Source organism: Solanum stenotomum, unplaced genomic scaffold, assembly GCF_019186545.1.
Source record: "Solanum stenotomum isolate F172 unplaced genomic scaffold, ASM1918654v1 scaffold30406, whole genome shotgun sequence".
Taxonomy (NCBI): Eukaryota; Viridiplantae; Streptophyta; class Magnoliopsida; order Solanales; family Solanaceae; genus Solanum; species Solanum stenotomum.
Window position 1 is genome coordinate 513,934 of NW_026030956.1, and position 69,907 is coordinate 583,840.

Genomic DNA, 69,907 nt, shown 5'->3' on the forward strand with positions numbered 1-69,907 from the left:
ACCTAATTGAGACTTTATAAGTATCCGGCTATAAATGCTACGTGTATAAAAACAAACTACCTGATACAAACATATATATTTTATTTTTGTCCTCACCTATATGGAAATTCTTTTACTAATATCTGTTACAATTATCCATGTTTACGTCCAGATCATATTAATTAAAATAAACTTTATGCCACAAAAACATAAAACACACATAGACACACTTTATTCTCAATCACATATNACAAACTACCTAATATAAATTATATATATATATATATTTTATTTTTGTCTTCACCTATATGGAAATTCTTTTACTAATATATGTTATAATTATCCATGTTTACGTCCAGATCAAATTAATTAAAATAAACTTTATGCCACAAAAACATAAAACACACATAGACACACTTTATTCTCAATCACATATCCGAATCATAATTTTATTTTATTTTTCAAAATATTAAACTTAAAAATTTACTGCGCCACGGAATCAAGAGCTCCAAGTGGGCCATTTTTGGTAAGCAGAACTGGCGATGCGGGATAAACCGGGAATCGGGTTAAAATTCCTGAACCGGGACGTGGCGATTGACGGCAACGTTAGGAAGTCCGGAGACGTCGGCGGGAGCCTCGGGAAGAGTTAAAATTGAAATTTAAATCAAAATTATTAAGTTTGATCGAATTCGTAATCAAAGTCTTAGCTCCGTCCATGCTCCCACATAGAGCTACAATGATTTTCTCCTCCCCTTTATAAAACTTTTCCTTTTAATTTTCAATGATATATATATATATATTATTTATTTTTTTTTATTATTTTTTTTTTCTCTTTTAATTTTGATAAAGAAATTTAAATCTCGAAAGTCAGATGAATTATTTTTTAATTGAAGTTTTTATATATGTCTATTGAAAATTCTAAATTATTAATTCACGACACTAATAGACAATTATTCATATTTGGATTTGCCTCCGAATCCCCCAGAACTAGGGTAGAAATTTTTGGCGCTATGTAATTTTTTTTTTACTGAGTATCATATATGGTATATGGGTTGTCTAAATAAATTTTAAAAAATTATTACTAATAAAAAAAGAATAATGTGACATGGCATCCCATTAGGAGAGATGATGTTTTTTTTGTGTCAAGTATATTTTGAGGAAAATATGTAAAGTTGGGTGATATTGTAGTCCTAAAACAAACATAAGTGATATTACTAGGTAATTTCCCAAACATGGGTGACTATCTAGAAAATATCTCCAATAACATCCACAATGTAGTCGTTTAAGAGTCTTGTTTATGAGGAGATTTATTTTCAATGTTTTTCTTTATATTAGTTTTGATATAATAATATTTTGATTTTTAGTATAAGTTTTTTGTTATCTGATTTATCAACTATATAATTTACAAATTGTAAGCTTCCGCATGACGCCCTAATCACCTTTCATAACCAAACAACAATTATGTTTAGATTATATCCAAGTTCCAACTCAGTGAATAAATTAATGCATTTGAACAATATTCCTTTCTATGTGTTCCACATTCGTATAATATTTCTATATAATCATGTTTGGTACGTGGAATATATGTATTGTTGTCAGACTAGCACCAATATTTTTATATTAACCATCTCACTATTCCTAACCCATGGCCCATGTTCAAAGATGATAGTGAATTCCTTGTCCCAGAGTTCTAAATCTCGAGGTAATAGTATAGGCATATTGCATGTATATGTCTTTGTTTTTTATGGGGTTTGTGTTTTTGGAGGTGCATACTTACATATATAAACATTCATATGGGACATTAATTAAATTGTTATAAAGAAAATTGGGGAACGTTAATTAGTTATATATAGGTTTCACACACATATAATTGGATAATTGAGGTATTATATATGAATTGTTAGGTGAGGACTAATAACGTATCGAGTGTATAAGGTAACATAAGATTATTGTTATAAAAAAAAGGTTACTCTTATTAGTCTGGTATAAGATAATTGTAAGTTGTGTGGTGTTTGGGGTGATCTCGATGGCCCTTGAAAATCTAGAAGATCGATTGTCGACTACGCTTCATGCAATTTGTTTTTTATCTAGTGTTTTAATATCGTATCACAGAAGTTTTTTGATAATATAATCACACGTTTTCGATGAATAGACCTTAACACCTTTCACTAAACCCTAGGTCACATGTCCCTACACACCCATTGGTTCCTGGTGGTCCAAGTGGGGAAGACCCTTTGCTTCCTTACGCAGATGTTGGACTCGTACAAAACAGGCACCCCATTTCACACACTACTTATCTTTAGCTACCACACGAGTGGGGTCCTTTCCTTTCCTATTTTTACTTTTCTTGGTATTTTTTTCATATCGAAATTCTTGACTAAATTTAGATCGCACATTATAGAGCTCTTTTAGGATTGGCGCTTCCAACACATTTTTCTTCATATTCAGATCTCGAATTTGAAATTCCTGATTAAAGGTAATGCAGTCTCATCACTACACCACAACTCATGTTGGTGGTTTCTCTATTTTACTTTCTTACTTTGTCATCCCTACACTTTCTTATATATGACACTTATGGTCCATTAATTTTACTCTATCCATCATTCCTCGTATCATTTTTTCCTTTTTTTTGGTCTAAGAAAGGGAAACAAAGGTCTAAATTTACGGTTGCATGAACAAAATAAGGACAGTCCCTTCATGACCCCCCCACCCCACAATACAATCAATCAATCTGAGTTTTGGTCCCATTAAAACAGGTTTTTGTTCACAGAAAAATGGATCCAAACAAACTAGTCCTTGTCATCTTATTTTCCTTGTACATCAAAAGACCACCTATATATATACATATTTAATAAATACTTTCTACGTTCTCATTAATGTGGAATCGTTCACCCAATTAATACAAAATTAAAAAAAGAAATCATAGAGATTTTTAAACATTTTGTCTAAAATATTTCTTGACTACAAATTATGTGTTTTTTTTTCAAATTATATGTTTGATATTTTAAAAAGATTAGTTTAAGAAAAGAAATAATAACTTTTCATAAGAATTGTGTCAAATCAACAGAATCAAATAATACAAAATAGAGGGAGTATATGTTGAATTCTTCATATGTTTATTTCTATAGATATATTGATTTTCTTCAATGAAAATTCTCGTTACATTTTTGAGGTGTTAGAAATCTGATTTTTTCTTTAAGTGCGGTGTCAAATTGGATATTAAGACAAAGAATTTTAAAATTAAAAAGAAAAGTTCAATATATTTTATTCTTCTTTTTTTTAGCTAAATGAAGAAAAATGAATTGGCTTTACTTTTTTTCTTTACTAAAAAGCTGATCATTGGTAGCCTAAAGCAAACGTACCTAGGCATTCTAGTAGATCAACATGGCCTATGAATAAATATGTCGTACATTATTGAATTTTGTAACCTCTGGTGACATCATTGAAACTTTGAGTAACTTTTCTATTTGTAGTTATTGTGTTTTTTGAAAATATAAAATGAAACAAAATATATACTCCACAATAACTCCACTAAATATTTGCTACCATTGAAATTTATTTATTCTAAGTAAAAAAGTCTGAAAAATACTTTAATTTTAGCTGAAATTGTTGTTACGATATCAAACTTTATGGAGTACCTTTTACCCCTGCACTATTTAATAGTGAATTTTAAAAGTATATATGTGCCCACGTGGACACATTACTATTTATAATGATGCAATATTTATGATGTCCACGTGGGCACATATATACCTTTAAAATACACTATTAAATAAGTGCAGGGGGTAAAAAGTCTTTTCCAAAATTCGATATTGTTACAGCAACACTTCGATCAAAGTTCGAATATATTTCAAACATTTTTCCATTTATTCTACTTATAGCATCGATCATGTTTGTATATGATGTTTTTTTTACTTCCTATGCCATTTTTAACTCCACGAACTTGTTTCAAAATAATTGTTAATTTAGAAATTTAAGATTAAAGTTAAAAAGAAGTACTCACTCCGTTCCAGTTTCTCTAACTTTGTGTGGCCTTTTAAATGAATAATAAATATAACTTATTTCGATATTAACTTTTTTTAAAGGTAAAATTTCGTTATACAAGTCATAAAAAATGAAACAAGGAGTAAAAAGAAAGGTAAAAAAATAAATTTTATTTTTTTATTTTTCATCCGATATTCAGTATTTGCATTAGAGTTAAGTATTCTGAATTCGCACCATGTAGAGCTTTTTTCGAAAGAAAGCGGCTATCTAGAATTTGAATGTGAAATCTCTGATTAAGAGAGGAACAACCTCATTTACCGCATCAGATAACAGTAATAAAGGTAAAAAAAGTTGAGAAAGAAACATGAGTGAAGTTGTCTCCCTATCATGATATTTTTCTCATTTTAATAAATGGAAATAGTCTTATTAGGGTGTTGTGTCTTTGACTTGGACTGACACCTTCACCCCCCTTTCATTGAATATCAATAGCAATAATAGAATCCATCCCCACACCCAACCTTCAACAACCCATAGAGCCATTCTCTTCAATTCAATTCTTCTTCTTCAATTCTTGTTTCTCTCTTTAATTGCACATTAATTACCCAACACACACGCTATATACCTTCATTTTGGGCGTGCGATGGGTGGCGTATTACACCATAATTTCTCTTTTGCAAAAATAGCCACTTTAACTTTCCTTTTGCTTACTCCACTTGTTTCTGCTTTTCGGATAAATCCCACTACAACACTCCGTAAGTTATTCGGCTAGCGTTTGACTATAGATTTTGGATTAAAGTCTTTAGATATTTGTTTAGTTATGAAATTTTATCTCCGAATATTTCAAAAATAAAAAAGTTTATGGAGAAACTTCACTTTAATTCACGATACTTCAAATCTTTTTCAAATAAGATGCATGTTCACAATTTTTTTGTTTTTGTATTTTAGCTTCAAAATTTATGGATAAACGGAGCTTAATACCGTGTGAAGAAATTTTTGTTGATGAATGCACGATTATGTATAATGTTTATGTTTAATCATTCTGGATAATGCTTACGTCCTCTGTATTAATTGACTAGTTATAAATTGTGCATTTTTTCTTATTTAAAAACTTCTTCATAGAGTAGTACGGCACTTGGTTAATTTGTACCTTATTTAAAACTTTTCTTTTCGAATTAATTTAGATTTGCGTCTCCTTAATTATGTGTGTTTTTGTGAAACACCTTAATGTTTATGTTGAATTGTGTAATTTTCCTTAGAGGAGTACGCATGTGCTATTGTGTAGCGTTCGAAATTTGTTAGTTCGATTAATTTGGATTTACGCGAAGATAATTATGCGTGTGTTTTTTTGTGAAATATAGGTGGTAGTGAGTCAGATGTAATTGAACGAGTTGTGACTCAAAGAAAACTGAGTGGACCGGGTTCATCACCACCCACCTGCAGATCCAAATGTGGATGGTGTTCGCCGTGTAAACCGGTTCGGGTTTCGGTTCAACCCGGTTTTAGTTTCACTTTAGAGTACTACCCCGAAGCGTGGAGGTGCAAGTGTGGAAATAATCTATTCATGCCTTAAAAAAATCACTTAAATAGTTAGTACATTACTTTTTTTTTTACTTTTGTATTTAATTGTTTAACTATGTACTAGTTAATTAATTATTCTATAATTGTCTGAATTAGACTCTTTTTTTTTTAGTTATAATTTGTAAAGTTAATTTTTGCTCTGTGAAAAGATAAAAAGGAAAAGTGGAAAGAAGTATTTTGTTGTGTAGTTGTACCACTGATTCTTCTCTTTTTCATGCGAAACACAGAACATTGGAAACATAATTTTATTTTTTGAGATTGGAGAGGAGTGAGGGTTCGTCTGATCGAGAAATAAATTATTTTAAAATTAATTATTTTGTGATTAGTTATTTATATATTATTATTTAAATTTTATGGTTGGATATTGCTATTTCAGAATAACTAATTTCAAAATAAGTTATTTCATAATTTAATCTCAATAAAAATTGGAATAATTTTTTTTCTAAAATTAGTTTAAAGTTGAATTTGTGAATACGCATAATACATAAATGTGTATATCGTGTAGCTTGAGTTTAACTGATATTTACATTCTTCAATTTTGAATATATACAATAAATATTTAAATTTTTATAAAGGTGTTTCTTTCCTTTGTTTCATAATAATCGTATGTTTTGGTTTTCAAATGTCAAACTATATGAATTTTGATCAATTGATCATATATTTTTTTCACTGTATCGATATGAAAATTTTTGCAACTTGTAGTATTTTTTTGTATGATTTTTTAATAATTAAGTTTAATTTTTAAAATGTTACATGAACATAATTTATTTTATTTTTAAAGATTAGTCAAATAAACACTAAAAAAATGAAATGTGACAACTATATTTGATACAAACAAATGTAGTGTGTATTTGATATAAGTGTTGGAGTGATAATAAATAATTGATATGTGTAATAAGAAGGTAAACTAAACACTAATTTTCCTTGTTAAAAATGATTAAAGTATGCTTAAAGTTATTTATAAAAAGATGTAAGTTCAAAACTATTTTTACGTGACAAGGAAAACTATTTATACATTTAAAAAAGGACGAGAATAAACCTTCTGTTTTTTAGTAAATCACAGAAAATGATATATTTTTGAATTTATAAACAATTAACTTTACATTTAGTGCTCCCTCTTTTTTTTTTTTTTAATCTAGGAGCACTTGATGCTTTTGGACTTTTGGTGAACCCATACATCTAAGTTTTCTTATACTTCTAAGTCTTCATTTCTAGTAAAAACAACATCAAATCAATTGAGACGAAGGGAGTACTATTTCGTGATATATGAATTCTAGTGAATATTGGTTAGAAATGGTATTTCTAATACATGCCTAAATATTTAAAATTTTGTCAAATAAAATAGATATTTAACTACAAGTATCCTTTTTTTTCCAACTCAATAAAAAATGCTTACCAAATTTCAAAATGATGCATGGAGTAAAACTAGTGAGTTGAAATCAATCAATGAGGGAGTATGGGCCTACTGGTGTCATTTGTGGGCCATTGGACTGGGCTCAGTCAGATAGGCCTCATTTAATGCGGAGTCAGAGTTACAGATGGGCCGTGTGTCTCTGCTGGAAAAAGCCTGCTGCAATACACTGTAAATGGAAAAAAAAAGTAATGCTGTCAAATTTTATTTACCCACCTAAATACTGAAACCTCACACGTGCAACTTTTTTTTTCATTCGATGTTCGGTATTGGTGTTTTGATTACATTCGAATCGCGTAGGATTCAATTGAGGGTAGCACCCTCAACATGATATTTTTCATAATCAGGACTCAAATTCGAAATCTCAAGTTAAGAGTGAAACAGTCTAATCACTGCATCACATCTTATGTTGGTGAGCTTATATTCTATTTTGTAAGTTTATGCCAAGTTCATTTCTAGAGAATTCAGCAGCATCATTCAATTTTTTGTTTTCCTATCAGGTGTTCGGTATTCATATTGTAGCTTGATTAAATTCAAATTCGCACAAAAAAAATCAATATTGGAGGGTTAAGCGCTCCTAACAAAGGTAAATCATTTGGTGAAATATTCAGATTCACAAAATGAATGTATGGTGTAAAATGTAAATCTCCATCCAATTGTAGATATTTGATTAAACCACGAGAAACAGACAAACAAACTTTCGCCACATAAATTTAAATGAAATTCTCTGTGTACACGTGGCAATCCGTCAAAATTAGTTTTACTTTATAATATAAAGTTTATTAAGGTCCATGTAACCAAATAATTAACATTATCAGCAGAAATGGCAATCGAGGTGAGTTTCCAATAATTACTTTCTCTAATTTTCTATATTATAGTTTCTGAATATGTGTTTAGTTAAACTAAAACACTTAATTTGTTCGATAAATTATTGATTAATTGATTTGTTTTATAAGTTTAGGCATGGTTTATGGATGAAAATTCAGAAGATCAGCGGCTACCGCACCAGAAGAACCCACCGGAGTTTGTTTCAGTGGAGAAATTAGCAGAACTCGGAGTTTTATACTGGAAATTGAACCCTAATGATTACGAGAACGATGAAGAATTGAAAAAAATTCGTGAAAGTAGAGGCTACAGCTACATGGTAATTCTGTTATACTGTTCATTTTCTTTCAATTTATTGATGTTGCTTTAATTTGCTTAATAAATGTTTGGGCTTGGGACTTTCATGTTGGATGTCTCAAAGTTCGAAACCCCGTGCCAGCGAAAGCAAGGGGTGTGCCTTCTGGGTTGAGCTCGTCACACCGGGCTCGTGTGGGTTACCTCTCTTATGTGGTCTGCGAGTTATTGCATAGAAGCGGGGTTTTACCATGTGCGCAGCCTAAGGGAGCGGCTGCGGTTTCCCTTGTCATAAAAAAAATAAAAATAAAACAGAAAATTTGCATATTTTAGTGTTTTTTCTGGTTTTTCTGTTGTATAATAAGGGGCTAATCTGAATATTAGGGTTTACCTATTCGGATTAGCCCCCTTTAAAGATGTATGGGTTCCGTAGAACTCAAAAACTTCCGTTGAAGTTCTGTATATATTTGTTGAGAATTAACTTGAATATGCTAATACAATAAGATTCAGAATTCATAAATTTCAAAAATTTGAATTTGCTCGAGACATCTGGTTAAAGATGAAGCGATGTCATTTATGATACCACTTTTAACTTTACTTGGAGGTAGATTATTTGATATGAAGGTTGCTTTTAATTTACTTAATAGAAGGGAAGAGCCACTTTGAGGTTCCTTTGAAATGAGGCATGTAAATGGAGCCACTACGAAGGAAGCTTCGAGCTCAAATTGGTCATGGGTTGGGAACGGGAATTGAGCTCTATGAGATTGTATGTCATGTGTACCTTTTTTGTTTATCTTGAATTGAGGGGAGCCTGTTAAATTATGATACGGAGTAGTAATTAACCTTCAGGTTTTTCCCAACTAAAGTCTGTGAATCAAATTGCTTTTGGAATTAATAATTTGATTCTTTTCAAGTTTGTGTTAACCTGTCTTCCGGATTCAAAGAAGCACAAAAATGAGTTTGTAGTTAGATTAGGCAAGATGCAAAGCTATTGTAACAGTGTTTATGACTACCTTGCAGCAATTTGTCGATTTTCTACTTTAGATTTCTTGATTGGTAAGTTTTAGACATTATTTCTGAGATAAGACTGATGGTGAATATAGAATTGCCATTATTGTACCATGTTAAACATGTGCAAACTATACATCAGCTCCTTAGAAGTGTGTGTTGTTCAGCATACATGGTCATCTCGTATTCTTCGTAGCTCACAATTAACTCCACACAACACTACACAAAATCAAAACTTGAAACTTCAGTTTCTTGGTTCTATTAGTCTAATAACTTAAAATGTAGATTGTGCACTGATCTGTGTGGTATGTTATGTTCAAAGATTTAAAAGTTGTTGGGTTTAAAAGGTGTGAATATGAAGTGAAGGGTTGTGAATCTCCTGAATAGTTGCGACTTTTACGAAGGGTTATAACCTTTACGAAATGTTGTATCTTTTCTAAAGGGTTGTGACCATTCAAAAGTTTGTGCATTTTTCAAAGGGTTGTGATCTTTCTGGAAGGTTGCCTCTTTTTCAAGGAATTGTGACCTTTTCGATAAGGCACAATTAACACATTTTCATACTACTCTTTGTTGGTTATAAATGGACAGACTTTCTCTCATTTTTCTGCATCGAATTTTTCCCTTCCTCTGCATACATTTTTTACAAACAAGATTGATCGTGTGTGTGAGAGAGATCTCGTTGTTGTCTTTTTGAGTTCGTTGAAATTGTCGAAGTTTGAGGTACCGCTACCTCTTTAATGGTTAATCCGTTTTATCTTGGGAGTAATTAATCTACAACCTCGGATACTTTAGGGGATTAAATTTCTTAAGGACACACAATGGGTTTTGTGAACTCGGATTGTTATTTTCTTTTCATCTTTATTGTTTCTGGTTTGCTAATCTGATTACAAGAGATGATAACAAAAGTCTCTTTCTTTAACCAGCTATTCATAATGAGCTGCACCATCATTTCTTAATCCTTACATGTTTTCTCTTTGAAGGACTTGCTGGATTTATGCCCTGAGAAAGTTGATAACTATGAGCAGAAGTTGAAAAATTTCTACACGGAGCACATACACGCAGATGAGGAGATACGTTACTGTCTGGAAGGGAGTGGATATTTTGATGTGAGAGACAAGGATGATCGCTGGATTCGCATCTGGATGAAGGCCGGTGATATGATCGTCCTGCCTGCTGGGATTTACCACCGGTTCACCCTAGATACTGATAACTATGTCAAGGTGTGTTGAACGAGTTCCTCTTTTATGAAGCATAGAATAAAAAAAATTCCACTTACCAGTGACTCGAACAAAGATCATAGAATAGTAGCGGAAGCTTACATCTCAAATATCTATAGTGCATCTCAAACTTAGTACATAGTAATTGATAATCTAAAATTAGTAATGCAATGACTCTGTTCGCGTAGTTGTACATATTGTCAACAACCCTTAGGGAATGGACTAATAGTTCAAGCTCTAATCCAAATCAACCAAAGAAGTGAATTTCTCCCAGTTAAACTAATTGGTAATGCAACTATATATGTAACAAGTTTAACAGTAAATATGATATGTGATCGTTGTTTACGTGATGTTAACTATGCATTATTACATTTTGATGATTTTGTTGTGCAGTTAATGAGGTTGTTTGTGGGAGAGCCGGTGTGGACGCCTTACAATCGACCACAAGAAGATCATCCAGCAAGGAAGGTGTACATCAAGAGTGTTACTGAAAGAGTAGGAGTGCCTCTTGCAGCACACTAAGACATATTTGAGCTCTGCAAACCTGAGAGTGAGGCAAATTATTAAAACTTGGGAATAAGTTTTGCTGCATATTAATTGTTGTATGTTTGTATAGAATATCTTCTATATATCTGGAGACAATGTAATAATCAATATTAATCTAATCTGATGAAGATATATCTGGACTTGGCCTATGGTCTCTAGTTAGTGAATTTATGCTGTGTTTAGATATTATGTCAATGCCCTGTGGTTTGATATTGCACTAGGACAAAAATGTATCCTTACAAAGTTGTATACAGAAAACAAATACTATGTTTTTTTTAAAAAAAATATTTGAGTTATGGCTATGAAAAATAAAGTTCCTATACTTGCAAATGAAGATTTGAATATCAAAGTCTTTTAAGATTAGTTGCAACTTTATCTTTCAACGGCCAGTCACATGCATTTCTTTTATTCTAAGCCTTGGTGGACAGAGTTACCTGATAGCTGTTGGCATGTGTCTCATGGATCTAGTCAAGTATGCAAAAGTTGATCCGGACATCACGTTCCGACATAAAAATTGAATGCAAATATTTTATAACAAGTTGATACATACTTTGCAATAATAAAGTTCAAATTGCATGTGAACAACGTACTAATTATGTCAATAATATATATGCAAAAAATAATTATTACAAAATGACTAACCTTAAAAGACCTTTGGTGAATTGTTTAAAACAGTACTTTATTCCCCACCTCCACTTAAATAGTGTTTAAATACTTAATACAAATACTTAAAGTTGCATTCCAATGGGCTATCACAACCAGGTTAGCAGTTTTGTCGACCAATAGTGATGCCTTGAATTAAAAGAAAAATCACCTATTTAAAGACTTAACTTACGATACATAGCTATAGTCTTAAAATTAAATTATTACGAAACATAGCTATATTTTGAGTTCAACTGATGATACAATATATATTGATACTCATGTCTGAATACAACTCGTTCATTAACACATGTAATGTATGTCTGATACAATAATTATAACTACGTTTTATAAATATGCACACTATAATTGTGTTTCATAATCATACTTCAAAATCATAACCATTTATAAATTTGTATGTATTATACCTTAGATTATGAAACTGAACGCGTTAGCAAATAATTTTTTTAAAAAAAAAAAGACACTAGTTGTAAAAAAAATTGAATTTCACACCCAACTAACCTCGTAAAAGGAAAAAGTCGTCTCTTGACTTAGACAAATAGTGACATTAATTTTTGTTATTTTTTAAATAATAAAGTATGTGACCGGCCTTTGGAATTAAAAAAATACACCATGGACATTCAACTTGTGTAAAAAAAAAAGACCATGGACATTGACTCAAAAATGGTTTAACTATATATATTCTTATAGTACCATCCATTATTATCAGATTTGAACATATAAGGAAATATGGTTTCCATTGCAAAGGTATGTAATTCACATATTTTTTCAAAAAAAATCCTTATGTATATTACATTGTTGTTCTAGGTAGGGATATACAATTTTTCTTGAATTATTATGGGTGTTGTATAGTTTCTTGACGCTAGATATAATGTTATTTCTCAATAATTTCTATTTTAACTATACTAGAGTGTATGTAGATAAACAAAGTCAACATCCAATGTTTCTTTCATGCAGTTGAATTTTAGTAAGATGTGATATATATTCATTTTAGTCACAATATATAGTACAATAATACGGGCCAACATAAAAAATGAGAATTTCAATGTGAAACTTCTTCGCATTCCCCTCACATCTAGGATGTGAGTAATTTTAATATGAAAGCCTAACATCAGAGATGTGAGTCTTCTTTACATCCCCTCACATTCAAGACTGAACATCTGAAGCATGAACAATTTAATATGAAGATTCAACATCTATAATGAGAATTGAGAAGATTCTTACTCTAATACCATATTATGAATACTGAATCTAACTTAATTGTTTAGGCTATATAAAGAGACAACTCATCTCATTAACTATCGATGTGAAACTACTTTACATTTTTATTTTTAAAATGAATTAGCTAATGACAATTTAATTTCTCTCTACACAGATTTTTATTTCCCTTGTCTTCTTTTTTGGAATGGGTGTAATTGGTCATGTTTATGAAGAAGAAGAATATCATACTAAGGATCCTAGAGAAGAAGTCATAGAAGCATGGTACATGGATGATAGTGATGATGATCAAAGGTTTCCTCATTATCGCGAACCAAAGAAATTTGTGTCTCTTGACAAGCTCGCTGGTAAATATACATTATTTCCCCTGTTTCAATTTATATGATATATTTTTTTTAGTCTTATAGTAAAAAACGAACGCTAGCTTTTTGAAATTTACAACGTACATGACATTTTCAGAACTTGGAGTGCTTAGCTGGAGACTTGATGCTAACAAATATGAGAATGATGAGGAATTGAATAAAATTCGAGAAACACGTAGTTATCTTTACATGGTATATTGAATTTTTTTTACATATAATATATTTATATATATGGAATAAACTTTGTCTATTCTCCAATGAGCTCTCTTTTTGTTCAATCAACTCGAATATTGTTGATTGATGAAAAAGATCACACTTTTTCTAGAGTGGAACTCTGGAAAAAGCTTTTTGTTTTCAAATTTCATAATGAAATATGATCACACGTTCACATATATTATTTTTTCAGGACAGTATTGAGGTTTGCCCCGAAAAATTATCGAATTATGAGGATATGATAAAAAAATTCTTTGAAGAACATTTGCACATTGACGAGGAAGTCCGTTACTGTCTTGAAGGAAGTGGTACTGTTAGATTTCATTGAATATTGGACATTATTTGCAAATTAATTAATGTGCCATATGTAATATAATAATACATATACTCTTGCTGAGGAAATTAAAATATATATTTTATAAGATGAATTTATACTACTAGACAAAGTGTTTTACGGTCTTTTAAATTAAAATATGTACTCTTTTGTTGTAGGTTATTTTGATGTTCGAGATTATAACGATGTTTGGATTCGTATTTGGGTGAAGAAAGGTGGATTGATTGTTGTGCCTGCTGGAATTTATCATCGCTTTACACTAGATTCAAGCAATTACATTAAGGTGGGTTCAATTAATTGTCTATGGTATATTTTCAAATTCTATAAACGTAACAATTTTAGTTAAAAAAAACATGACAGTTCAATGCATTAAGCTTTTGCTATGCGTGAGATTCAGGGATGGACCACGAGGGTTTACTTATTATACTCTAGTATTACAATTCTAGTATTTTCTTGAATGTTCTTATATGAATTTCTAATTCCGCTACTGATTAATTTTTGTAGGCAATACGGTTGTTTGCTGGTGACCCTGTTTGGACTGCGTACTATCGTCCAAATGCAGATAATCTCCCGGCAAGGTCTATTTTTAATACACACAACCCTTACACACAACCCTTTTATTTTTTATTTTGCAATAATTGAAAATGGTGTTGTGCATTAATTAACACTAAGAATTAATTTTTATTTGCAGGAAACAATATGTTGAAATTTTTGGATTAAGGGAAAACACTGCTCATCATGCAATTAATGATAATGTTATTCGTAGAGTTGACGAATTTTAAACATTCTTAGGCCGTATTTAACTTACCTCAGTTTTTGCTTAATATTTAAATTCTAACATGTGAATAATGGTAAATATTAAAGTTGTTTACCTGTTGAGTGAAATATTCAATGATATTTGCATTCATAGTAGGTTGTATGAGTATAGCATTAATACTTAGCGACGATCTTATTAAACTTTTTTTTAATTTTTCTCTACTTTAATTTGGCTGATCGAATCAAATATATATACTCTACTATTATTCATCAAAAGTATATATTTTATGTATACCCTACATCAATATATAAGAAAATATATTTTTTAATTATTATTTTAATGAACGATTATTTGTTTTTATTTCCTTTTTTAAAAAGGTACTAGAAAGAATACATCCACTTGATTTGTTTTTTTTTTCTTATATCGGCGATATAATATGATAATATAATGGGCCAATGTTAGCTAGCTCTTGGGCTTATGGCCTCTAAAAGTTCATGGATTGAAGCGTTATTTTGGAAGAAAAAAATGTGTTGGAACAAATTTTTATGCTCGCTAAACGAAATTTACAAAAAAATTGCATGTGTTGTTTGATTGATCGACATGTTCTTGCTTGTTATCGTATGCAACGTAATGAATGAGTTTATCATGTTGAATATTTAAAATCAAAAGCCAAATTGAATTAAGTTACAATCATGAAGAATTACAACTCATTGTTTTAATAAATATTATTAGAACAACATAATCTCATATGTGATAAAAATGGAGATTTTGATAAATTGCAAAGAGAAACATTCAGTTGAAATTGGATTATACAATTGCAATTCAATTTTTCAAAATCAATAAAATTTTATGGAACTTGGACCAAAAAGGAAAAAACTAATTGAATATGAAAGATTTTTCAGACTTAAATTATTCAAGATCTTGAATACATTTCATAAGTTGTTAATGACATAATAATACATCAACAACCCTCAAACCTACTACACATTTGAACTACGACTTATTTCAATTGATCATCTGAACACACATGTTCCTATTAGACACTATCAATTCAAATTTTTTATTTTTCTTTTGTGTATTCTTAAATTTTCATTACGTATAGAAGTTAATCACTTAAAAATATTAGCCTCATTAAGCTTTTTTTTATGATTTTTTTTTTATAAAAATATTCAATGAAGATCTTAGTACTAATAATATAAAAATTAGATAAAATACTTGTGAGATTTCCAGTATTCCTTTCCTACCTACCATTTCACACACCAAATGACGAAAACACCCTTACTTTCATCTAACATCAAATTGGTGAATTCATTTAATCTGGACACATCACAATATTACCTAACATTTCACACACCAAATGACGAAAACACCCCTACTTTCATCTAACCTCAAATTGGTGAATTCATTTAATCTGGACACATAACAATATTTCGATGAGTAAACAGAAAGGTTAATTTAGTCTTTTCACAAACTATACGTAAGAAAAACGTGAGACCCAGATTTAAGGAGGGTTCTATTATTTTCTCTGTCCTAAATAACTCACATTATAACCTTTTTTTTAGCTCTCTGAAATTGAGAAAAAAATAAGCAAAAACAAAAATGGGTTCCATTGCAAAGGTATGTAATTTTACTAATTTACAATCTTTATATTCTGAATTTGCGTAATTTTCATTAATTTTTTCTTTGTGGGTATTGATTTTTCTTGAATTTTATGGTATTTGTTTTTCCTGGGAAGTAGTTTGATCTGCTTTTGAATTGAATTTTCGTTTTCTATGATAGTTTTAAGTTTTTGGGTGTTGTGTAGTTTTTTATGATGTTTATTAAAGTTCCGATCTTTACTGGGAAATTAGATTTGTTATAAAAGTATATGATTGATTGGTAGCTCGATTTTTGGATTGTGTAAAGGGTTTTGATTGTGTACTGTTTGAATTTTTTGCTTATTTGATACGCATATATAAATATATTCGTTTTTTGTTTGTGCATACACATAATAAAGGTGGGATTTTGCAAGTGGAGTTGTCTTTTCTTTGCTCAATTTTGATTTTTTGGATTCTGTAAAGGGTTTGATCAGTTCTGTTTTCTATTTGGATTTTGTATCATGTTTGATATACCTAACTTACCCTTAGCTAATGATTTTTTAAGTTCCCTTTTTCTATTTTATGATAACATACCTAGTGTAGTCCGGGAGGATAGAGTGTACGCAGACGCAGACGTTACCCTTACCTTAGAGGTAGAGAGCTTGGTTCTGATAGACCCTTGGCTCAAGGAAAAGCTTTTGTTTTTCCATTTTATGAAATATTTTATGGTATTCAAGTTGTCTGACTTGCAATTGTTTATTCTGTGGACAAAAAGGTAATAGTTTGCTAGGCATATATTGTGCTTAAGGATAGACATAGACGATGTTGCTATTGGGGAAGGAGGTGTTTTCAATGGAGCAAATCTGGAGTTGACGCGACTCAAGGAGTTCAGTTTTTTTTGTAATAAATGTGAAATGACCATAGACAAACCAAACGATTACACCTAAACAGCACCTGAAAACTACACCCACTTTCTAGGAAGAGTGATATGATTAAGTAATTACACAAACGTTGAATCAAAAATCCAAACTAATTACACAAACTTTGAATCAAAAACCGACATTTAACAGCTTTCCTCGACCTCTGTAGTCATGGAGCTTTGTTTAATTGCTAAAAATAAACAGTGTGACTACAGGAAAGTTGAGAACTACTCTTATTATATATTTTATTGTAAAGATAAACAATGTTGACTATATGAAAGTTGAAAGCTATTCTATTATCTATTTTACTGTAAAAATAAACAATCTTGACTATAGGAAAGTTGAAAAGTATTCTATTTTCTATTTTATTGTACTAGATGGAAGTCATTATGGATCATCAAAGGAGTTCTGGTAAAAGGAGATAGATAAACAAAGCAAAATTAGATGTACTTCCATGAAGAAGTACATGGAAGTAGATCAATTTATGAACAAGCTGGATCTTATAATAAGATGCGGGTGATTAGAAAATTAATCCCAAACTGATTTGTTATTTTTTTTAAATATAGTGGTTTTTTGCAATATCTGTAATGTCCATGAAATCACATTAGTGCATCATGGGGATATTGACTATAAAATTTTAAAATATTATCTATTTTTTGATTGACTTCTATTGCGTTTGTTGCAAACCCCTTTACAGAATATGGACAACTTTTGCTGTGAAAACTGTCTTGCTTAAAGGTGAACCATCCAAGTAAACTGTCGCAACAGACACTAAAAAAATGATACAAGTTCTGGACAAAAGGGGTTCGGAAATTTATGGTTGTAGGAGGGTTGGCAAACTAATATTGGCTTCTCGTGGTTCTATTGATGTTTGTATTGCCCTATTACTTGATCATTTGGTTGTTGCCTTGGGTGAAGCTATGGTTTCTTAAAATGATGATCTTCCCTGTCCATACAATAGAGTAGAATGTGAATTTATTAAACTCAAACTGGGGAGGAAGTACTAAATAATCCCCCAGGGCTTAGTTCATGTGGCAAAGGTTGATGAGGGAGTTGTGGCTTATGTCACAAGTTCAAGCCTTAAGCCATGCGAACTAAGCCTGGTATTTAAGCGGAGAAGGTAGAGGGACAGGCCCATTATCCCCGAGTTTCAAGGGTTGCGGTTGGTCCTAAGGATTGGCCCCATAATGCCACTACCTTCCCCTCTCTTTGAGGCATGAATCTGAGGTCTCGTACCGACTAGAGACTCAAACTACAATCAGATGGCCTTGCAGAGTACAAGCCCTGGAAACATTATGATGATTAGTAACTTCAAATGAACTTTGGTAGTTAATTACTTTGCTCAGTAGAAGTAACTGGTTGTGATTTTGCATTTATTCTAATAGAGTTAGCTCCTCTCGAGTTTCGCCAATGAAGAACTTGTAATACTTTTTTACAATAGACACCAACAACGAAAAACAAAATGCATCAAAGCATTCTTAGGCTAATCTTATTTTATATGGAGAACAAAGACTAGTTGAGTTTACGCTCGCCAAATTTTTCCTTGCCTCCTTTTTCTGGTTCAGGGTTAGGGTCGCGAAGCTTAACTGTATACTTTTACTATTACGATGTTACTATCAATACATATGGTTATACCTTTTGGGCTTTTCGTTTAACATGTTAATCGTATATGATTGGATACTTTGTTGGAGTTACTTGGCCCCCTACATTTGCAAAGAGAAGAATGATTATAATGCTGTTTTTGAATGAATCCTTACACATAAAAACAAAGTATATAAATATAGATTACCATAAAATTGGTGGGTTGGAGAAGGAAATGGAGAATTATTCACATGCTGTTTTTGTTTTTTCAATTCCTGCAGGATCCAAGAGAGGATGTCATACAGGCATGGTACATGGATGACAGCGATGAGGACCAGAGGCTTCCTCATCACCGTGAGCCAAAGGAATTTGTGTCTCTTGACAAGCTGGCTGGTAAAGATCAGGATAAGCATTATATGTATAAAAATTATCTATGAGGAATAGAAAATCCCCCTTCACCTCCCACACAAAAAGAAATTGCTAGTTTCAAGGCAGTTTGTCTTCCCTTTAATACTTCCCAATAAGTTTTGGGATTCTCTGAATAAGGATCTCCACATTTGTAAATTCTGGTTCAGTAGGTAAATAACTTTTCGGTTAATACTGATAATCTAATTTGTTGTTAACCCTCTTGGTATTTTGGGGTTAGAAATTGAATAGGTGAAAATCTTTTGTATGTTGCCTTTGGTGGATGAGAATCCCACATTGATAGGATGTATTATCATATGTCCAAATTCTAATCGTGTCCTTAATCATATGATGAACAAGGATTAAAATAATGAACCAACCTTAAGTGTAGTTACAAGTTGATTGCTAGATTTGTCCTGCCTTCGTATTCCCTTCTTAATTACTATGTGAAAATTTCAGAACTTGGAGTGCTTAGCTGGAGACTTGATGCTGACAATTATGAGACTGATGAGGAGTTGAAGAAAATTCGGGAAGATCGTGGATATTCATACATTGTATGTTAAAGTTACAAAACTGAGACCTTTCATCAATATATGGATACAAGTTGGTCCCTTTTTTATTATTTATGAGTACTGAAGTTTTATGGGTTCATAATTTGCTTCAGGATTTCTGTGAAGTTTGCCCTGAGAAACTACCGAATTACGAGGAGAAAATCAAAACCTTTTTTGAAGAACACTTGCACACTGATGAGGAGATCCGTTACGCTGTTGCAGGAAGTGGTACGATTGCAGGTTATTGATTGGATTTTGCTATTCCACCTTCCTACTACTGTTGCTAAATAAATACTTCTGCGTGTAGGTTATTTTGATGTCCGCGATGTGAATGAGAGCTGGATTCGCGTCTGGGTAAAGAAAGGTGGAATGATTGTTCTTCCTGCTGGAATCTATCACCGCTTCACACTTGATTCAAGCAACTACATTAAGGTACTTCCTAAAAGCATACATGAAAATATGTAGTAAATGCTGTAATATTTTCATCGTTGCCTCCTTTGCAGACATGTTTTTTGTACTTGTGCTCGATTGCACTTCTTGCACGGTATATTTGATTAGAGTAATGGTTTGTGTAGGCAATGCGTCTCTTTGTTGGTGACCCAATTTGGACTCCATTCAATCGTCCACATGATCATCTCCCTGCAAGGTTTATATCTAGACCCTCGCTATACTATCTAGTCATTTGTTTTAGTTGGATAACCAGATACGATCTTTGAGCGTGGAAGCTAATGAACGTCTTTTTTACATGCAGACAAGAATATGTTGAGACATTTGTCAACGCAGATGGCGCTGGCCGTGCTGTTAATGCTGCTGCTTAAATCAACTAAAGGCAAAGAACTTGAAATCGTACTAGATTGTAATAAATATTACCATATGGTGGCTTTGCTGTTCTTGATGTGTACCTTATTCAGCATGTTGAATGTTGTATCCTGGCACTAAATAAATCCCCCCNCCCCCCCCCCCTATGGGAGATTGATTGTTTATATGCAAGTGGAATTTATTATGTGATTTTAGGTACTTTGTTCTTGTCTAGTGGTCCAATATATCCTAATTCTGTTTATAATTTAGTTGCAATTTCTTTTTTGTTGGTTGTATGTGTTTGGTATGGAGGAAAATAATTTTTTCAAGTTCGATTGGCCAATTTTTTTTTATTTTTTATTTTTTTGAGGAAAACTAGTTTCTTAACGTAGTAGGGAAAATAAGTTTCACAATATCATTCCTTCCATATTGCTTGTGACATTACAATCCTCTAACACATTTTATCTTCACTCTACCTCATGTAGTCCATTCCCACTACCCCTATGTAATTATATACAAATATTTGTAGGATATATATTTTGCCTATGCAATTTTCTATAATTTTACTTAAATACACAATTTATTTTATCATATTTTCTAAAATTTCCTACTATTTGAAAAGGGTAAAAAACTTAAATATATAAGTACCTAAATAACTCATATATAACAATAGTTTGACTTTTCACCCACATAAGAATAGTATTTTTACAAAACAAAATAAAATAAAAATCGTAAATTAAAAAAGAACAATCCACGTTCCAATATTAAATAAAACTTCATTCCTTAATTTCCTTATTTACCTTCCACAAATCTCTCAACAATTAATTAATACTTCTCTCTCGTAACCTTAAACTAGTATTGTAACCAAATTGACACCTCAAAATTCGTTGGGGATGAAATCTCAGAGAATTTGAATGAACTCAGTTGTGAAAATGTCATTGATGAACAGTGGCAGATCCATAATTTTCGTTCAGGGGTTTTGAAAAATAAAAGTATAAACGTGTAAATAAGCCAACAAAACAAAATTTTAAGGAAGTAGTAGTATATAGTTTTAGTGGCGGATCCTTGAATTTTTTTGGGTTTAAAACCACACTTTTAGCATGTTTTATAAAATAAAAAATGTGAAAAAAGGAACTGAAACTTTTTTTAAAAAAAAAAAAACTGAAACTAAGAAAGAAAAAAACAAAATGCTAACAAAGGGATGTGAACCCTCGACATGGAGCTTAATTTTAAGGGGACCTGCCACTGGGCTATAAGTTTCTCTTTGTCATTGAGGGGGTTCAAAATATATATATCCACATAAATACAAAAAATTTACCTTATATATACACAATGTAATTTTTTGCCGAACCCCCTGGAACCCATGTGGGTCCGCTCCTGTTGATGAACTTGAGGTCATGATCAATGATCTAGGTTACCACAATAAAATAAATGTTAATAACCTATTGAATTGGTGAAAATGATATATGTTCAGAAGTTGAGAGTTTAGAAGAAATTGTGGATATCACTGAAAAAACCAATATTGATGATAAAGTTGAAGATGATACAATACCTGACACTTTTTAAAAAGTAAATAACTAAAGAGAGGGTTATTAGTTTCAAGAGCATAAATGAGCCAAAAAAGTTAATGGAAGGATATTTTTAGACCAAAAAATAAATGAAGTATATTTTTAGACCTTTTTAAAATTAACGGGTCTACGTACATCCCACCCGTGGATTCCGCCTCTGTTGATATATATAGTACTCTTCCACAACTCATGAGCCAATTCCAATTACCATCTGTCCAGCAACAGCACTTCATTAGTGTATGTAGTTTCTCCTACCTATATTTATTGTGTGAATACACAAAGATAATTTTATTATGAATTTAACTATTATACCCTCAACAATTTATGTAAAAGACTTTTTATATTATTATCTCACTTAAAGGATAACGATAGGTAATAAGGTAATAATTAATGTCAAATTACAAAAATTTCTTAAAATTTGAAGATTTCGAACACATTACCCCACCTTCCGATACATCGTGTTCTGGTTTCGGATACATCATTCAACATTCAATACGTCGCTTTTTAATACATTACCTTTGTTGATATATACAAGACACATGTCTGATGTCTCAACACATTACATATGTTGATACAAGACACATATGTCACGATACATTACGTCTAGGGGTGGCAATTTCAACCCATATTAATGAAATGAGTCCATTTTGCGCATATTTAATTACTTGGATCACTTATATTTTAATTGGTTAAATATGAGCTTCAAGCTATTTTAAGAGTCTCTACAAATATGGTCAAAATGGGTTAAATATGGATATCCATATTGATCCATAATAGATCACTTAGTTTTCACTTCCACTCAAAATTCTTAATTGTGCTAAGAAATAAAAAAAATTAATATTAATTTTCAAAAATTCAATTAATTTTCAAACTTAATTGAAAAAACAATTTTTTTTGTTTATTTTTGGAAAACAAAAAAATTTAGGAATAGGTTGGTGGAAGGGGGTGCCCTGGGGGGTGGGAGGTGTTAGGGGAGGGGGTAAATTTATTTATTTTTTGAAAAAACAATTTTTTTTTTATTTTTGAAAAACAAAAAAATTTAGGGGTCGGTTGGTGGAAGGTGAGGGTGGGGGGGTGCCCGGGGGAGGGGGTAAAAAAAATTTTGTTTTGAAATTTTTTTGTTTTTTTTGTTTTTGGAAAACAAAAATATTTAGGGGTCGGTTGGTGGAAGGTGGGGGGGGGTGGAGGGTGCCCGGGGGATGGGATAACATTTTTTTTTTTTGAAAAATAATTTTTTTAAATGAGTTAGAACCATTTTATCCAAATCATATTTACCCATATTCTATTTGGATGGATGGTAATCCAAACCATTTTTGCTCAATCCATATTCAATCCATCCAAATCCGATCCAATCCAATCATTTGTCACCCCTAATTACGTCCTAATACATCAGATAGGGACTCATTCGGAATAATCAAAAGATTTTTTAATACCTCTCCTTTATTGTTTCGGCATGGTAAGTATACTTACCAATAAGGTGGTCACTAAAAAGCTAGCCAATTTTTGATATTCACATTGCAGTTTAATTAATCTTAATTCACATTGAGTAGGTTTATTTGAGATAATATTTCTTACTAATAATTTTTTCATATTCAGAACTCAATTGAAATATTTGATTAAAAAAATAATAATTTCATTCACTATCGTAAACTAGACAAGTTAGATTGTTGACCGGCAAGTACGAAGACTGCGTGCTTAGCAACCACCACTCAGTTCCCCCCAGTCTTTTTCTTATCTTATAATAAAATAAATAACTTCTCTCTCCCATCCTTTTTTTTTCCTATAAGAAGTATCTGTTTTTTTTCTTCTTGGTAAGCTCATTTAGCACTCCACTTTTGGTAAGATTTTCCTCTTATGCAATTTTTTTTTATATTAGTCTTGTCTATTTAATAATTAATACTGAATTATGAGATTACACTAGTGTTTCTATGTAGTATTTTTAAGGTACTATTGTTTTAAAAAATATATATATTGTAGGAAATTAACCAACTCCNCCCCCCCCCCCCCCCCCCCCCAAATTTAGGGATTGATTGAATTTGAATTCGTGTGATTGTAGAGTGCATTTTTAGAGACGATGCTCCTAACAAACTTTTCTTATTTATTCTAAAGAGCTAAAATTTAAGGTTTTTAATTAACGGAATAACGATGGAGGGATCTTAATCACACCATTGTTCACATTACTTATTATATCATATAATTTATCTTATTTAAGATTATAAAATCTCACTTTTTATGCGGATAATTATAGATATCTTTTAAATGATTTTGATAGTGTATTATGTATAAAAAAGAATTAATAATATATATATAATCGAGAATGATGACCTTTTTTTTTTCTTCTTAGAATCTTTGAGGACTTCATATTAAATCAATGGCAGAAAAAAGTGGACATGGCACTATTCTGCGAAGTGAAGCCCTCAAGAAGGTCAGTTTCCTACTCTCTCGCAATTTCGCTCACCTCTCTCTATATTTTATAAGATACTGCAAAACATAGACATTATTCTTTAGATTGTATCAATTGTGCAAAGCCAAAAAAAGGAGGAAAGTACTCATATCAAATGTAATTTTCTATTTATGTATCGCGAATGAATATAAGATTAAATGAATATAAGTGATACAACTTGTATCAAATTGTATTCATTGATACAATCTGAATTCGTTGAATATAGTTTGTATCTATAGCATCTCTCCTCTCTCACCCACTCCACCTCTAGTTGTGCTCTTTCTCAATAATCTTGTTTGGCTGTCTCCTCTGGCTATGAATGATAAATACCCCAACTATATAGATTTCTAATTAGTTTGCTCTAAACATTAGTCATTTATGAAATTTTCCCTTATTTATTTAAAAATCCATTTTGACCCGATTCATATTGATCCAAACAAACTTTGAGCAGGTTAGGTTTTTAGCCCATTTATTAACTTAGTCCGTTGGACCTTCTAAATTTGACTCATTACATTCGTTTATCACCTCTATAAATATAGCTATAATATAACTAAATTTCGAGTAAATGAGATCTTTTGACCATTTAATTTACAAATTAAATAGATAAAAATGGTTTTTTCTGATTTCATTAGGTGTAAAAATGAAGATATCTCGTAAACAAGCGCAAAATTGAAAAATGAATATAAATAGCGTACAAAACCAATGTTATCCTGATTTTCTAACATGTTATTTTTTTACATTTGATTGCAGTATATTTTGGAAACCAGTGTTTATCCAAGAGAGCATGAGCAACTAAAAGAACTCAGACAAGCCTCATTCGATAAGTATAAAATAGTGTAAGTCCCAATTTTTGGATCTTATTAACTCCATGGAATGTTTGCATTATGAATTTAATTTTTTGTGCATTAACAGGGTATAAAAATACTTTATATGACTAAACTTATAAAGTAATTATAGGTAATTTTCAGGACAAACAATAAGTAATAATTTAATGAAGAAGTCGCACATCAATGGTGAAGGGAATAAGTATTTTTTTTAATATGGCTCGAGTAATTTTAATCTTTTGAACTAACTTTTAGGTTGAATTAGACCTATAATACATTTCTTAATTTTAACGCTTGTAGGCTATAGATAACTTTGATGATTAGTGTAAAAAAAAAATCATTGTAGGGGCAGACCCACCCTTAGTCAGGGGTGTCTTCGAAAAATTATATTGGTATAGAAGTCAACTTTTGATTTAATAAATATATATATAAGTATTAATACCTCTTAACACAAGTTAAAGATTTAGTCCAGTGGTTAGGGGTTGTCAAAACTCCTAAATATATACATTGAATATGTATATTCATTCTTAATATACAACATATATACATTTGTCGACTATTATTTTTACATACAGGAGCTTGATGGGTGTGCCTCAAGATGAAGGCCAATTTCTTTCAATGCTTCTAAAGATCATGAATGCCAAGAAGACAATGGAGATTGGAGTTTTCACTGGCTACTCTCTTCTAGTTACAGCTCTTGCTTTGCCTGAAGATGGGAAAGTGAGTATCATAATCACATCATCCGCATATTAAGAGTTAATTGTTAAAAACACATTTGAAATATCATTTTTTTTCCGCTGAGTTTCATATTCCAATTATCGTCAGTTGTTCCCTTTTCTTATCTAAACGAGCATCATCTAGATAATAAAACACATATCAACTACCAGTTGTTCCCTACTTCATGAACTATCAGTATCGTTGATGTACTAAAAGAGAACAAGTGATAGCTGAAGTATGTTTTAATATAAAGTTGGTGATAGTTTAGGTAGGAAAAAGGAACAATTGACAGTTAGAATATGAAACTGCGAAAAAATGATAGTTTAGATATGTTTTTACCAGTATCTCACAAATTATTAAAACTTGTTTGTATTGATACACAGGTAATAGCAATTGATCCAGACAAAGATGCATATGAAGTTGGATTGCCATTTATTAAGAAGGCTGGTGTGGAGCATAAGATTCAATTTATTCAATCACAGGCCTTGCCTGTTCTTGAAAAACTCCTCGTATGGCTTCATACTTCTTTCGAATATTTTTTTTTTTAAAAAAATAATCATAAATTATATAAATAGAACTAAATTTTTTTCATGTAGTTTCTAAATATGTATATTATTTAAGGCCTAAAGTTGGTTCGCGAGGGATGATGCATAATCTATTAATTAGATCTCTTCCTATTGAATTTTTTTAAAGAAAATTTTAGAAATAGCAAACATAATAGACATAATAAGACTCTATATCTATAGTTGCAATGATTGCACTCCATAGCTATAGTTTTGTTTGCTATAGAGACTGTGGTTTGTATATTTTTGTTTGTTTGTATATTTCGCTTGCGATAAATATGGTAAGTATATAAAAATTTTGTATTTATATATTTAGGAATTTTTCAGAACTCCGTTTGTATATTTTGCTTGCCAATATATAAATAGGGTAATTTATTATGATTTTTTCATAAATTGTGTACAAATAGCTAGGGTAAGCATATACAAAATTCTGAATCTATACAATTAGAAACCGAATTATACAAATTCTGGATTTATACAAATCAGGCGAATCGCATAAATTGAGGAAACGGTAGGCGTGAATTACAATTTTCTTAAACTATAGCTATAGTACCTAATATACGCTAAAAATGTTTGCTATTCTACATAATTTTCCCATTTTTGTTATGTGTGCTAATCAATGTTGAATGCCTTAACATTAAAAACAGGAGAAAGAAGAAGGGACATTTGATTTCATATTCATTGATGCTGATAAGGAGAACTATTTGAAATACCATGAGATTGTACTAAAATTGGTGAAAGTTGGAGGAGTACTTGGCTATGATAACACTTTATGGTATGGAACAGTTGCACTTTCAGAGAATGATCCTATGCCACCAGGATTAAAGGCATTGAGGGGAGCTGTTAGAGAGATCAACACTTTTTTAGCTAATGATCCTAGAATTGAAATGTCTCAACTTTCAATTGGTGATGGACTTACCCTTTGTCGCCGTCTCTACTAGTTTGAGACTGAGGCGTAGTTATTTTAATTGTTATTTCGTGTATCAGTTAAAAATGGGGCATGGTTTTGTCTAGTAGACGAGACTTTGTTGTTGTTGTTGTTATTGTTGTTTCATTCATCAGCCAACAAATGGGGCATGAACGATATTATCATGCGTTTGTAATTCGACTTTTTTTGTAATGTCTTGAAATGCTAAAAATTATCTGAATAAATAAAAGTAACTCGATTTTCAGTCGGAAAATTTTAGTCTTTTTTTTTTAAAGTGAAATTTAAGTTGCAAGGTAACTCGATTCATTAACTTTCAACTGAAATTTTAATTTAGCAAAAATAATACTACTTTCTCTGTCTCATAATAGTTGATCATTATATTAAATATAGTTATTTCATATTAGTTTATCATCTTACTAAATCAAGAAGTATTTAATTAATTTTTTTCTATATTACCCTTGCAACTAGTAATTCTTTTTAATAGTGTTCACATTTATTTATAAATAATTCCCAAAAAAAAAATTAAGAAATGAGTTAATAAAATCATCTTCTTAAATATGATTTTTGAAGTACCGTGCAAAATGGAAAAATGAAAAGTGATATTAATTGGTACTCCCATCAAATAAAGTTTGATATTAATTTATTTTTTGCAGACAATTGGGTGTGTCACTTCCCATCAAATCTTTGGATTGGTGGATGTTGTAATGTTGTTAACACCTGTCAAGGTTTTCTTGGTTTAGTTATCAGGGAAAAATAAATAAAATTATTGGCTTAAATTGTATATTGATTAAAGAGTTAAATTAGATACTTTCAAATTTCAACAATTTAAAGTTCTTAACATTGAATTTATTAAATTTAAAATATGGGTTTATCATATAAAATTTGTTAAAGCTGTAGGATTTTTGCATACATAATCATATTCTTGTCTAAAATAGCGTGTTAGATTATAATTATTCGTCATTGTTTATAACACTTTTCTTTTCATTAGATCTTACCTAGTTTAGATATGTATCAAATAGATTATTTAATAGCATTTTTTATTGAAAAATATTGTATCCTCAATCTCATAACATAAATTTGACACTTTTGATCCGAGAGTTAAATAATTTAATGGATGGAGGTCTGGCAATCTTTCATATTAATAAATTTATGAAGATGAAAAGCACAAACACTTTAAGGCTAATTTCAGATTAAAAAAAAAAAAGAAAAAGAGAAAGGCAAAAAAGAATAAATTGGATATAATCCATATTTATATAAGACAACATTTGAAATTTGATATTACATAACTCAGAAGATAAATCGTAATACTTAACTGCATTCTATTTTTACTTTTTTTCAAATTACAAAAATTCTTTAAAGTTATAGAATTTCGGATACATCAGAAACCTGCGGATACATAGCTTACAAATTGCGAATGATACATTACGCAATAGAAGAGATATATCCGAAAAAGGAAAGGAATGTAACCAGAGGAAATTTTTATACGACCATTCATATGGACCTGAGACCAATTATGGGCTTTGGGGCCGTGTCCATAACAACTAGCAATACTAGCACTTTCTATATCAATTTGACTAATGATTATTATTACACTTTTGATCAACATTTGATTTTTATTTCCTTTGCTGTCCTCACCTTTTGTTCTTTCTGGATTAATATAAGTAGACATATTAATTTTTATTTTATTTTTTTGTTACTAAACATAATATTCGTAGAAAGCAAAAAATTGTGGATAGGTTCATATTTTTTTGGTTATTCGGTTTGTTTGTGTGAGCTTATGTGTGAGGAATTGGGGATTTTTTTAGGTTTTTGGCTGGGTTATATGGGTGGGTTAAGTGGATATGGGTGGATTTTTAAAATTTGGATTTAATTAATTGGTCAAACCAGGTCCTTCCATAGGATTGTGTCACATGTCCCTATTTGGTCTTTCGTTAGAGTGAAGGGAAAATATGTTCTAGTGTTTGGACGATAGAGGCACCAAAGTCTCAAAAGTATGATGAAGGTTATCTGTATATCATTTACGATAGTTCAGAGGTACATTTATCCCTTTTCCCTAAAAGAAAAAGAAGCAAAATGTAAATACACCAAACAATAATATCTAAACCCTTCTTAAAATTATTTGCCACCATATTAACTTGTAATCCCAATTGTTTTAAGAGTTATTAATGGAAAGAAAAGAACCACGTCAATTGAAATAATATGAAAATTTTATGAGTAATTTGTTTCTTTCAATATATTTATATTTTATATTATTATACTATATTATAAAGTAGGCAAAAATAATCATTTGCTAAATGCAAGTTCTAGATGTTTGCAATCAAAATAGTGGACCCTTTAATAATATAAAATAACGTAAAGTAGCACCTGTCAATTCAAACTTTATTTTGATTTAGCACATATATAATATAGTAATGTCCAGTGTCCAAGATATTTCCCTTACTTTTGGGACATATGCAAGATATGTCCAACCAACATTTTACTACAATATATTTTCATAAGACTTCATCTTTTTTCGTCCCTAATTTCCATACCTTCGTGATTTTTAGCAGATATTCGTTAGTGGCAGAGTCAGAAATTTCACTGAAATTATTTAAAAAAAGTGAAATTGCTAGTAAGATTTGAACATGTGGCATCCTAAGCACATGTTTTTTCAAGACATCTAAAATTATTAGACTACACCACCTTGTTCTGTTAAGCGTGTTTAGAATATTTTATTTAATCACTTCGTATACAATTTTACTTATATATATGATATTATTTTCTGACGAAGGGTGTCAGATTGGACATCCTGACTATAACATAGCTACACCCCTGATACTCGCAATTTTAATATTGATAATTTCTTACACAATAATTTTTAACGATAATAAATATTCACATTAAAGTCTTTATCAACATTAGTATTTACCGTATTACTGCATCTGAAATTTTGAATTCCCCAGGCCAAATTTCCCATATCCACTACCTAAAAATCTGCAAGTGGCCCATTTTGTGAAAAGACAAGGAAAAAGATATATGTAATAATATCATAAGAGAACAAAATTTCCAGTTAAATGTTTTTTTTTTTTCTGGGGTCCAGATGAATAACTAGCTCCAGAAATCTCTGGAATTTTATTCACTGTTTGGCTAAAAAGGAAAAAAAAATAGTGATAAAGGAATAAAGAAATGTTTTAATTAGCTGCATTTATGAAGGTTACATTAATGAATTCATATTATATATGTCCTCCAATATTGCCTTTTTATTTATGGAAAATATTAATGTCAGAGTTTTTCCTATTAATTTATTTTGGATTAAAATGAAGTAAGTTACCTAAACTCAAAAACACGCTTGGACACCCATAACAATTACACCTCAATTTAAAATAAGTTGACGTTTGTTATTTTGATTTGATTGCTCAAGATATTTTTTTCTAAAAAAATAAGTTTATTAATTAAAAACTAGAAAAATAAATAGAGAAAACAAGTTTTATAAATAACATTTCAATTCCTCAGCGTCTCCTCTCGATCACTCCCCCTTCCTCTCCCCGGACCACCCCATGCCACCTCACCCTATACCCATAATATTTTTCAGGATGACAATATAGATATTCTTGTGATAATAATTTTTTGTTTGTCTATCAAACGTCTTAAACGAAATTTATCACTAAATTATATTAAAGAAAATATTTTTCTTCGTACCAAACACAACTTAATCTTATAATTTAGTGCAATAGTTAATTTTGTAAAGAAGCAAGGTTGATTTGGAAAAGTAATTTTTTTTATGCAAAGTGCTTAACAAAGAAGAAATCATAATAAGTTACAATTTCCTCCTGTCAAGAATTATTAAATACTGGACTTTTAAGAAAATTTTGGATGTTGAGTATAATAGAATTGAAAATATCATGACTTCTTTGATCATTTCCCTCCAACTATTGTTTCATGTACAACCTTTTTTACAAAAATAAAAATTTGAACTAAAATTACTTTACTATTTAAATTTATTGACTTAAGTAATATCAAAATAATAAGTGAAGCAATCGTTGTTTGACTTATTAAATTGAAAACTAGACCGTTTATATCTATTAATCTGTCCATTTTGTCTCGACCTAATTTATGAATAAAACACCTAATTTTTCTCAATCCTAATTCAATAAGTTCACAAAACAAATATACAAGTTTAAGGTACCTCTTCATTCTAGGTCAAATTTAGAATCCAAGCAAGCAACCATAAAAAGGAATTTGAGACAATTCAAAATGTTATAATTTTTTATTACTACTTTTGACCAGAAAGAGAAAGATGAAAACTAATTATAAAGAATTTAAATTAGTACACAAGTTTTATCTACCATTTTAGGTTCAATGAACAAATAAACTCTCCTCCTACCAAGACCTTCCCAAAAGGGTTACTCCATATTAAAAAAAGCAAAAAGGTACTAAAAATATCTAAGGACCATACCATAAACTATTATTATTATTTTCAAAACCTATATTCATCAAACTATGACCTAACATCTCTCTCTTCTCTCTCACTCTTGACCTCCATTAATACAACATATTAATATTCCATCTCCTTCTCCTCCAAATCTAAATCCAAATCTAATTTTACAAACTCTTTTTACTTCTCTATATCCTCCAATTTCTTGGAAAATTAACTCTTTCTCTCATTTTCATCTAAATCTTGATTCTCCTCACTCCCAAACCCTAAATCTCCCAAAGATGTTGTAGTTAGCTAACAACACTCTCTTTGAACTTTCAAAACACATTAATTAAACATATTTTCCTTTATTCAAGATTTAACTTTCTAGTATACCCCTTGTTAGATCAAGATTTATATGGATCCTAATTTTGGTGTCCCAATAAAAGAAGAGTTTCCTAGATCTAATGAGCCTAGTATGTGGATTCCTCAACCAATGGAGGGGCTTCATGAGAATGGACCTCCACCATTTCTAACAAAGACTTATGAATTTGTGGATGATCAAAACACCAATAATGTTGTTTCTTGGAGTATAGGTAATAATAGTTTCATTGTTTGGGATCCTCAAACTTTTGCCATGAATCTTCTTCCAAGGTACTTCAAGCATAGCAATTTCTCAAGCTTTGTCAGGCAGCTCAATACTTATGTAAGCATTATTTTAAATTCTCTAGCCAACTCAAAAATAGTATATATGAGCTAGCACACAAAATACTTATATATATAAAGGGAACAAGAAAGACAAAAACTTGATGTGTTCTACATAATGATATTTACTATATAATTGTTGATAATTATAGTGCTCTAGAATTTTCTCATGTTTGTGAAGCTTCTAGTGAATACTTTGAATTTTGAAATTGCAACTTGCACTAGATTCTTTTTTTCCTTTATTGGCAACTTGCACTAGATTTGTTTCTTTTGTTTAAAGTATATATTGTGGAGAAATAATAAATCAAATTTGACTTTAAAATGGAAAGACATAGAAGTTTAGAGAACTTATACACATGTATCTACAACTCAATCTCTAATCAAGGAAGTGAAATCTTCACTTATAAACAAAAAAAAATGTACATTTTCTTATGTATAGTTAACATTACCACAACTCATGAGCCAATTCCAATTAACTTCTGTCCAGCAACAACATTTCATTAGTTTATGTAGTTTCTCCTAACAATATTTCTTGTATGAATGCACAAAGACAATTATATTATGAGTTTAACTATTATACCCGACAATTTATGTAAAAGACTTTTTATACTATCATGTCAGCTAAAAGATAACGATAGTAACAATTCAATAATATAAAAATTACCTCTACTATGATCAATATATATAAGTTAAATCCTATTATGATTGCTTTCCTTTTTCTTCCCTAATAGATAAATATTACTAGCAATGTGAATTATCATGTAGGGATTTAGGAAGGTTAATCCAGACCAATGGGAGTTTGCTCATGAAGGTTTCTTGAGGGGGCAAAGGCATCTCTTGAAAACAATTAGAAGGAGAAAAACAAGTAATTGCCATCCTGGACAAGGTTCAAATCAAGGTATAGACTCTTATATTGAATTGGGAAAGCTTGAGATAGATGGAGAAATTGATCGATTAAGGCGCGAGAAGAAAGATTTGATGATGGAATTGGTGGAGCTTAAACAACATCAACAAACTACAAAATCACACATCAAATCAATGGAAGAAAAGCTTAAGAGGACAGAAGCAAAGCAACAACAAATGATGAATTTCTTGGCTAAAGCAATGCAAAATCCAAGGTTTTTGGAGCAAATGATGCAACAAAAGGAAAGAAGGAAGGAACTTGAAGAAGAAATTAGGAATAAGAGAAGGAGGCAAATTGATCATCATCAAGGTCCTAGTAATATTGTTGGAGAATTAGACCATAGTGTTAATAATAGTGATGAAAATTTCAATATAAAGATGGAACCTCATGAATATTATTATGGTGAAATGAATGGATTTGATGATCTTGAATTGGAGACATCACTTGGTATGAGCATGCAAGGAGGACCAAGTGAGAACACAATCAATTTTGAAGAAGACTATAATATTGAGAATAAATCTATTGATCATGAAGGATTTTGGGAGGGTTTGTTGAATGAAAATATTGAAGATGAGATCAATTTACTTGAAGGAGAAAATGAGGAAGATCATGTGGATGTTTTGGCTTATCAGCTTGGATTTTTGGGTTCTACACCAAAGTAAAAAATATCATTTCACTACTATTAGTTTTCCCTTCTTGTCTTTTGTATGGTTTGGATTTTAGTTCTACGTGGAGGAAGTCCAGTGCACAAAACATCTTGTGTTCATACAGGATCCTGAGATTATTAGATGATAATTACTTGGGAGGATGGCAATTCTTTTGCAAAAGAAAGCAACATACTCTACAAGTTAATTTAGTTTGATTTTATGATTCTCAAGTGTTTTATGTTCCTTTTAACTCTTGGAAGGTCAACTTCCTTTCTTCATTATTGAATGTACTTTGTCCATTGTTATTTTGCTACCTTATTTTCCTGTTTAAACACTTGTAAGGATATAGTTGCCCGGTAAATATATCGGTGGAAAGTAGAAGTACTCCATAAAATTAATCAAGATGGCAAGCTAATCTAAACATCACAATTATAAAAATAAGAAAGGACTAATTTGATAGCTCATGGCATGGTGGTCAAGCTTAAATCGATTTATTTTTTTTGGTTTTCCACCCGGTGCCCGACATCCACATTGGAGCCTGACTATATCCGGATCAATTCACACCGGGAAGTCCTAAAGGCGGCTTTGTGCTGAAAAAGACTCGAGCCCAAGACCTATGATTAAAGATGACAGAGTATTTATACTACATCAAAAATGATCTTTAGCGCCGCAACTAATTAACGGCAATAGCTTAATTGCCACTAAAAATGTATTTTTGGCGGCATTTAGCACTCTTTGTAAATGTCCCTAAGTCTATAGTGACATTGGATCCAATGACAATTAACTAATGTCGATAAAGGCTTTATCACTCTTTGTTAATGTATATATTTATTGCCGCTAAATGTTATTTTTGTAGTAGATTAATTACCACTCCACCACAATTTCTAATTTCCATGATATATTGATTTCTAATAAATCGAGTTTATTAAAGAAATTGAGTGATATTTAGCAATGAAATGATAGATAGGGGAGATTTTCTTTGTATCTAATGAAACTCAAAAAATATATTTGATAGTTTTGAATATTGAGGGATTATAAAATTAGAGTAAAAGCTTAGATTTTGTTTGATTGTTGGCAAGCATGTCTCAATTTCCATTGACAGATAGCATATTTTTACTAATTTATTTTGGTGGGTCGACAGAGGCGGACCGACCTTTCTTATTTCTTCGTAACTTTTTCACACGACTCATCAATAAAAATGACCTAATTCCTAACTCTTAATTCTTTTTATGCACAAAATCAATCTCCGCTAATATTTTTTTTAATTTTAAAATAAGTGTGTTTTTAATTATTTTCTTAATTTTGTTTAAAAGAAAAGTGATATTTCATAGTATAATCAAGAAGACATTAATGATATTATTCCATTTTTTACATAATTATTAACAGATTACCTTGTTTTCAAAATATTTATGAAAGATAAATTAATAAAAATACATTTTACTTATTCGGAGTGAGTACTTTTTTAAGGGTGAGTGGACAAACTAAAAATATGTATCAATTATTTTAAAACTAGAAGAGTACTTTTATCACATATTAGTTGTGTAATGCACCATTCAATCGTTACGGAATTAACAATATAGCCATTTGCCTCGACAATTAAAATTGCCACAAGAAGAAAACAAAATGCCATATGGAAGAAGATTAATTAATCATGTAAATAGGTCTAGATCGAGTTGGTAGCAAATCTAAACTATCAAAATAATAATTAAAAAAAAGTGATAACAGTTTCAAAATTATCACTGATAAATTCAAAAACACACCTAAACTATTCGAAATTTTCAAAATATTGGATGGAACATAATATAAGTCGGCGCATACATGTGATTTAATTTTTCGAATATTAGGTACAGGTATAGTATAGTCTGTACATCATAAATTACAAGTGGAAGGCCGAAATGCACTTCTGCGCCGACCTAGGAATTAATATTATTACCATATATGTAAGTCTTAAAGAATGTGCCTTAGGTTCACCATATATCTACTAGTTTTTTTACATTATGTTACTCTCCTTTCACGAATTACTACGTTTATCCAAGTGATTCACAACGATAAAAGAATCAAAAGATTGAAGATTCATCTTTAAATGCGACGATGCATAAGATATTGTAGAATTTGAACACGCGATTATTAGGTTAAAAATTCAAATACTCTACCAACTATACGATGCCATAGTATGTAAGTTTGAATAAATGAAAAAAAATAAGATGTATTGAATGATTCCAGAAAAGAATTATGAGTAAAGTGGAAAATGAGGATAAGGCAATTAGGTTGGCACTGTAGATATGTTTGCTTCAGCACATTTACATACACAAAAGGTCATCCTTGTTTTCGGCTTTCCTCGGCATTTGTAAATATTACTTCCTCCGGCCTAATTTATATGAGTTAATTAACATAAGAACGAAAGATAGATTTTTGAAATTTGTGGTCTGAAATAAGTTATACATATTTATGTTGTTAGAAATCATTTTATTAAGAATAAAATAAATATTTTAAATCAAATTATTATTAAACATAGAAATGTGTTTTTTTACCGATTAAAAAAAGACATAGGAGTACTATAATTAATTGACACTATTGAAAAAAAAATGTGAAATGCCGATTGACGTTAGTTGGTTATGACCTAAAATCAAGTAAAAACCCGGCAGATTAAATTACGTTGAAAAATAATGAGTTGATTTTAAAAAATCAATGGAATGCCTTGGTTAGTTGTATAAAATGTATAAATATCAAATTATATATTGAAAAAATTGGTATAAAATAAAATAGAAAAAACTAAGGGATTCTTGCCGATTTTATAAAAAACGATGGAGTCTAAAAAAAATAAATGAAAAGCGGCAATTTGGAACCAAACCCTTATGTACCATATATACCATGACATTGAACAATTCTACTACTAAATAATTCGGGTTATTTGATCAAATACTTGTGTAATTTATATTATCTTGTGTTATTATTTATATTTTTCAACGACAGTTTTGTGCTTTAAAATTGACATTGATTTTGAAAAAAATAAATTAAAAAATACGAATATAATTAGACTTTTTTTCAAAGAAATTGTGCTAAATTAACCGATAGATATTGATCGATTTTCTTTTTCAAAAAAATAATTACTCCTATTATTTATAGTTTCAACGTATTTTATGTGAATAATAGGTGCCATACGAAAAAATATTTTGAGAAAAAAAATTTACAAGCTGACGAAATCCCTCAATTTTATCCGTCAATTTAGCTCCTCAGTTTTTGCAGTTGATTTTTCGTGTTTTTAAGTAGGGATGGCAATGAAACGGGGCGGATATGGGGTGGGGCGGGTTTGAACAGATGCGGGGCGGGGCAGGTCTATATCAAAATACTTAGTTTTTTTGCGGGTGCGGGCGGGTACAATAACTTCATTTTCGCACTATATTATTAGCCTACAACTGAAGGCTTAACTTTACACATTCAACATACAAATTATAAGAATATTTAAACATAGTAAGCAAAACTTTCTTTTTTATACCAAAAAAATAAGATCTCCCCTTAATATTTCTATTCCATTTTTTAGATTAAATAAGAAAATTACAATTGACTATCTCAAATTTAAAATCTAAAAGTTTCTGTTTCAAAATGACCAATGATTATCAGAACTAAAATTGTATTCTTATGAAAATATTATTTATAAATTAAATAACAAAGAAAAATTGTTTTGAGATGGCTCAAAATAATGCATAAAAATAAAAGTTTTTTTGATTCACAATTTGGTGTGACTTAACTAAATAATAAATGGTATGGGTTTAGAGATTTATTGGTCAAGTTTATTATAATTAAGTTTTAGTCTTTGTAGAATATCAATGCATGATTTCATCCTAACTTTAATAATATAATAATGTTAATTTCTTTCTGATATGTTTGAAATGTTGTTAAAAAGTTTACAACTTTTGAGGTACTAAATTTTTGTTTAATCACATTTTAATTTTGTAATAGCTGATAATTAGTAAATCATATACTAATTAAAATGAATAAATTTATGCTGAAAACAATATTTTCTATGTGGGGCGGATTGAAATCAAATTTTTTAACTATGCTGTGCGGGGCGGTGCGGGTTGAATTTTTGTGGGTTGAAGCTCAACCCGCCCCGCCCCATTGTCATCCCTAATTTTTAAGTAGTGAGCTGTCAAGATTACATAATACATACTTCTTTCCTCCACTTTTATTTGTGTGTTGCGGTTTTTCAAAAATCAATTTAATTAATTTTCAAAATTAAATTAAATTAAACTACATTAATTTGATATTTTAAACAAAAAAATTAGATATACAAAAACTATACAAAAAAGTACTATAAATTACAAGTTTTCTCATATCAATCAATATGATGAAAAAATATATTGTAACAAGTTAGTCAAAGTTCTTATAGTTTGACTCTAAAAAAAAACATGACAATTAAAAGTGGACAAATATAGTATAGTTTTTCGATTATCTTTCTTCCTTTGGAAGTAGTTTCTCCACACTGATTCACTTTGCTATTTTACAACTCATGACAAATGAGGCTTATGGACTTTCATTAATTAGATCGATAGATGCATTTCCATGAGAATAGTGTATATTCGATCCAATTCTAACATTTCCCATTTGATAGCATCATATAACAATATTTTTACATATACTATTGCTATTACAAATTTACAACTTTAAACGGTTCTTTCCGGATGAATATGGCAATTTGCTTTACTTATTTATCAACATACAAAAGGAGTAGCTGATTATTTAAGAGAAACTTGCATAAATATGTTATACAGTTTGGATCATAATGATCATTAGTAGCTATAGCTTATCTAATTATAATTCATTATAACAATTTGAGAGAAGAGAGAAGCGAGCGAGAGTTTGGAGAGAGGGGAGAGGAGGAATGCTAATTAATACATAATTGTATTTGACGGATACAACTTGTATCAACGAATACAATTTGATACATATGTTGCATTCGATACAAAAAGACTATAATGGAGAGGACAGAGGTCAACAAGATTAGGAGAAAGAGGAAAAATGTTAGTGTGGTTTTGGATAGAGAGAAGAGAGATACTAGATACAGGTTATACTCGACGAATACAAGTTGTATCAATACGTATCACTATGGAGATCGTATTTCAAATGTATCAATATAGGTTGTATCAATACATTTGAAGGTTGTATATCGTATATAAATCAATACATGCTATATCAATTTGTATCAATACAAGTTATATTAATATGAAAACCGTATCAAATGAAGTCACAAGGTAGAGATGTCTCATATACAATCCCATCAAACCATTACCTATATAAGATTTTATGAATAGTCTAATTCGAAATCGTGAGAGAGATATATCATACCATATCATATAAAATCACGAGGAAGAGATGTATTAGTCTATTAGATACAATTCCAGTAAATCTTTATATGTATTAGACTGTATCAATGATTTTTTTCCCAAGCTTTAATCTTTGTGTATCAATAACGGAAGCGACAAAATGTGTATCAATTGTTATCAAGCCGATACATATTGTATCAATTCATCATTAATACAATTGTATGTCTCTGCTATCGAGTTCCACTATTAGATATTTTTACGAGAGGTAAAAAATAGACCGATACAACCTATCATAAAAAGGAGAGTGTGTAAAACCTTATATATCTAGGTTAACAAATATTTTTTTAAACTATAGCTATATATTATAAATATAATAATAGCTATGTTTGTATGAATAAGTAAATTTTTCATTATTTAAGCCATGATCCACCAAAATGCAGAGTCTTAGACCATGAAGACTTCACAAGTTAAATTCCATTTTGCAAAATATGGGTGTAGGTGCAAACAACCCAAGCCCACGTCAATAATTAATGGACCAATACTTTTCCAATTTCCTTAAGAATTAGGTGGGATAGTTAGTTTTGAGCTAACGGTCAAAATTTAGCCATTTAAAATATTTCATTCACTTTTACTTGTCCCTTATTTTTAAAATAAATTTTCATTTTTCTTGTCACTTTTGTCATATCAAAACAAAACAATTATTTTTTCCATGTCTTACCCCTAACATTAAATATTATTCTCCATATCAATCTTCAAGACTCAATACTAAACATTACTAATTAATATAGAGATAGTGTGATAAAATACAATTATCAATAATTGTTTTTAATGGGATGCCAAGTCAAACAATGACAATTAAACATAAATGGAGGGAGTACAAATTAAAAGTAGCTATTACCCAATATTTAATGAGAAAATTAAATTTGTACAAGCTATTTCTACTTAAAACATGGAATAATTCCAGCAGATGATGTTGAAATTTGAAGATTGATGAGCAAAATTTCTTGATCAATTCGTAAACTTTAAATCTCTATTAATGCAAACTCCAAAAATGATCCATGAAATTTAATTTTTTCACAATTTTTTAAAAAAAACTTGTCAAAGTTTCAAACACTAAATATTCATAAAGTTCAAACACCACCAACTAGTCATAGAGTTCAAATTGATAATGCTCAAACTAAAAAAAAAAAAGATTTTCTAAAGTATTTTTTCGTATTTTAACTAAAATATTTTTATTTTATCATTTTCTATTTTTACACAAATTAAGAGATAATTTTACTAATTCACCCCTTAAAAAAATTCTTGAGATTATACGAACAAATGTGAATACTTTCAAAAAGAATTAATTACAAAGATAATGTAGGAAAATTTAATTAATTTTTTTTAATTCAGCAAGATGAACCATTAATATCGAAATAACTATTTTTAGTAAGATGATCAATTAATATTAGACGGAGGAACTAAAAATATCATATAAATGGATAACTACTAGTAATTGGCCTTTGGAGTTTGGGTATCGTTTTCTCACCGACAACGCTCTCTTTTTCAATTGGATGCTAAGGAATAATAAGAAAAATTATTCATTTCACTAGACTAGTCCCATTTAAATTGACTAATAATTACATTAGTTGTATTTTAATATAATTAACTCTTTTTTAATTATTAACTTAACAATATTATATGAAACAATTTCATTTTCTTTTCCCTTCCATAAGGATTTTTAAATTACATGATGGTCCATTCAGATGGAGACTTGTTTAATAGATGGCTTCAAAATTTCAAAAAATGTCATTTTTCACTTGTGTTAATTTGATATAAAATAAACTTTATTGGTAGCAAAGATCAAATGCACTACGATTTATTAGATGCGTCAATATTTGTTTTTATAATGTTAGCTTGCGGAAAACTTAACTAGGATGACAAGCTAATTTTTGTGGAAAAATAAAGTATCTTATAAGTTATATGAATGATTAATATTTTGAAATTTGGCATGAAAATGAATATTAATATATTGAACTAGTACTTTTTTATTATATTTTAGGACTATCTGCAATTGTTATTCTTCGGATGCACATTAGGTAATCTATTTTTGTATAATAGCTTGTGAACCATATAAGAGATGTAAATTATAATAGATAAGTATAGCGTGACAAGTTTGATCAGAGGAGACCTCAGTCATTTTGATATCCTTTTAAATTCCGCACTTTCAACCTTAAAATTATGATTTTGAATTATCAAGAAAGCAAATTAAAATTATGATTTTGAATTATCAAGAAAGCAAAAAGGTGATGAAGGTCAAATTTTTACCCCAACTCAGCTATTCTTGTGCCTTATTGATCTACTATATTAATGTAAAAAAATAGAAATGAAATCAACTTTAAAAATAAAAAGTTTTATCCTTTTCTGCTGGTTTAGAAATTCATAGAAACAAATTCAATTTGACCGATTGTTGAAAGGATAAAGGTTGAGTATCATTTAAGGGTGTGTTTGGCACGAGTAAAAATGTTTTTTTTTCCGATAAAATAAATGAGTTCTTAAATTACTTTTATTTGGTAAATAAACAAAATATTTATATGTCATTTAGCAAAATATTATGAAGGTGAGAAGTAGGGCTTGGAGGTGACAGGTCGAGATAGAGATGTGTCTATAATTTCGAAAGAATAAGTACAAATTACTAAAAAATAATCTAAAATATAAATTTAATTGATTTGACGTTTAGATTCTTATTAGCAAAAATAAAAAATTATTCGAAGTGTACCTTAATTAATAAACATGATATGTGTATTCTATATATTTTTTTTAAAAAATATTTAATCATAATTAATTGATATGTATGATTAATATCGAAATATAGACAAAATTTTTAGCTGAATTATGGCAAAGTCAACACTGCACTTCTATTTTACTTCATATGAGAATATTGAAAATCTTAATGTAAATGGTAAAGTGGACTTACCACGTTTCAAAGGTCAATAACTTTCTAAAATATTTTTAAAATATTTTATTAATTTTATAATCAGTCATCGTTTCAAGGTCAATAAATTTCTAAAATATTTTTAAAAATATTTTATTAATTTTATAATCAGCCATTAGGTCAATAAATTTCTAAAATATTTTTAAAATATTTTATTAATTTTATAATCAGCCATTGATCTCATCAAATGTCTTTGTATGAACATGATGAATCAGCTCACATATTGCCACGTGGACTCATTTGCCGACGAAATTCAAAACCAGCTACAAATCAATACAAATAAGAACTCATAGTGAAACTCCACCAATTTATGTGTATTGACCAATCTATCCTCCTCTCTTTTTTCTTATATAAAAACCCTTAATTAAATTGCCAAAAATCACAAAATCAATCTCATTTTTATAGAACCATATATAAGCAAAGAAAATTATGAATTATATTATAGTACTACTGATTTTGATCTAGTGCTAAAATTGAAATAACATTATTAGGTTAGGGAAATGTACTTTCATCTATTGACTTTAAAGTTGAAGATGAGTCTTGATATGAAAGTCATTAGTCAAGTTTATTAAGTATTAAATTACTTAGCATATTTTATTTAAAAAGAAAATGATATAAAAGCGTGTTTACTATCGATTTAAGAAATAAATATTAATTACTTTAAGAAAATAAGAAAAATATAAAATTGATTAGATGATGAATAAAAATAGATTAAAAGATTTATCTTGAATTAAAATGTTTGAAACGGATAACTCATTAGAAATGTTTAAATTATAAGTAAATAACTATGTTCAAGTGAAAAAAGAAAAGTCTTTATTTTCATTATAACATTCTAAAAGCATGCATGTTTTTAAACTAAGAAGAACATATAATGTTTTTGTTTTGATGGGTTCAATTTAGTTTAGATTAATTGTTGAACAATAAAAATCATTTGAATTGCAAATGGGCCAAAGTGTCACGTTCTTAGTCCTTCACTAAATACATGTGCGACATTTGACAACTCGTTAGACACATGAGGATTGCTAGAAAGAATTGTATTGTAGGGAATTTTGATTGATTTTTTTGTTTGATGATTTTTATAAATGAATGTCCTCTATTTATACTACTAACTTAGGCACTAATATGCAAATAATAATTGTTATGCAAGTCTCTACATATATTTACAAATAAATTGATATTCTAAAATATTCTACACAACTAAAATGATTTAAGAATTTTTCATGTAAATTCAGGAAATTCTAAGGTCTTCAACAAAATTATTCGTATATCTCTAGAATATTTCACTAAGAACTATTCTTCTTCTAATGTAAGGCTTCACATAAACAATTTTATGTCTCGTGGCAACTAAGTGACGTGATAACATGACGGGTCATGACAAGGGTGAGAATGAGAAGATATTGATTATTGTAATTATAAGAGGAACATATCTTGGCTTAAAACCTAGATGGGAACTTGTGTAGTCGACATGATTAACTTTTATTTATATCAATATTAAAATTAAAATCTCATGCTAAATGACTTATTGCAAGTATTTGCAATCAGATATTTAATGTCAGTCAGCGTTTTTTTTACCTTAAAATTTAGTATAAAAATCACTATATTTCATATTAATTTTGAAAATATATCTTAACTCAGATTGAAGAATGAATTACAATTAAATATTAAAAATATAAATTTTACAACTTATTTTTAATCCATCAAGAAAATAATTTAAATTCGTGGAATAAAGATTTATAGACTTTTCTCATGAATCATTTTATCATTTAACTAGTTTCAATTAATATAGACAAAAAATATTTCCAATTCATTGAATGAAAAATTATCCAAATTAAATAAACTCCAAGGGGCAATTTTGTAAATCACTTAAAATTTCAAGTTTTTTCTTTATCTCATTTACCATTCCCAAACGAAAAGAGATTGCTATGAAAAGTCCTCTGTTTCTCTCTCTCTCTCTTCGTTCATAAGCTACTGTCCTTTCTCTCAGATCCACAGCTCCAACAATTTTTTCATCGCAAAATGCCAGTGAAACCTCTCTACGATCTCGTGAATTCGCACTTCTGAAGGTACTACAACATTCCAGAAGAGTCGGTATAGATATATTTGCACCGTTTAGTTTTCTGTGTCGGCCGGACGGACGGAGTAGTGTGAATGGGGGGAGTACCGTCAACGCCGAGGTTTAGCGGTGGTTCGAGGCCTCATGAAACAGCGGAGTACCTAATTGGAGCATTTATTGGCGAGAAATCGTTTCCTCTTGCTTCTGATTACTGGCAGAAGCTTCTAGAGCTTCCTCTTAATCTTCATTGGTCTTCGGATCGTGTTCAGCAAGCTTGCCTACACTTTGGTACCTAACTATCTGTTATCTTTTAAAGTTGTTTATTTCCTTGATTATTTATTATTAAGATTTGTTGGTGAATAGAAAAGGAAAAGTGATGTAGTTTAATTGTGAAGTTAGCTCGCATATATTAGGTTCTGTTAGTTGGCGGCAACGAGTATCTGTAATGTCGTGTAGAAACTTCTATTGATGAATGGAAGTTGCTAGAACATTCATATGTTAGGTTTAGTTACTGTGCAGCTTTCCGTGGTAGTCTGATAGTTAAATAATACGCATTGTATGTAAATTGGTGAAATTGAGTGAGTGAATTTTGACCGTCACTGTTGTTGAGGTAATTTATCAGGTGTTGGATCCTGCAAAAATAGTGCATTATTAGAGAATCCGACGTGGGTGAGGCAACATTTTTGGAGGGTCCGACCAACATAGGTTGGAAGTGCCTACACCAATAGAAATGGAAAAGGAAAAAAAAAATCATAACGTGCATGTGATTCTCACCACTGTTTTTTAAATTCGCCGAAATCTATAGTTGACTCTTTTTGAGGATTTGGCAAATGCTTAGTGTCTATACTAGTTGTTTAGGCAGTTAGGTCTGAAGCCAGCCATCAAATTTGCCACTTGTGGAGCTCTACTCAAAGTATTCTTGTGCTCCTGCATACTCTATTTAATGTGGAAAGTAGCCTAGTTGTCTCCCAATCCTAAAACTAGAAGTGGTCACAACGTCAGATGTCAACAGAAAAATGCTCTGTACCATTGATCTCCTCAGATGATGTTTTAGAACTTTTTAAATGCAATGGTCTTTCGATTCTGAAATTTTGGTGCATTTGCACTTCCCAAGAGCCGGAGAAAGAAAACTCTGATGAAGATTTTTAAATGGATTATGGTATCGGTTTGAAATGGAAGAAATTGCAATGTAATTTCCATATCTAAATTTCCTTCAAAAAGGGGATCATTATCTCCAATTAAAGAGCAAAATCTTCCAATCGACCTTTGTAAAATTTAAACGAACTGAAAGTTTTGGAGAGAGAATAATTTTAAGTTTGGTTAATTATTGTTTGAGTTTGGAGGAGTTTGGAGGAACACTGCAGTTTAATTTGAATGTTGAGTATAATATGGCTTCTTACATATCCATCTACATATACTGATAAGTTTTGAAACGATAAAGGTTTTCCATAAGCTACTAGTAGATCAACACAAAATTTTGAAGGGGACAAATATTTTATTGGATGAACCAGACGTTCTTTTGATGTTTACTCTGATCTATTTTCAAAGTAACAAAGATGACCGAAGAAAGTGTTTACTCTCTGGTGTCAGACAAACTTTAGTGTGCGTTATGGATCTGTTTGGAATACAATGACTTCTAGCACGGAGTGAAAGACCTGACGCTACGGGGTAAATACAAAAGATAAATAGGAGGAGATTTGGGAAGTAGCATCCCTAGGTTGGGTGCTTTTTGTAGAGAACCATACCTTTTTGAAAGGTTCTCTATTTAGTCTGCATCTTGTTGTGGAGTTTCCCCTGTTTTTTTAATTATATGTTTTAGATAACGCATCTTTTTAATAAAATTTCACCTTTATTAGGAAAATAACGCAAAAAAAGGTCTTGCATCAAGCTTGTGCGGTGCCTCAGATGTAGCTAGAGCACGGACTACCTAGAAATGCATTTGATTTCTGTTACATTGAAAGTGATAGTATATCTGGAATTCTCTGTTTGAAAAAGTATATCTGGAATTCTTGCGTAGTAATCTATAGAACAAGGGAGGTAAAAAAATGAGAATTGTCATTGGATAGGAGTACAAAGTAGGAGAAGTTCTCCCATAGAGAGTAGAAACAAAATTGAAGATCAGTTACCCTGGTGAAGTTACTCTGGAGCACATAAATTTTTTCCCTGGAGTTATTTATTGAAACAAGAAGAACTTCTACTCCGGAAACTTTGAACAGATTCATGCAAATTGCTTAATTATTTAAGTTGATAAATCTTTTTCTTATTGAAGACTAGTGCAAAAATTAGGTAATTCTACTTGGGCCTCAAGTTATGGAGAGTGCTAACTTCCTTCCAATGTTGTGCAAGTAAAAATTGTACTCTCTTTTCTGCATTCTTGTGCTTGCTTATCGTGCGGACGACTGCTTTCAGGAATAATGAACTTAGTAGTTGGTATTAATTTCCATAATACATTATTTAAAGCTTAGATTTTTATTTATTTTTGATAAAATGATGTAAGCATGAAAGAATTAGGTAAAGCAGAGTGTGAAACATGGTACTCGTTCTACTTTTCATGTTTTACGCCTCATGCTATGCATATTGGGTTGTAAGTATTTTCTTGCTGATATATAGTTATTAGTTGTAAGATGTCGCTCTTTCATCTTTTATGACTTATCAGCAGGCTATTGGCACTAACCATATGAATTCTTTATCTGACCCTCTTATTGTGTCTTTTCTTTCTATAACTTCCCTGTTTAATTTTTCTAGAACCAATTCTTGCTCATGAGTGGGAATAATTTATTTCGACGTTTATTCCATCTCTTTTTTTTCTTTTGTTGTGGGGGTGGATGTGGGATGATGAGCTCACTGGTATGATCATCTAATACCATCTGCTGTTTCTTGCAGCTCAGAACAACTGCTACACAAGGCATCTTGCCAAAATTTTAATTCACCTGTCCTGGTGCTTGCAACAGTGTGTTTCTACATCCGATGCTTCTTCATCAGCTTATGTGAAAGCTCTCAATGCAGTCTACGTCTCATCTGTTTTTCTGAAGCACCTCATTGAGAATGCTAAAACTGACAACTTTGAAGATCTATACATGTCCCTGAATGAAAGTGAGGAAATTCCAAGTAATGTCCCTAAAGGTAATGCATTCACAACATGGTTCATTCATTTTTGGTTAGTGAGACTTCTCTGATTTTCTTATCTATATTCCTCTTTCATTTTACAATTTTGTTCTCTCTTCGGAATATATCTTCTTTTTCTTTTGTGCGTGGGAGGGCAATTGGAGTATGTAGCAACTTAAGTGATCACTACAGTATTTCAACCACTATGACTTAAACAAAGTGAATGTATATGCTGATTGTTCTAAGATCTAATCGTGGATTCCTTTTCTATTTTATAAGGTAGATATAATAGTGTCTTTGCTTCTAAGCATCATATTCACTGTTCAAAACAGTGTGTACTGTGTAGTCTAATTTATGAAAAACTCGAATGGTTGTCTCCAATTGTACTGCAATTTTTTTTTTGGACTTACATTAGGGTAAATTAAGAAATTTTCTGTTACTTTTTTATGGATGAAATTGAGCAATACCTTTGTGATGACCAAATGATTCTTTAAGGTTCTAACTCATATCTCTTGTAGCGCTGATTTCGGTAGTTGAAGTTGAGCCATACCTTAGTAGTGACCAACAATTTCTTCCAGATTCTAACTTGTGTCTCTTATAGAGCTTATTTCAGTGGGGGTAGCTTTCATAAACTGTTCTTTGCTGATTTTGATCTGGTTGAGTCTCCTACATTTGGGAATCACTTTTTTTTTTTTTAATCTTTATGTTCAGATCTGTCCGGGAATTTAAGTCCTTTACTTCCTTACTCTTACCACCATTCCTCTTTCATTTTCTTTTACAGAACAGAGTATTGAGCATCTTGTTGTGAATAGTGTGCTTAATTTTCTTGGCAGGGTAGATGTAAGGTATGTTGAGCTTTGTGCAACAAATATCTTCTCTGATAGCTTGCCAGTTGTTTTCCTAATACTGTGTGGTTTTTGTGACAGCTCTGATACATATCTTCTACACTATGAGTTGCTTAATTTCATGCTTGTTGCGTTATCAACTCAGCTTCTTTCTGGGCCATCACTTGGAGCTGATGATATTCATCCTTTCTTTGATGCAGCAATGTCTCAGGTCATCATTAGTTTCTCTCAGTAGATATCTCTAAAAAATATTGAAATCTTATCTATTTGCTTTAGTATTTGCTGCAAATTCCTTGGCAAGTCATGAGCCACTTCTGAATATAATTTTTTTCTTCAGCCAACTTCTTTGGTCAATCTGGCTATATGTAAGCTGCTTGTTAACTACATCACGCGGCCGCGTTTCCCTCTGAAGGCTTCATCGTATTATATATTTTCTGAAGGATATCGTCCTGGAGTTTTACAGAGAGTTGGCTCTGTTGCGGGTAGGATGAAGTGATTTATTAACCCCCCTTTCTCTAGTGTGTAGCTCATCTCCTTCCTCCCTTTTACCCACATCCATTCCTATCTGCATTTTGTATGATCTTTATATTTATTTGCTTAGCACAAGTTTGGTTCCTATTTGGCTATTTATAGCCACATCCCCAAAATATCCATTGTATAAAATTATTCTTGTTCTTTTGTTCATGTATGCAGCATTACGTAGTCATTGTTGAATCCTTCCATCCCCAATTGATTCAGTTATTAGGCCTTTTGTTTAGTCACTGTGCTGTCCTATCATTCTCATTGAAGCTTCTGCCTTTTCCATTGACTTGCAGCAAATCTCGTGCTGCTGCCATTGAATTTCTTTGCAAGTTCAAGCAATGAAGCTTCCAGAAGCCCATTGGCAGACAACAGTCTTAATATTTTACTCATCCTTGTTCATTACCGCAAGAGTCTTGGCATGGACCATTTCAAAGATAAAATTGACTACAGCAGTCCAGATTCACTACCAAAGGAAGAATCATTCTTTGAGAATCCTTACTGCAAGGCCCTTGAGAATGCTCGGGATATTGAATGTTAGAACGATTCTTTTTCCGTTCTGGTATCCCTTTGGCTACTTCATGAATTTTGTTCATGATTCTAAGCTTCTTTGTGTTCTCTCAAGCAGTTGATCGTGTTGATGTTGAGGGAAATGCACCTGGTGGTCCGGTTGTGAGATTACCCTTTGCTTCTCTTTTTGATACCCTTGGCATGTAAGTGTTAATCTATCTCACTTGTTGATCCAAGGTGACAACTAAAAGTTGCTTACACTGTACGATAGTAGCTCCTATTTTAATATGAAAATTGGCTATGCACAAGGAGTTTATTTGTGACCTTCTACATCCCCGTGGCAGAGAAGATATTTTATTATTTGGCTTTTAGTCAATCCGTTTGGTCTGTTCATAGTGAAATACCCTTAATACTACTTCCATATTATGATCTTCTTTTTTCCTGATAAGTAAGGTGAAATTTTATAAACTTCTCAGCATAAATGGTATGCTGGTATGAACAATTGAGTAGCATAAAAATAGTTCTCACAGATTATGTAGAGAACTAATAAGTTGATCATGACTCTACATTGTGACAATCATATAAATCTGCCATGCTGGTCCAAAAGCTAAAGTTAAGAAATACAATTGAACATAAGACTAGATTGTCCTCTGTCTTAAAAAATTCGTGAGTTGCTCTCTTTTCATATGATCCACCAAATTTTTACTGGTATTTCATTCCAAACTCTTGAATGTATACCCTTCAGACTCTTCTTTGCCAGCCTTGTAGAAGCTCCAATATGGCTCTTGGTGTAGCCTTCTTTAAACCCAAAATGTCAAAAACTATGTCCTAAAGCTGTGCAGTAATCTTGCAATGCAAAAAGAAGATTTCTGTCTTCTGGATCCTCTTCACAGAAGGTAGGTTCTACTAAAATGATCAGCCCTCTTCGTTGCAAATTTTTGTGTGTTAAACATGCATTGCCTACTTCTATGTAATGATCTGATGGCATAAAATATGTTTATTTGTATATTTGATGATACAATTGTTCACATACATCATTTGGCTCTGATAATGAGTGAGTGGGCTTGCAACTATGTTTTCAGGTGCTTGGCTGATGAGACTTCTGCACTTCTGCTTTATTCACTCGTTCATGGGAATTCAGATTTTCTTGAGTATGTGTTGGTGCGGACTGATCTGGATACACTGGTAAAATATGATGGCTTATGTTATATTTTTATTTCTGACTGAATAATGACAGTTGCTTGTGAATATCACTCCCACCAATCACTGTGTAAGGAAATCAAGATTCTAGAGTGTACATGATGGATAAGGAGAGTATCAAGCAATAAAAGTGTAGCTAGGCGTAGTTTGATCTCTTGCAACTGCTTGCGCAGCAAGTTGATGTATTTATGGAATTGAGGTCTTGATAATAATGTGGACTATGATCCTTGGTTATCTATTAACAGATGGTTGTTTTTTTGTTTTGATGAAGAGCAGATACTTGGTTATCCATTAGCAGATACTGAATTTTTTCCACGTTTTTCTTATCCAGTTTCCTACTTCCTTTTTTAGAATCTCACTTTCCAACTGTTCTTGCGTTGTTGAATATAATTTTTTGCCCCTTCAGTTAGAATTTAGAATCTTACTGTCTGTTTGAATAAATCAACAGTTGATGCCTTTGCTCGAAACACTGTATAATGCACCTAGGAGGACATCCAATCAGATATATATGGTGCTGATTATCCTTCTTATACTTAGCCAAGATTCCTCATTCAACGCCAGCATTCATAAACTGGTAAATAAAGATCTCTCCGCCTTTTTTACATGTAAGCCTGGACTATCTAAATTCTACATCTTTCTGCAGGTGTTGCCCAGTGTTCCATGGTACCAAGAACGCGTTCTTCATCAGACCTCTCTTGGTTCTCTTATGGTCATAATTTTGACGAGGACGGTGAAATACAACCTCTCTAAGTTGCGGGTATGATATGAAATGTCTGTTGGTTTATTATTGCACTTTCTTTATTTCATGTTCTATCTCTCTACTATTCCTTATCTCTTTTATCTCTTCTTGGGTGGGAAGGTAAATTGCTTCTTGATATTTCTGGCAGTTCCACCATACATAAATTTTACACTCTTAACTGTTACATATATCCTCATCAGAATATACTGTCATGAGGCAGTATTTTTAGTGATCTACTGATACATCTACTTGAATTGCTGTAATGAGCAATTTGGGTAGAGCAATACAACTTCATGAAATGGATCCTTGACTTCTGTTTGAGCATGGGGTGCATAATTAAAGTTCGTCCTCTTTACCAATAAAGTTTCTCTTTTATTGGTAATTTGTTGGTGTGTTTCATGATGAAGTTGATCAAACCATGAAAGCCGACTTCAAGCATGTGTTTTCTGATGCATTTAACAGGATGTTTACCTTCATACAAATTGCCTTGCAACTTTAGCTAATATGGCACCTCATGTACATCGCCTAAGTGGTTATGCATCACAACGTTTAGTGAGCCTATTTGACATGCTTGCACGCAAGTAAGTTTCTTGTTCCTTGTGTTTACCAGTGAGTTATAAAAAAAATTTGGTTGATTGATTGTTATTTTGATCTTGTTCTATAATGTAGGTACAACAAATTGGCAGAGATGAAAAATGATAAGATGCATGTGCCCAATGGTGAATCAAAGGAAGAAAATAGTCTCCAAGAAGACATGGTACTTCACACTTGGCCTTTAGCATCATTTCCACTTTCTTTATTAATTGCTCTCATCTAGCATAATTGGTACGTGATAGCATTAAAGTTCTTCAAATATTTTTGCAGGCAGCTGAGCTGCATATTTATACCGACTTCTTAAGAATTGTTCTTGAGATATTAAATGCTATTCTGACCTATTCCTTGCCGCGGAATCCTGAGGTATCAGCACTTTCGATCATCTATAGTTGTTTGTTCATGAGGATAAGTTGCTTGTTGCAGCTTTTATTAATTGCATTCCAAAACTGGCAGGTTGTTTATGCAATTATGCACAGGCAGGAAGTTTTTCAGCCATTCAAAAGTCATCCACGATTCAATGAACTGCTTGACAACATATTTATGGTATGCTTATTCTTTTGTGTGTTTGCAGTTCCTATGTTTTTGAAAAGGGGTTCCTTGAAAGTAGGACTTACTTTCTACTAACTGAAAACAGTTCAGTAGTGTAGTCTGGAAGGCATTATGATTTTGTGATGTTATTTCAAGGTTTTGGACTTCTTCAACAGTCGCATGGATGCCCAGAAGATGGATGGGGAATGGTCTGTAGAGAAAGTACTGCAAGTGATTATTGTTAATTGCCGATCTTGGAGGGTTGACGGACTAAAGGTAGAATGCTAATTCATTTAATAGTTATGCCAACTTATGATGACTTGATTGTATCTGATTATCATATTTGTTGACACCAGATGTTTACCCAATTGCGTTTCACATATGAACAAGAGAGTCATCCTGAGGAGTTCTTCATTCCATATGTGTGGCAGCTGGTGTTGTCTCGGAGGTTGGTGGTTTTTATCGTAAAACACATGCTCTTTGTTAGAGTATCCTTTAATTCCATGTGCTTTTCCAAGTTTATATCTTTGTCTTTCTCAATGTTTTGTTTTGAAACATGTAATCTACCATTTATTGATTGAATCATATACAGCACAAGTGGATTTATCCTCTTATACCTATTTCATTTGTGGTTGTGATGTAGATTTTCCCAATTCGTAATTCATTTGTTTTCTTTATTTTCTGCAGTGGTCTCAACTTTTCTCCTGGCAGCATACATCTTTTCCCGGCTGACCTTCCTCTCCAAGTAAGTATGCCTGCTTACTGTACTTGATTCAACCCATCTTATGTATGGTCTATGGTTGGGCTGGGGGATTTAGATGGATGTCAGGATATTTTCTTGACCATGTTAGAAGATTTTCCATAGTACGGTGGTTTGTTGTTGACTGAATTAATGTGGTTTGTTGAGCCTGGATTTATGTACACTGGCTTTCTCTGTTTATTGCCTTCTCTTTTGTATTTACAAGTGCGTCGCTCTCTCTCTCTTGCTCTCTCTGTTTGTGGTTGTTATTTACATGTCCAAAGCCATCTTTTATATGCTTTCCTGCTCTTAAAAAATGTCAGCGAGCATGGTTAATATTATGTCCACAAAAGATGACACAAGCTTGTCTTTGTGGAATATCACATATATGATCCCCCGTAAAATTAAAATTCTACGTCCATTTACTTCATAAAAAAAAAGATTAAAATTTTATGTTTCTTCAGGATCCTCCTTCTATGTCATCTTGGGAGTTTGTTCGGCATTGCATTTCAAAATAATTTGTTTGGTCTCTCTTCAGTTTCAACTTAAATTTACTTGACATTAGTGTCGAGCATGATGTGTGTGTTTTAGAAGGGTTGAAGTGTTTTAAATGCTTTTACTGGTAAGTAGTTTTCTGATTATCATGGTTTTTGAGTAATCATTCACTGAATCGTTCCGTGTCTGAAACAGGATAATATTGGCGAGGAGGCTGGAAAGCCTCAGAAAGGTGACATGAAAGGAAATGAGCTAAAGATAGAGGTGCCAGTTTGACGGATTATCATCCCAGAAGACTACGCTGTGTATATACATACATGTATCTATAGATATGTATTCTTGTCATTCTTTTCTGTTCATAACTTAAGAGTAGAGGATTTTTACTTACAGCTGAGTGAATTGAAATATCACCAGTGTAATAAATAAAGGTATTGGTCAAGTTTAGGCTTTTAATATAGTTCTACTAGGTAAAATAACTCCCATTATATCAATTTTGAAGAAGCAACTATGCTAATCTGCTTACCCTTTTGGGCAAGTGTTCAACATGAAGTGATACTATACAAGTTGGTGGTTGTCAATAGTACACTGTAGCCGGTATATTTTTACCCTTTTGCATTTGTCGAACATTTTGGATGATATGATACACGATGGTACTTCGATCATTCCATCACTTGGTTTAGCATTTGAAATTGTCATTGATACTTTGTTAGTGATCAGTGTATGTATGTATTCATAACACTCCTAAACACAAATAAGAGACCAACAAATAAGTATTTAAAAGTAATAATATAAACTTTATATTATTATTATTATTATTCATTTTATATACTTAGACTTGGAAAAGGCCAGCTCCTTTAACATATTCAGTAAAAGCTAAAGCAACTAATCCCAACATAGCAAATCTGCCATTCCAAATCTCAGCATCAGCACTCATAATCCCCTCAGATTTAGACTCAACAGTAACTCCTTGGAACAATGGGATTAGTGAAGCCAAAGTTAGCAATGCACTTGACCCCAAGAACCATAATAATCCACCGTTTGATAACTGTGCAGATAAATCTGCACCGTTGGCTAGCTCCACACCAATGGCTGCTACAAATCCAATCATGGCTAGCCTACCGTTGATCCTCTCAGGTGCCGGGCCACTGAATGAGAATATATCGGAGAAATTGGTGCTTGGTTTTGGCTGTTACATAAAACAACACGAGTAAAAAGAATTAAAAAATGTCTCCAAGGTACTAGTTTATTTTTTTAAAAAAAACTTGCCATCAATGTTATGGTCGAAAAATGCCCTTCTAGACTTTTCAAGAAAAATTGGAAATCTAAAATCAACCTGAAAAATATGCTTGAAGTAAGCTAAGTGAACTTTTCAAAAAAAAGATAGTACTACCAACCTTAACAAAAGGAGCAGGTGTTGGCTTGGGAACTGTAGCAGCAGAATCAGTCAAAGGGGTTGAAGATTTGTCTAACTTCTCACCCTCCTGCAATTTTTCGAATTAACATAATTTGAATCTCGAAAAATAAAAAATATCACATGAACTGAAAAAACTTTTTTAAAAAAAATATGAAATAGAAGAGGTTAAGATTTATGCGCGGACCTCAGCCATACACTTAACACGAAGATGCGAACTCCTGTGAAGGCGTGGCAAGTAACAGCTAGGAACAAACTGATTCAAGCCATTTCTACTTTGTGACAACTTAACTGGACTTCCCAAAATTATGGATTGCATGGCAAATGAAGTTGTCATATTTTCTTTTTTTAACTTAAAGAGAAAATGCTTTACTTTTCAAGAGTTGAAAAAAGGTTAAGAAGTACTAGTGTTAAATAGTGAACAAATTTATTAATTCACTTTGATATAATCGTTCGGCAATAGTTAGTGGGCATTTATAGTGTGCTAAGAAAGGGAGAAGACAAAAGGGGTGGATATTTTAGGAGCCACGTAATTCAATTTTGGGCCTCTAAAGATACATATAAGTCACGTGGATTCATTGAACTTTTAGCAAAAAGTAACAAGATGATGTGGCTTGCCAATTTACCCCATATATGTCAAGAACCTCCTAGAAGGTACTACAACTTATTTATTGCATGATTTGAGTAATTAAATGAAGGGATAACTTCCTAGAAGTTACTACAACATGTGTATTGCATGATTTGGGAAATTAAATGAAGGGGGTAGGCTAATTTTATCACAATACTTATATTAATTGATTATTTATAATCTAAGATCATTATAAAATAATTGAGAATGAAAAAATAATTATATTTTCTTGATATATTAAGATGATAAATAAAAATAAAAATTTATTTTTGAATACTGAACAAGCAAACGTGCAAGTAAATGCCAATAAAAAAAACCAAATGCGCATCCGGGGAATCGAACCCCGGTCAGTACCGTGGGAGGGTACTATGATACCACTACACCAGATGCGCTTTGTGTTTTGACTCCTCATGTTGGATTTATCTATTATTGAAATGGAGAGAGAGAGAGAGGGGGAGAGGGAGTGTTGTTTCACACCTCAAAAGAGCCTTGAAGATGAAAGAAACCTTCCCTAATCAACCGATGACAAAAGTAATGAAAATACTCATAAATTTGACGTGAATTATTAGTTTTGTTCTTCAACTATGAACAATTTTAAAATCACTCTCTAATTAACTGAACTTAAAAAAAAAACTCCAAATCTTGCCACATGAGTGAAATACACTCTTAAATTTTCTTCAATTTTAAGAGTGTTTTCAATATTTCTCTTAGCTTTTTATGAAGCGCGATTCTATAGTTGCTATATCATGTGACATATCAGAATGTATTTAAATTTAGCTGGCCAAGAATATTATAAAGACTACTAATAATTCAGAAATGAATTTAGTAATTCATAGCAAGTTCAAAGTATTTTCATTATATCTATGTTAGCCGATTGATATGATAACTTGATAAGACAAGTTGTCAATGACCTTCCCTTTTGTATGATATATATTTGTAATAACTTGCAATGTTTTTAAATTGTAATTTAAATGTTTTTTATACACTTCCTCTATTTAAAAAAAAATGATTTAGTTTGATTTGATACAAAATTTAAAAAAATAAAGAAAAAAAATTTCAATTTTGTATCCCTAAATTAAATGTTAAATGTATCAAAATGGCTTTTAATGTTGAAATTAAGATGTTACAAAAAAGAAAAAAAGATTTATTTTTTAAAAAACAGACTAAAAAAGAAAATAAGTTATAGTTTTTAATGTTGTGGCTTTAAACATATATGTCACATGGAAAATTGAAATTAAAATATTATCAAATTTATTTTTATTTTTTTTTGAAAAAACAGACTAAAAAAATAATAAATTATTGCTTTTAAAAGTCACATCAAAAAATTGAAATTAAAATATTATTAAAAAAAAGATTTTTTTTTTGACCATTAAAAAGGAAAATAAGTTACTGTATTATTTTGAAATGAATGGAGTATCTAATCAAAAAGAGAATCTTCAAATCATCCATCATCCAGCTAGAAGGGTGACAATCTTTGTGGCTTTCTCAGTATGCAGTCTTATATGGCTTGCAACAATGAACTCTCAAAACTGAGAAAATCCACAAATTTTATTGCTAAATTTTCATCAAATTCAATGAAAGATTCAATCTTTACACTGCCTACCCTTCCATCAGAACTTATAGTTGAAATCCTGTTAAGGGTTCCTGTCAAATTCCTCTTGCAGTTCAGGTGTGTTTCGAAATCTTGGCTTGCTTTAATCTCTAGCCCCAAATTTGTCAAAACCCATCTTAGTTTATCTGTTAAGAACAAAGATTACCCACACCACAGGGTTGTTTTGACAGTCAGGAATGAGTCCATTTCTGGTGAATCCCGACCCGCTTATAGCGACTATTCTCTTAGCTCTTTACGTAATGATTCTGTAATTGATCCATTTGTCTTGGATTTTCCCATTGAAGAAACCTCAACAAGGTATTTCCATTGTGGGTTCGGTTAATGGTTTGATTTGTGTTTCTATTGGGGATGGTGACTTATTTATATGGAATCCATCGATAAGAAAGTTCAAAAATTTGCCTGATTCTAGACTTAAACTTGAAGTAAGCGAAGGTTATGATGGTAGCCCTTGTGGTGTCTGTTGTGATATGAAGATACTTTAAATCAGTTTAAGAAAAGTAGTAAAATTAGTTAGAGGTAAATAAGTCATTGTATGAAGTTAGTTATAACAACTTCTAAATAGTTAGTTACACAAGTTAGTTACAAAGTAGGAATGAAGAGTCTATAAATATCAACTCTTCCATCTGTATTCAGCAGTCTTTGAGCTCAATCAATAAAAGCTTTCTTCTTCTTTCTCTACATTTACCTTCATGGTATCAGAGCTTGTGTCACAGTGATCACTGTGCACATGGGTCTCTGTTAAAGAATCACAGAATCATCAAATTGATTCACAGATTCATCAATTGAATTCATTGTTGTTTAGGAACTCGTTGCAGATCACAGTTTGACTGACGAATCTGTTGTTCAATTGTTCCATTTTCTTTTGCTTCCGCAACAAAGGTTTTTTGTAGAAGTTTTTCAATGGTGAATGTCAGAGTTGAAGCAGATCCGATTCAACCTAGTAACAATGGCCAAGATGCAAGTATGTCAAATACTTCTTTCAATACAAGTTCTGTGCAAGGACAAGGTATTGACTATAATCATCCCTTGTTTCTAAGTCCTTCTGATGTGAGTGGAATTAGCATTATCTCTTTTCAATTGCTTGGTGTTGAGAATTATACTCTTTGGTATCGATCAATTCGACTAGCTTTGTTGGGTAGAAATAAAGTAGGATTGGTTGATGGTACTTGCAGAAAAGAGATGTATGGTGAAGAATTGTGGGGACAATGGGAGAGGGTTAATGCGATTGTCTTGTCATGGTTGATGAACTCAGTGTCTAAGAGTTTACTATGTGGTATTGCTTTTGCATCTAGTGCTTTTGAAGTTTGGAGTGATTTGAAGGAGAGGTTTGATAGGGTAGATGGGTCTAGAACCTATAGCCTGCACAAAGACATTGTTACGATGCAACAAGGTACTGCATCTGTTTCTGTCTATTACACTAAACTCAAGACATTGTGGGATGAATTTGAAGTTTTAGTGCCTTCTCCTGGCTGTAATTGTGAGAAATCTAGAGGTTTTGTAGCNTGATTCTTGGAGAAATAAGGATGATGTTCCAGATGGGGTGGAATTGATGGAACCATGTGAGTTTTTAGACGGGAAGCTTCATTGGGTTGGGGGGTTTAATGGTGGTGTTCATCATAAGGAGAGGACCATCATTTCTATGGATTTGGCTGATGAGAAATGGGGAACGTTGGAGCAGCCCCTCTATACAGGAGGAAACTTTTTTGCGTGGCTTCAAGTGGTGGGAAGTGATCTTTCTATGTCTTATTACTAAATGAGAAGTCAGACGGATGTGTGGGTTATGAGAGAATATGGGGTTAAAGAGTCTTGGACAAAAACATATACCGTCAAGTATCCTGATAATGTGTATGCTCCTTTTATTTTGTCGAAAACTTTGCATGTCAAACAAAGGTGAAATGTTGCTTGTGTCTGGATCGACTTTAATGGCACACAATCCAGAAGATGAACCTATCAAATATCCAAATGTTACCCCATGTGGTCACTGTGTTGGGGTGAACCTCTACGTTGAAAGCCTAGTTTGTCCCCTTTTACTGAATGAACAAAGCCCAGAACAAGAATGAAGGCTGCAACAACTCAGATGAATGACTATACTGTACCTAATGACTTGTAAGAGTTCCATGTTATACCTTTCTCTGTTTCTTTGTCAAATATAGAGAAAGACGTTGCATATTTTAGGGACATCCTCTCAGCACATCTGCTTGGAGATCTTATTTGTTCTTTCCTTTTTACATATTTTCATGAAAATAATGCAACGTGAATTCTCAGAGTTTGCGTGAATAATTTTGACTTTCCAGTTTCTTTTATATTTTATCCTAAACAGAGCTGGAAATAGTGTTTATACCTTTTTTAACAGTATTGCTGTAGTCGTCACTCATAACTGATGACGTTGTAATCTTGTGTCTCATAAAGTATGCACCAAAATATTAACTTTCCGAGTTTTCAAATTTCATGGTCTGTCAAAGTTGAGAAACTAATCTGTGACTTTGATGCATCTCAAGTAATTATTTGGTCATTAACACAACTGTCTATTTGACAATCGGAAATGTATTCTAGATCAAGCAACGGAAGAAAATACTAAGGAAGATAATAGCTAATCCCTGTAAAAATAAAATCTTGGTCTCTGGATGCACTTGATGCCATGGTTCTGTTTGTTTTCTTTGCATTAAGATATTACGTATGTCTTTCATGAGACTTATCAAGACCAGAGAACGCGAACTCGTAAAGATGGATACCAATGTAACTAAAGTATAAATGCTAGAGTAATCAGTGGAAGGAGGAAAACTATTGTGTGAAAAAATTGTTAGCGTTGGTGGAGCTAGAGGAAACTTGAAGTTACTGCCTCATGTCGTCTAATCTTTTAGATAATGTAACTACCATATATGTGTTCATGATATAGGCATACTATACGAAAGGAGCTCATGCAAATTTTCAATTTAAAAAATATGTTATTCTTTAATTCAATTTTTCCACCTGATATATTTTTTTACATTAAATTAGAGATTATTTTTATATATTCAAAATATCTTTAATTTCAAATATTCAAAAGCTCAGACAAACAAAGGGAAAAAAAAAACTAACTAATCTCCTGGCCCAAAAGAAATACTCGAGTAGAAGGATTCTTGTTGAGACGAGCTTTGTGGCTTTTACAAATTAGTAGTCTCCTCTCTTTTGTGAAACTCTCAAAGTTTTGACTCCCTTCAGCTTCAACTCACAAAACAGAGTAACCCCACAAATTATTTTGCTAAATTTTTCATCAAGATTCAATTTTTACAATGTCTACCCTGCCAACAGACCTCATCGTTGATATCCTCTCAAGATTTTCTGTTAAGACCCTTTTGAAGTTCAGGTGTGTTTCGAAATCATGGTGTACTTTAATCCGTAGCCCTGAATTTGTCAAAACCCATCTTAGTGTATCTGCTAAAAACAAAGATCACACACACCACAGGCTTGTATGGACAGAGAATAGGGATTTGTTCACTTCTAGGGACATCAAACAACACGTTCTTAGGGAATGTTCTGTTAGCTCATTACATAATGATTCTGTGGTTGAGTCATTAGACTTGAATTATCCCTTGAAAAACCCGGAACTAAGGGTTTGCATTGTGGGTTCGGTTAATGGATTGATATGTCTTGACATTGAGGATAATGATTTGGTTTTATGGAATCCAACACTTAGAGTGTACAGGAAATTGCCTGATTCTAGACTTAGAGTAAGTGGTGGTTCCCGTCTCGATAGAATTACTAGTGTCATGTATGGTTTTGGATATGATGAGTTCAGTGATGATTATAAGGTAGTAGGTGTGCGTTGTAGTTGCACACGTTATCCGCTTGAGGTCAAAATATATAGTCTAAAGAACAATTCTTGGAGAACTAAAGGGGATATTCTGGAAGTGGTGCAATTAACTAAGCCATGTAAGTTTTTAAATGGGAAGCTTCATTGGGTTAATGATATGAATGGTGGTTTTCGTAACTACGGGAACATCATTTCAATTGATTTGGCTGATGAGAGATGGGGAAAGGTGGAGCAGCCTGACTATGGAAAAAAAAACTTTTCTTTGAAGCTTGAAATGTTGGGAAGTGATCTGTCTGTGTTTTGTAACTATAAGACTGTGAGTCGTAACTTTATGACGACGAGTCATGCAGATGTGTGGGTTATGAAAGAGTATGGAGTTAAAGAGTCTTGGACAAAAACATATTCCATCAAATATTCTCCTAATGTGTTTTCTGACTTTTCTCCTTTTATTTCTTTAACAGTTTGCATGTCAAACAAAGGTGAGATATTGCTTGTGCCTAGATCGACTTTAACTGCACACAATCCAGAGGATGAACCTATCAGATATCTAAAGGTTATCAACTTTGGTTACTGTAATGTGGCAAACATCTACATTGAAAGCCTAGTTTGTGCCCCGCTTTTCGGGACAAATAAAGCTTAGAACAAGAACAAGAACAAGATGCAGAATCTCAGATGAATGACAATGCTGTATCTAATGACTTGTAAGAGTTCCACGCTATACATTTTTCTGTTTCTTTCTCAAATATAGAGAAAGACAGTCCCATATTTTACGGACATCCTCTCAGCACATCTGCTTGGAGATCTTATTTGTACTTTCCCTTTTTGCATATTTTCATGAAATAACTTCTTTTTGTGATAGTTATTTGGTTGTAGTGTTTGGTGTTTTAAGGGAATGTGATGTCCCTCTAGATAGAGTAAGATAAAGAGCATCAGGGACATGAAAATCATGCAATATGAATGCGCCAATAACACTAGGCATAGTCTTTGCCAGGATTTTAGGGGATTTATTGCTAATCCTCTTTATAGTGAATCTTGATAAGGAACTACTTAACATGTAATAAAACTTAAGGTCAGATATAATATTTGGTTTTGGTGGTTTCCCTTGTTGCTTACATGTTATCTGATTTACTTGTCATTGAAGGACAGTTGAGACGAGAAAATCTACCTTGTAGGACTAGAGATATTAGCGGAATAAGGAGAGAAATAAATCCTGATTTAAGAGGAGGTCTGAATCCAATTCACTTACCAAGTTTTTTTTATCTTAAACAGAGCTGGGGAAAGTGTTTACACCTTCTTTTTAAAACAGAACTCTTGTAGCCATCACTCATTACTGATGACATTGTAATCTTGTGTCTTGCGAATTCTCTTTAAATTAATAACTTTCTGAGTTTTCAAATTTCATGGTTTGTCAAAGTTAAGAAACTAGTACCTTACTTTAATGCATCTCAAGTAATATGTGGTCATTGACACAACTGTTTATTTGACAATCTGAAATGTTCTCTAGATCAAGTAAATAATCTTGACCTTTTGATACACTTGATGCCATGGTTCCGTTTGTTTTGTTTACATTAAGATATTAAGGATGGTCTTTCATGAGACTTATCAAGACAAGAGAATAAGGACTTGTAAAGATGCATATTGATGTAACTGAAATTTTAGTACTAGAGTTGTTGGTGAAAGGATGGAAGCTTCTGCCTCATGCTGGCTATTTTTTAAATAATGTAACTACCATATATTTGTTCATGTTCTATGCATACTAGATGACAGGAGCTCAATGCACATTGTCGTGAAATGAAAACTATCCTTTTGCGATAAACAAGGAAAGTAACTCTCGTTTTAGTTTGTGTTTGTGTATGACCCGTGCTTGAGAACAGTCATATGTGTTGCACCTTACCAGATACCCCACTTTTACTAGTTACAGATCATGATAGATAAGTAGGGTGTTTGCATTTCTATTGTTCAACTTTCAGGGAGTAAAAGCTGCTATTAAGAACGATTAATCCATCCTGCTAAATTTTCTCCTTCTTTCACATGTCATTACGTATCAGGAAGGTGTTTTTTTGTTAACTTTTGTGTCCTATCGATCTTTCAGGAGGTGAAAGCTGATGTTAAGAACAACTAAATCCACCCGATACTGATGCCACAGATTGAAATGATGAAGCTGTTACAGAAGCATGGTGTTTCTTCCATTTCCAGTCTCGTATAATTTTTCTAACGGATAAAAACTGTTCACAATGATGTTCTAATGTTATTTCCATGTCCAGAGAGCAAGACATATGTCTATTATGATCTTGTTTCCGCTCACTAATTGCTTATTATTATCGATTTGTATGACTAAATTGGGACTTGAAGGTTCGTCGTGACAAAGCATTTAACAAATCTTCTCCAACTTCCGTTGAATGTTTGTAGATGATACTAGATTGAGATTGATCTGCTACTTACATATATGATAGTGCCATGCATCAGGCTCGAACTGCTGCTTCAAGAACTAATTTCTATTACAGTAGCAACATAGTTAGAAAACTAATGGATAAGGTCTACGTACATTATATCATTCTTAGACCCTACGTGTGGAATTGTACTGGTTTTGCTATATGAGAGTAAGAGTATGATACACATTTTGTGATTCTTCATAATTATAAAGGATAAAAAGACAAATATATCCCCTAACTATCGTAAATGGTATGTAGATACCCTCTGTCATACTTATGGGACATTGGTACCTCTATCGTCCAAAAACTAGAGCATATATACCCTTTATACTAACGGACATACACGTGTCATAATCTTATCCACCGACCCGACATCGGATCAATGGATAAGATTGTGTCATGTGTCCCTATTTAATCTTCCGTTAGAGTGAAGGGTATATATGCTCTAGTTTTTGGACGGCAGAGGCACCAGTGTCCCAAAAGTATGACGCAGGATATCTGCATACCATTTACGATAGTTCGGGGGTATATTTATCCTTTTTCCCTAATTATAAATCTAATAGTTAAAGAAAATAAGACATAAATTCCCTCCTCGAATATGATCTGAATAATTCTTTTTGAACGTCACATGGTACCTTGAGGTATTAGCTAATCTCAAGATTATGTTATCCTATCAAGGTGGAAGATGAGGGAACTCATCTGTTTTGTACCGAGGAGGAGGTTTACTTTTGTGGTTGACAGTGTTGGCAAGTTCCCTTGTCCAGGCTTCTTGTATCAATTATGCGTATTGTATGCTCTAATTTGGGGATTGGACAAAAATTAAAAACCACCCCGAAATGAAACAATCCAATATACTTCTTGTTGGAAGTACCCTTGATCTCATTGCATGAGTGGGCCCAAATAATTCAGAAATGATAGTTGTCGAACCATACCACATAGTTTTGACTAACAAAAACTGCAAATCACGCACTAACCATGTCTAAAAAGGCAAGTGTTTTAGCAAATGAGTTATATAAATCAGAGGATGAGATACCTAATGAATGCCCTTATTTTAGCTATGTACACTATATTTTTAAAGTAATAACTCTGTACGTTTAGGAGCATCAAGTAAACAGCGAGAAAAGCCAAATGAATAATAAGAACTATTGAGGTCATCTAGAGCAATGAGACTAACAAGTCTTATTATGACATTTTGAGTTGACCCAAACTATGTCCACCTCAAATTTAGGAGGGACTAATTTGATCTTTTTCTCTATTAGATGTCTATAAATAGAAAAGTAATGACTAAATCTTAATGATACCGAACTTTCAAGAACTCAAATTTTTCAAGAATGTATCTGAGTCATTTGATTTGGATTATCCCATTAAACACAATGATTTGTACAAAAACTTTCCTACATCTAATTGGATTTCAGGTTCCGTCAATGGATTGATTTGTTTTGTTGCTGGAAGAAGAATGACGTGTTTATAGGGAACCCATCAATTAGAATGAACGGTAAATTGCCTGATTGTATAACTAGGCCTGATTGCTCGCCCATATATAGTTTTGGATATAATGAGTTTAATGATGATTATAAAGTTGTGGTTGTTTTTCCTAGTTATGACAATCAATATGAGATACATATATATAGTCTAAAAGGTGATTCTTGGAGAAAGGGTTGATGATTGTCCGAATGAGACAGTGGTTCAGATAAGTTTTTGAATGGAAAATTGTATTGGACTACTACTGGTCCTAGTGTAAATGTGTATTTGATTTGGCTAAAGAAAACTTTTGATTTGGCCAACAAGAAATGGAGAAAGACAGTGAAGCAGCCTTATATATTGAAAGCCTAATTTCTCCATTTTTACAAAAATCTTATTCTTTCCTTAAGTGCTATCAAATTGTGTTTGCTATTTCAATAGAATTTGATATGCCAACTTTGGCAACATAATATGTTCATAGATTGTGTACTGGGATGGGTACAGCAAGCTCTGCTTTCTGCATCTACACTAGACACAAAGGTTTCAATAACAAATAGAAGCAAAGGCACAGAAGAAGCTCAATTAATCAAAATCAGAAAAGTTGGTATCGACAAAGAAAAGCATAGAATTGCAATGAGCAAGAACTAAAACATCTATAACCAAAACTGCAGGTGGCCATTGCCCTTTTTTTCATTTCATACCATTGAATAACAGAATAACAAAAGGGTATTTTTATATTACAGAACAAGTTCTACTCCTTTCTCCTAATACTTCCCAAAGCACAACACCCATTTACATCTAAAACTCCTGAGATGCAGAGCCAATATCACTTTTTCCAGATCCAGCCTTCTTAGGCAACAAGTTCTGGTGAATGTTGGGCAAAACACCTCCATTAGCAATGGTAACATGACCCAACAGCTTGCTCAACTCCTCATCATTCCTCACAGCCAACTGAATGTGCCTAGGCACAATTCGATTCTTCTTGTTGTCTCTAGCAGCATTTCCAGCCAATTCCAACACCTAAATTAACACAAACCTTACAAACTTAGAATTCCATTTACATTGACAATACTTGAACAACATTTCACAACTATCTATACAAAAAAATCAAGCATGTGCAACAATTTGTGTAAAACCGCTTAATTTTATGCAGAAACATTGAATATACAGAAACAATTAAATTATTTCAGCTAATTATGAAATCTATCAATTAATTGTCAAAAAATTCACAAATAAACTAGGCTAGACACGATTTCACTAACATGCAGAAAGCTTTGAGCATAAAATAGTCAAAAATTAGCAAAATAAATTACCTCAGCGGCGAGATACTCAAGGACGGCGGAGAGGTACACAGGAGCACCAGCACCGACACGTTCAGCATACTTTCCTGCCTTAAGGAAACGAGCGATCCTACCGACGGGAAATTGAAGACCGGCTTTAGAAGATCGAGAAACCGATTTCGTTGCCTTTGGCTTGCCTCTTCCGGCGCCGCCTTTACCTGCTCCAGCACCTGAAGTCATTTTTTTTTTTTCTCTTACGAAAAAAACCCTAACCCTAGATTCGGAGTTGCAGAGACAGAGAGAAGGAAGATGGTGAAATGTGATACGGAGAAATAGAGGAAGTGGAGTTATATATATAGTAACGTATGGTGTGTTCTAATTGGTTGAAATAAAGGTACGAGGATTGCCAGCGTGGATATGGCGGTACTTTTAATTTTTGGAATACCCTCTAATATTTCCCTCCGTCTTTACTATTAAAATATTCACGAAACTTCAAATAGAGTACTTTCTTTTTTAAAATTTTATAGTCATAAATAATTATGTGAAAATTTAAAAATCGTCAAAAAAATAGAATAGATATAAAGGATGACAAACAAAATGAAACAAAATAATTTTTTCTCTATTTTTCATGAAATTTTTACTAGTACAATTGAATCTCTCTATAGTTATAGTGATTGTCTAAAAGTTTCATGACCTTCTTTATAAATGAGGTGTTGTCGTTAGAGCTGTCAAAAATGGCCGGTCCAGTTCCACCCCGCCCAAGCCTCGCGAGTCAAGAAATTTGAAGAGCTAGGGCGGGCCGGTCCTTCATTTGGTAGGACTTGAAAATGCTCAATCCAATCAAATCCTAGAAGGGCCGAGGGCTGGGGCGGGCTAGCCCTTCTGTTTTTCTTTTTTTTTAAAAAAAAAATCTTTTCGAACTTATAATTCTATAATATCAAGAAAATGAGAAGATTTTCAAATCAAATAATGGTGTTCTTTCAATAACACTAGTAAAACTCTAGAGTAATTAGCATGTATCTCGCATACCAAATATGCGAGTGAGATAAGAGAGTGACAAGCAAGATGAGAGGGAGGCGAGGGCTCGAGATTTGTATATGTATCCTAGATACATGTGAATCTACTTGGATAGAGTGTATCAAGAGCAAATTAACCTAATTTTTAGTCCATATGTTTTGAGATACATGTATCTGGTACGAAGATTTATAATATTACAACATAGCGTGTATTCAAATAATTAGATTATATATTAGTGAGATTATTGTAAATTACTATTAAATAAAAAGTTTTGACCCATGGGCCAACCCCGGCGCAGCCCCTATCAAGCCTCAAGAGTCAAGGACTTATATGGGTGGGGCTAATAAGCCTAAGTTTTAAATGGGCTTGAAAAATTCTATCCCAACCCTATCCCACTAACGGGTAGGGTTGGGCCGGTCCCATTGGCTAAGCCCATTTTGACGGCTCTAGTTGTTGTATATGTATATACTAGTTATAGTAGCCCGTGCTAGCACGGGCCCAACATATTTTTTTATTTTTTATTTTAATTTATGTGACATTAATAAAATTTTAACGGTCAAACAATTTTTTGGTATGTTCTTTAAATTTTAAGTTGTTGATTATTGTGGTTAATAATACTTTACATGTATTTCAATATTCTCTTTGTCCCAATTTATGTGTCATTGATAGAATTTCGAAAATCAAGCAAATTTTGTAAATGTCTTTTAGATTTTGAAGTTATTTAAATTATGAATTATAGTACATTTTACGTATATGTTACTTTTTTTATCCCAAACTATGTAACATTAGTAGAATTTTGAGAGTTGATCAAATTTTTTGTATGTCCTTTAAATTTTGAAGTTGCTAATTATTGTGTGATTTGTAGTACGTTTCATGTTATTTCAAATAATATATGTTATTTCCTCTATCCTAATTTATATGACACTAATAGATTTTGAGCTTCAACCAAATTTTATAGATGTCTTTATAATATTTTAGGGTTTAATTACCTTTTTTTTATTTTTAATCCATTAATATGTTTTCTTCACAATTATCAGTAGAGCTACCTTTCAGTGTTGATGGTTTAGCAACATACCCTTAAAAGAACAGACCAACGAAAGCTTCATCTTATTGCTTATTGTGCGTATTATTAAGTAAAAAGTATTCTAATTAATTCTACTAAAGATTCACTAATTGAATGTTGAGAGAAATTAATTAATGTGAGAAAAGTACTGAAAGAAAGACTTAATCCTACTCCATCTGTTCAATAATTATTGTCTATTATACTATTTTGGAATGTCCTACAATACTTGTCCACTTTATGAAATCAATGGATAGTTTACCCCTTATCATAAATTATAGTCATTTTTCAATTATATTTATTATATTTAAAAAATGATATAGTAATATTACTCTTTTATTTATAATTTCTTAAAAAATGTATAAAGTCAATACTGGAGAAATATTATTGGAGAAAGAATAGTTGATATCAGTCACCAAAGCAATACAACTAAGTAATAATAAGTGGGCCCCATGTTTTCAGAAAGTTGTGCGAATTATTTGTAGTTTAAGGGGACAAATTAGTCCAATAGATAAAAAAAAAAATGAAATGTAGCTGCACTACTCATTTAACTAACCAATTGAATTACATTTTTCATGTGAAATTACAAAAGTAACATCTGAGGATTGTTTTGTCAATTCCCAAAAACGGGAAGCTCCTCACATTCACTCTTATTAATAGTAGTAATATAATAATTTTCAAAGTTAAATTAGATTGTATTAATTTGATATTTTAAACAAAAAATTTAAATATGCAAAATCTATACAAAAAGTACTATAAATTGTAATTTTTTGCATATGAATATGAAGAAAAAACATATTGTAAAATATTAGTTAAAATTCTTATAGTTTGACTCTAAAAAGGAAATTATAACAATTCACTACACCATTTTAGGCCTACGACCACACTAAATCTGGACAACGCTTGTAAAGTGTTGCCTAAAATACTTTTGGGGACGCTTTTAAAGCGTAGCCCAAGTTTTAAACTTTTAGCTTCAATAATATTAGCAACACGTCTAAAGTGTACTCTTTAATGGTAGAAGCTACACTTTATAAGTGTTGTTATAATTGGCAACAACTATTTATATAAATGGCCACACTTGTAAAGTGTCCTATTTTTATAATTATAAAAACAACACATTACAAATGTGGCCTTAGTGTTTTCACTAAAATATTATATTCCCTCCAACATTTTAACATTAAAACTTGTTCTCCCTCCAATTTTTATTGGGCAAAAAAAATAAAACATTAAAGGTTATTTTTCAGCTAAAGAAAAAATAAAGTACTATTTCCCTAAAACTTCAGCTGATCGACGTTTCCATTTCCCTCAAACTAAAGTGATGAAGAACGCGATTTTCAGCTGAGGAACTGAAGAAATTGGCTTTTCTCTCAAGAAGAACTGAAGAACACGTACGATTTCCCTCACAAATTTCCGTACTGATTCTCATAGCTAAAGCTGTCCCTTTTAGATTTCTTCGAAGGTTAGAGACTTTGTTGTATTTTTGTGAGTGAGTTTGTTGTCACTTGTGCTAGTTAAACTCTGTTCTGATGTGGTTTAAGTTGTCATCCTGTTGCTACAGGTTCTTGTTTCTAGGAATCTGTCTTTCCTGTACTTTGGAATGTTGTATCTCAGCCTCTTTTTGTTGTCTTCTTTTAATTGCTTCTCTCTTTTTCTTGCTTGGTTTACCTTTTGATTT

General features: G+C 31.7%; 10 protein-coding genes and 1 non-coding gene across 14 annotated transcripts; 8 read left to right on the plus strand and 3 right to left on the minus strand.

The window, feature by feature from the left end:
* Positions 1 to 4,465: 4,465 nt before the first annotated feature.
* On the plus strand, positions 4,466 to 5,742 carry LOC125851882 (EPIDERMAL PATTERNING FACTOR-like protein 4). The gene is made up of 2 exons (XM_049531629.1): positions 4,466 to 4,715; positions 5,322 to 5,742. Exons 1-2 carry the CDS (start codon positions 4,604 to 4,606, stop codon positions 5,531 to 5,533), a joined length of 324 nt encoding a protein of 107 aa, XP_049387586.1. The 5' UTR covers positions 4,466 to 4,603; the 3' UTR covers positions 5,534 to 5,742.
* A 1,900-nt stretch (positions 5,743 to 7,642) lies between these two features.
* On the plus strand, positions 7,643 to 11,009 carry LOC125851874 (acireductone dioxygenase 1-like). The gene is made up of 4 exons (XM_049531621.1): positions 7,643 to 7,787; positions 7,914 to 8,096; positions 10,060 to 10,299; positions 10,690 to 11,009. The coding sequence occupies exons 1-4, from the start codon at positions 7,776 to 7,778 to the stop codon at positions 10,816 to 10,818; spliced, it is 564 nt and encodes a 187-aa protein (XP_049387578.1). The 5' UTR covers positions 7,643 to 7,775; the 3' UTR covers positions 10,819 to 11,009.
* Positions 11,010 to 12,234: 1,225 nt separating this feature from the next.
* LOC125851893 (acireductone dioxygenase 2-like) lies at positions 12,235 to 14,414 on the plus strand. The gene is made up of 7 exons (XM_049531639.1): positions 12,235 to 12,252; positions 12,959 to 13,070; positions 13,183 to 13,277; positions 13,492 to 13,606; positions 13,791 to 13,915; positions 14,137 to 14,210; positions 14,324 to 14,414. The coding sequence occupies exons 1-7, from the start codon at positions 12,235 to 12,237 to the stop codon at positions 14,412 to 14,414; spliced, it is 630 nt and encodes a 209-aa protein (XP_049387596.1).
* On the plus strand, positions 12,237 to 20,457 carry LOC125851872 (acireductone dioxygenase 2). 2 transcript variants are annotated; one of them, XM_049531618.1, is made up of 7 exons: positions 12,237 to 12,252; positions 18,749 to 18,860; positions 19,332 to 19,426; positions 19,537 to 19,651; positions 19,731 to 19,855; positions 19,999 to 20,069; positions 20,175 to 20,457. In XM_049531618.1, exons 2-7 carry the CDS (start codon positions 18,782 to 18,784, stop codon positions 20,239 to 20,241), a joined length of 552 nt encoding a protein of 183 aa, XP_049387575.1. In that variant the 5' UTR covers positions 12,237 to 12,252; positions 18,749 to 18,781; the 3' UTR covers positions 20,242 to 20,457. The 2 variants fall into 2 exon arrangements, with proteins under 2 accessions (XP_049387575.1, XP_049387574.1); XM_049531617.1 differs by lacking the exon at positions 12,237 to 12,252 and adding an exon at positions 15,854 to 16,006.
* Positions 20,458 to 23,573: 3,116 nt separating this feature from the next.
* On the plus strand, positions 23,574 to 27,378 carry LOC125851865 (flavonoid 3',5'-methyltransferase-like). Its single transcript, XM_049531611.1, has 6 exons — positions 23,574 to 23,627; positions 24,134 to 24,214; positions 24,983 to 25,068; positions 25,632 to 25,776; positions 26,157 to 26,282; positions 26,984 to 27,378. Exons 2-6 carry the CDS (start codon positions 24,161 to 24,163, stop codon positions 27,275 to 27,277), a joined length of 705 nt encoding a protein of 234 aa, XP_049387568.1. The 5' UTR covers positions 23,574 to 23,627; positions 24,134 to 24,160; the 3' UTR covers positions 27,278 to 27,378.
* Positions 27,379 to 31,720: 4,342 nt separating this feature from the next.
* LOC125851854 (heat stress transcription factor A-6b) lies at positions 31,721 to 33,942 on the plus strand. The gene is made up of 2 exons (XM_049531601.1): positions 31,721 to 32,363; positions 33,128 to 33,942. The coding sequence occupies exons 1-2, from the start codon at positions 32,076 to 32,078 to the stop codon at positions 33,926 to 33,928; spliced, it is 1,089 nt and encodes a 362-aa protein (XP_049387558.1). The 5' UTR covers positions 31,721 to 32,075; the 3' UTR covers positions 33,929 to 33,942.
* Positions 33,943 to 44,131: 10,189 nt separating this feature from the next.
* Positions 44,132 to 54,089, plus strand: LOC125851839 (uncharacterized). Its single transcript, XM_049531578.1, has 18 exons — positions 44,132 to 44,552; positions 47,148 to 47,387; positions 48,151 to 48,214; positions 48,296 to 48,425; positions 48,552 to 48,696; positions 49,030 to 49,269; positions 49,362 to 49,446; positions 50,326 to 50,428; positions 50,892 to 51,017; positions 51,087 to 51,200; positions 51,645 to 51,763; positions 51,852 to 51,939; positions 52,047 to 52,139; positions 52,230 to 52,319; positions 52,461 to 52,580; positions 52,661 to 52,752; positions 52,992 to 53,049; positions 53,734 to 54,089. Exons 1-18 carry the CDS (start codon positions 44,360 to 44,362, stop codon positions 53,812 to 53,814), a joined length of 2,181 nt encoding a protein of 726 aa, XP_049387535.1. The 5' UTR covers positions 44,132 to 44,359; the 3' UTR covers positions 53,815 to 54,089.
* A 269-nt stretch (positions 54,090 to 54,358) lies between these two features.
* Positions 54,359 to 55,394, minus strand: LOC125851873 (early light-induced protein, chloroplastic). Its single transcript, XM_049531620.1, has 3 exons — positions 55,137 to 55,394; positions 54,933 to 55,019; positions 54,359 to 54,724 (listed from the first exon to the last, which is right to left on the minus strand). The coding sequence occupies exons 1-3, from the start codon at positions 55,284 to 55,286 to the stop codon at positions 54,368 to 54,370; spliced, it is 594 nt and encodes a 197-aa protein (XP_049387577.1). The 5' UTR covers positions 55,287 to 55,394; the 3' UTR covers positions 54,359 to 54,367.
* Positions 55,395 to 55,898: 504 nt separating this feature from the next.
* TRNAG-CCC (transfer RNA glycine (anticodon CCC)) lies at positions 55,899 to 55,969 on the minus strand. The gene has a single exon. It is a non-coding gene; the product is annotated as a tRNA-Gly (tRNA).
* A 1,019-nt stretch (positions 55,970 to 56,988) lies between these two features.
* On the plus strand, positions 56,989 to 63,183 carry LOC125851852 (F-box/kelch-repeat protein At3g23880-like). Of its 3 annotated transcripts, none has more exons than XR_007444943.1 (2): positions 56,989 to 57,246; positions 63,075 to 63,183. XR_007444943.1 is itself a non-coding variant. In XM_049531595.1 (2 exons), exon 1 carries the CDS (start codon positions 60,462 to 60,464, stop codon positions 61,620 to 61,622), a length of 1,161 nt encoding a protein of 386 aa, XP_049387552.1. In that variant the 5' UTR covers positions 60,262 to 60,461; the 3' UTR covers positions 61,623 to 61,683; positions 63,075 to 63,144. The 3 variants fall into 3 exon arrangements, 1 of the variants encoding a protein (XP_049387552.1); XR_007444942.1 differs by lacking the exon at positions 56,989 to 57,246 and adding an exon at positions 58,695 to 59,295 and having other exon boundaries at positions 63,075 to 63,144; XM_049531595.1 differs by lacking the exon at positions 56,989 to 57,246 and adding an exon at positions 60,262 to 61,683 and having other exon boundaries at positions 63,075 to 63,144.
* A 2,439-nt stretch (positions 63,184 to 65,622) lies between these two features.
* On the minus strand, positions 65,623 to 66,477 carry LOC125851880 (probable histone H2AXb). The gene is made up of 2 exons (XM_049531627.1): positions 66,189 to 66,477; positions 65,623 to 65,895 (listed from the first exon to the last, which is right to left on the minus strand). Exons 1-2 carry the CDS (start codon positions 66,393 to 66,395, stop codon positions 65,674 to 65,676), a joined length of 429 nt encoding a protein of 142 aa, XP_049387584.1. The 5' UTR covers positions 66,396 to 66,477; the 3' UTR covers positions 65,623 to 65,673.
* Between the last annotated feature and the right edge of the window lie 3,430 nt (positions 66,478 to 69,907).

Coding starts and splice junctions, on each gene's coding strand:
- LOC125851874 (XM_049531621.1), top strand. Junction 8,097..10,059: donor GTAGAGGCTACAGCTACATG/GTAATTCTGTTA, acceptor TTCTCTTTGAAG/GACTTGCTGGATTTATGCCC. Junction 10,300..10,689: donor ATACTGATAACTATGTCAAG/GTGTGTTGAACG, acceptor TTTGTTGTGCAG/TTAATGAGGTTGTTTGTGGG.
- LOC125851893 (XM_049531639.1), top strand. Junction 13,607..13,790: donor TTACTGTCTTGAAGGAAGTG/GTACTGTTAGAT, acceptor CTTTTGTTGTAG/GTTATTTTGATGTTCGAGAT. Junction 13,916..14,136: donor ATTCAAGCAATTACATTAAG/GTGGGTTCAATT, acceptor TAATTTTTGTAG/GCAATACGGTTGTTTGCTGG.
- LOC125851882 (XM_049531629.1), top strand. CDS start 4,604: ATGGGTGGCGTATTACACCATAATTTCTCTTTTGCAAAAATAGCCACT. Junction 4,716..5,321: donor AAATCCCACTACAACACTCC/GTAAGTTATTCG, acceptor TGTGAAATATAG/GTGGTAGTGAGTCAGATGTA.
- LOC125851839 (XM_049531578.1), top strand. CDS start 44,360: ATGGGGGGAGTACCGTCAACGCCGAGGTTTAGCGGTGGTTCGAGGCCT. Junction 51,764..51,851: donor TTTGACATGCTTGCACGCAA/GTAAGTTTCTTG, acceptor TCTATAATGTAG/GTACAACAAATTGGCAGAGA. Junction 52,753..52,991: donor CAGCTGGTGTTGTCTCGGAG/GTTGGTGGTTTT, acceptor TATTTTCTGCAG/TGGTCTCAACTTTTCTCCTG.
- LOC125851865 (XM_049531611.1), top strand. CDS start 24,161: ATGGCAGAAAAAAGTGGACATGGCACTATTCTGCGAAGTGAAGCCCTC. Junction 24,215..24,982: donor GAAGTGAAGCCCTCAAGAAG/GTCAGTTTCCTA, acceptor ATTTGATTGCAG/TATATTTTGGAAACCAGTGT. Junction 25,777..26,156: donor CTTTGCCTGAAGATGGGAAA/GTGAGTATCATA, acceptor ATTGATACACAG/GTAATAGCAATTGATCCAGA.
- LOC125851872 (XM_049531617.1), top strand. Junction 18,861..19,331: donor GTCTCTTGACAAGCTGGCTG/GTAAAGATCAGG, acceptor TGAAAATTTCAG/AACTTGGAGTGCTTAGCTGG. Junction 19,652..19,730: donor TTACGCTGTTGCAGGAAGTG/GTACGATTGCAG, acceptor TTCTGCGTGTAG/GTTATTTTGATGTCCGCGAT.
- LOC125851852 (XM_049531595.1), top strand. CDS start 60,462: ATGTCTACCCTGCCAACAGACCTCATCGTTGATATCCTCTCAAGATTT.
- LOC125851854 (XM_049531601.1), top strand. CDS start 32,076: ATGGATCCTAATTTTGGTGTCCCAATAAAAGAAGAGTTTCCTAGATCT. Junction 32,364..33,127: donor TCAGGCAGCTCAATACTTAT/GTAAGCATTATT, acceptor ATTATCATGTAG/GGATTTAGGAAGGTTAATCC.
- LOC125851880 (XM_049531627.1), bottom strand. CDS start 66,395: ATGACTTCAGGTGCTGGAGCAGGTAAAGGCGGCGCCGGAAGAGGCAAG. Junction 65,896..66,188: donor TTGAGTATCTCGCCGCTGAG/GTAATTTATTTT, acceptor GTGTTAATTTAG/GTGTTGGAATTGGCTGGAAA.
- LOC125851873 (XM_049531620.1), bottom strand. CDS start 55,286: ATGACAACTTCATTTGCCATGCAATCCATAATTTTGGGAAGTCCAGTT. Junction 55,020..55,136: donor GTGTTAAGTGTATGGCTGAG/GTCCGCGCATAA, acceptor GAAAAATTGCAG/GAGGGTGAGAAGTTAGACAA. Junction 54,725..54,932: donor CACCTGCTCCTTTTGTTAAG/GTTGGTAGTACT, acceptor TTTATGTAACAG/CCAAAACCAAGCACCAATTT.